We start from the raw sequence: 68,819 nt of genomic DNA, 5'->3' as shown, positions 1-68,819 counted from the left end.
TTTCTTTTCTCTTCTTTTTTCTTGTTTAAGCTTACCTGAGTCATCTTTACCTTCACTTTTTACAGACTGGCTTTTTTGTTGCCTTTCATTACACGTGGCAAAGTATATTTTCTTGCAATTCCACATTTATAGATAAGAGTTGTAGGTGCATCAGAGATTTAACTGGCCTGTCTCTGTCTCTCAAATCCTAATTTCTGAAAGAAAGTATGTAGTGGGTTCAGCTTTGGCCACTCAACCACAGCTATCAATGGCTGAGCAGCAGGGCATCTCCAATGAAGGACTTTTCTCAGGGATGAAAGAGAAAATGGTTCATGGTCTGGGAAGACACTGCACCAAACATCTACTGCAAAGGCAGGATCATTCCTTCTCCCCATTCTCTGCGGGATCTTTTACACATAGGAGATTTGGTAGGAAAAAATATTGCTGAGAAAGAAAAGTATAGATTAGTCCTATGCATATTTAAAATCCACAAATCCGCTGTACACATTATCAACCAATCTGTTCAGCATCTGAATCTCACTTCTCCAGAGTCAAAGCTGATCCCACAAATGAGCTCATTTCCAACACAGCAGAGAATTTAGAATGAGAAACTCTTTATTTTTTAGTATTTTAGGGGAACAATTACCAGAAATATGGCTAAAGAAACATTGAGGTATATGCACTACAGCCAACATTTGAGTGTTGTTACTGCCAGTCTTGATAAATAAAATTGTCAGAATACCCCTAGACTCCTGTGCAAAGTGATTCCATAGCTCTAGAACAAAACCTTTTACTTATAAATGGCAACATTTTAATACAAATCATGACACTAGATCCTCTAGCAATATAGTAGATTCTTAATTGATAATGATTATTCAGACCTTTATTTCACTGAAGTATGGTAGACACACAATATTACAATACAGGTGTATATCATAGTAGTTCAACAACTCTAAATACTATACTATGCTCACCCACAAATGTGGCTTCCATGTGTCACCACACAACACTACCACAATCCGTTGTCTATATTCCCCATGCTGTACCTCTTATCCTCATGACTTACTCATTTTATAACTAGAAGCCTGTACCTTCCACTCACTTTCACCCCTTTTCCTTCCCTCTCCCTTATGGCAACCACCAATTTGTTCTCTATTTATGGGTTGTTTCTACTTGGTTCATTTGTTTTGTTTTTTCAGATTCCAATATAAGTGAAATCATACGGTATTTGTCTTTGTCTGACTTATTTTCACTTAGCATAATACTCTCTAGGTCCATCCATCTTGTCACAAATGGCAAGATCTCATTCTTTTTTTGTGGCTGAGTAATATTCCAGTGTGTGTGTGCATGTGTGTGTGTGTGTGTGTGTGTGTGTGTGCATGTTTGTACACATATATACCATACCTTCTTTATTCATTCATCTATTGATGGTCACCTAGGTTGTTTTCACATCTTGGCTATTTAAAAAGTGCTGCAATAAATATAAGGGTACATATACCTTTTTGAATTAGTGTTATGGTTTTCTTTGGATAAATATCCAGTAGTGGAATTACTGGATGATAGAGTATTTCTATTTTTAATGTGTTGAGGAACCTCTATACTATTTTCCATAGTGGCTTCACTGATTTCCATTCCTACCAACAGTGGAAGAGGGTTCCTTTTTCTCCACGTCTTTACTAACACTTGTTATTTCTTTTTCGAAATAATAATTCTCACTGGTGTGAGGAGATATCTCATTGTGGGTTTTATTTGCATTTCCTTGATGATTACTGATGTTGAGCATCTTTTTGTGTGTCGGCCATCTGTATGTTTTTGTGAAAATGCCAATTCAGGTCCTCTGCCCAGTTTTTAGTTGGATTATTTTGGGTTTGGGGGGGATGAGCTGCGTAGCTTATATATTTTGAATATTAGCTCTTTTTATCAGATATGTCATTTGCAAATATTCTTCTATGTAGTAGGTTGCCTTTTTATTTTGTTGATGATTTCCTTCACTGTGCCTAAAATTTTAATAGTTTACTTTTGTTTTTGTTTTCCTTGCCTGAGGAGACATATCTAGAAAGATGTTATGACCAGTATCAAAGAAATTGCCTGTGTTTTCTTCTAGGAGCTTTGTGGTTTCATGTCTCACATTTGGTCTTTAGTTCATTTTGAATTTATTTTTGTGTATGGTAAAATAAAGTGTTTCAGTTTCATTCTTTTGCATGTAGGTGTCCAGTTTTCCCAGCATCATTTATTGAAGGGACTCTTCCCCCCATATATGAGAAGCTCTTTACCAATTCTAAAAAATTGTAAAAATGATGTGTTGTCATTATATTTTATCATAGATTGACCACATAAGTGTGGGTTTATTTCTGGGCTCTCTGTTTTGTTCCTTTGATCCATTTGTCTATTTTTGTGCCAGTACCATGCTGTTTTGATATTGTAGCTTTGTAGCTTTGAAATCTGGGATGGTGATACCTTCAGTTTTGTTCTTTCTCAAGATTGCTTTGGCTATTCAGGGTCTTTTGTGGTTCCATACAAATTTTAGTGTTCTTTGTTCTACTTCTGTGAAAAAATGCTATTGGTACTTTGATAGGGATTGCATTAAATCTGGAGATTACTTTGGGTAGTACAGACATTTTAACAATATTAATTCTTGGGGCGCCTGGGTGGCTCAGTTGGTTAAGCGTCCAACTTCAACCCGGGTCATGATCTCATGGTGAGTTCGAGCCCCGCCTCGGGCTCTGTGCTGACAGCTCAGAGCCTGGAGCCTGCTTCTGATTCTGTGTATCCCTCTCTTTCTGCCCCTCCCCTACTCATGCTCTGTCTCTCTCTGTCTCAGAAATAAATAAACATTAAAAATTTTTTTTAATAAAATAAAAAAAAACAATATTAATTCTTTCAATCCATGAGCATGGAGTATCTTTCCATTTGTATCATCTTCACTTTATTTCATCAGTCTTTTCTAGTGTCTAGAATATAGGTCTTTCACTTCCTTAATGATTATTCAATTATTACTTATAGAAGAACTGATACAAAGACAAGAGAAAATATGCAAGGAACTTAATAGTTCATAAACAATATGTATGTAGGCCAGTAGTTGCTAAGATTTTTTGAGGCTTTGACTCTTTTGAAAATTGAATGAAAGGTATAGGCTTCTTCCTCAGAAAATTAATATGTGTGTATATTCCACAAAATTCATCATATAAGTGGGAGGGAGGTCATGGATCACCCTATAGCCTATTAATCCATTGTCTTTCTAAATCCCTGATATGGGCCTTCTATAACCACTGGAGTGGTGACCAGAAAGAAAATAGGGCAGGGGAGTCAGGAGACAGGAGTACTTGTTACAGGTATCTAATTAAACACTTATGATCTTGGACAAGTTCTTAAACTTTCTCAGCTACTTTCCCAGCTCATTTTATTTTTTTTATAAAAGCAGAAAGTTAAACTAGAGCATGCTGAACATTACTTCCATACTCTTTCATTGAACACATATATCCATTCACTGTCTACTGTGTATCAGGTACTGTGCTAGATGCTAAGGATAGAGCAAGACAAAGTTGCTTTCCCCATGGAGCATACACTCTATTTAGAGGCAGAAAATAAATAAGTAAATGGGCAAGATAACTATGTGTTGTGTCAAAGACTGGGAAGGAACTAAGCATATTGATGTGATCGAGAATGTGATGATCCAGGACCACTGAAAGGTGGGAAGAATCCTGTGGAAACACTGTTTTAGGAGAGAGAACTTGGCATGTACAAGAAAAGAAAGCAAGCCACAGGAAGAGTTACATGAGATGATACTGGAAGAATGGGTGGGACCTGATTAAGAAAGATTCTTAGACCATGAAAAACAGATTACATCTTATTCTAACATGTTATTCTATCAATGAGAAGCTCTTTAACAATTTTAAAACACTGTAAAAATGACGTGTCATCATTTATATTTTGAAAGATCACTCTGGGCACTTATGGTTTAAACAGTATGACTAACTGAATTCAAGTGGATTTTCTTCCTGCTACAAATTCTCAGAAATGCTAGGTAAATTACAACACAAGAATTTTTAAACATATAGCAGTTTTTAAAGGAAGTAAAAGCGGGGCACCTGGGTGGCTCAGTCAGTTAAGTGGCCGGCTTCAGCTCAGGTCATGATCTCACGGCTTGTGAATTCTATCCCAGTGATGGCTTGTGAGTTTGAGCCCAGTGTTGGGCTCTGTGCTGACAGCTCAGAACCTGGAGAATGCTTCAGATTCTGTGTTTCCCTCTCTCTCTGTACCGCACCCCCCCCCCCCGCCCACGCTCCTTCTCTCAAAAATAAACCAACATTAAAAAAGTTTTTTTAAGAAGTAGAAACTTCCAGCCAGAAGCAAGAAGGAGGTCATAGTCAGAAAGAGTGTCTGTGAGAGATAGAAGACTCATCCATAGGACTATTTCGTCAATGGCTGTGACTGTAATGCCACGTGGAGCCAGGAAATACAGACGAGAACTGAGACCTAAGGTAACCATCACCAGGGAAAGCTCAGCTTATCCGTGTAAGAGGCAATCAACAGGCTCCTCATACTGACCCAAGAAAGGAACAAGAAAATTTATCTCTGCTTAGGGATGTTGGTGTGAAAAACACCTATCATGAGAAATGGAAGCCCCAAGCTCACATTATATGTAAATGTAGTATCCCCGTTTATATGCCATGTGGCAGGAATTTAAAACTGAGAAAGGAATGGGAAAAAGAATCTGATTCCAGGCAAGCAACTTCTTGAGATAACTGGTAGAAAGAAATGAATAATGCTTTGCAGGAAAGAATTTTAAAACCCCATTGGTGTTTGGTGGGGGGGAGGGGGGGAGGTGGTCATGAATTCAAAACTTTCTAAAAACTGACAATATGCCCACAATAAAAAATTAGAAATGAAATGAGAAATTATCCTCATAAATCAGAATCAGCAGACAAATCAAACAAGAGAGTTAGCATGACCCCAGACTTTGGATATTAGAACAATCTGAAAAAGACCATACACTTAAAATGATGAAAAAGGTTAAAAAGATATAATTATAAATCATGATGAAAGAAAAGGATACTGTGGGAAAAAAATGAGCAGGCAGGGTTGAAAAAGAATCAGAACTTCTAGACATGTTGATTACATTAAAATTCAGTATGTGACTTAAGCAATGTTACATATAGATAAATCTGAATCATTTGCATAAAATGTAAAATAAAGATATAACAAATGGAAAATATGAAAGAGAAGTTAGGGAACATGGAGGAGAGAATGAGAAAGGCTAATATATAAAGAACTCAATTTCCAGACAGGGAGATAATGGGGAAGATGCAAAAAAAAAAAAAAAAAAAAGTCACAAAATTTTTAGAATTGATAAAACACAAGAATCCTGAGATATCAGAAGTCCAGTAAGTCATGAGCAAGAAGTCTATATGTAAAATGAGTCTACATATAGACATAGCCATACTTAGACAGAAAAGCAGATTCCCTATAAAGGGATTTCCCTTGAGAAATTGAAGGGGAAAAAAAAAAGGTTATAGACCAGTAACATCAAAATGCTGAGAAAAAAAATAGCAAAAGTGAATTTATAACCTTATACACATGTGTATAGATAAATACACATAGTGTAATAGATAAAAATTACCTAAAAATTCATGACGTAACTTGCTCAATTTAGCAAATTAAACAAATAATAGTAAACTAATAAAAATCTAAAGAGATTTCACATCATCTTTGGCACTTCCCAGTGGACTTGTCTGGAACAGGAAAGCAGAACACCAGTTCATAGTCTGCTAATTTCATCTTGAGAAACAGCAAAAAATGCCCTCTATCAAGTGGACTGTTAGCCTTAAAGAAATACCGGAGCGACATTTGCACAGAACTGAGGAGTAGGGCAGTTAGGTTTAAGATGACGCTGGAGGAGAATATGCAAAGATCTCTCTAAGATTTGCTCTCCAAAATGTGGTCCCCAAACCAGCAACACCTACATTACCCGAAAGTAGGCTCTGTCCCAGACCTCCTGGATCAGAGTCTGCATTTTAATAAGATCCATAAGTGATCCATACATTACAGTTTGGATTAATATATATGTATATGTACTATGTAATATATGTCTGTAATATATGTTACATACCCACACATACACACATATACATATATATATATATATATATACACACACATAGATTACATGTATTTTATATGTGTACATAATAGTATATCTAATATATATTAAATATCCTCATATTCACATACATACAATTCACATACAAACATACATATGCAGACATATGTAACTATACCCACATCCACATATTTCTGGAAAATAAGAAGATTGGAGGTTTGGTTTTAATGAAAGCTGCCTCCTTCAACATTTAGCTCTTTGGCATATTAGCTTCTATTTAAGACCCACAGTACATTCCAAACACCTACAATGAACTATAAAATCCTCAAGCTGAGTACCTTCAAACTGTAAAGGAGTCAATGGAGGTTGGAGTTCAGTGAAGTTGGTGCATAGTTTCCTGGAGGGACAGTAGCCTACAGCTCAAAGCCATGAGTTGTTTCTTGCAGGCCAAGAGACAAAAGAGCCCAACCTCTGTAAGTAATCCTCAGTTTCTCCACTGGCATGCTTAGGGAGACATGGAAAGTGAGGAGGAGGAGGGGGGACAGTAAGAAGAAGGAGGCTTCCAGGGATGGGAGGGAGAGGGAGAAAAGGCCCCTAATGCTAATTAGGTTTGAAAGAATACAGGATGAGTCTAGCCACTGCGTGCTGAGAAGAAAGCTACCTGAGCAGCTGATGGTTAAGTTCAGACTAAACTAACTACAAGTCCCCTGGGGACGTCACAAGGTAAACCTGATCGTCTCTGTCATTTACAATCATTATCAGGCCGGCTGCTTCTGTAATTTTACTGGGGAGCCAATTAACAGATCCCTGCAGCTAGGGGGAAATGTCCCAGCCCTCCTCTTGTTTTTGAAAGGGAAAAAAAGCAGCTTTTGTGTGGCTGTCTCCTGACTGTTTCCTGTAAAGGCAGGAGAGAGGGCAACTTCAGACAAAGCAGTGACTCCTCAGGTCAGGTGAATGGTTGAAGCCAGCCTGTTCTCTGCCTTAATTTACTCTTTTCTGTAGCAACCTAAATCAGCCTCCAGATAGCCCAGCGAGCCTTGTTTCTTTCTTTCTGAGGTATGGAAATGCTGTCCATCTTCCACTCTTTCTTGCCTTCAAGAAAATATCTTAGCAGCATTTCATCTTTCAGGAAAGCAGGGAAAGGCTGGCTAATGGTACTGAGAAGAAGGCAGTAAAGAAAGGCCATTCTTATCTTCAATTTATTATTCAGCCCCATCTTTCCCCTGATACATCCTTTTTCTTGTCCTCTTGTCACAGGCAGTCTTTTTTAACTAGCTGTCTACATTCGCTACTTTATTTCCACACCTCTGTTTCCCTACTTAAGCCACCCCAACCTAGCTGTCATCTCCATTATTTACTAAAAATACTCTTTCAAGATCACTAATTACACGTAAGTCACTCAACATAGAGAATTAGAACAGTTAATCACACTTTTCTCCCTCCATCCTGAAACTGTCTTCCCTTGACTTTCGTGATAAGACAATCTTCTAATTTTCCTTTTGCTTTTTTGAATATGCATTCTCACGGTACCTCCAGCTTGCCTTTTATACAACACAATTAGGTATTAGCATTACTCAAAGCTTGATTATGGACCTCCTTCTTTTTTTACTCGGCGGGAATCACTCAGCAATCCAGATAATTAAAGAAAATTGGAGAGCATATACTGATCAGTATACTGATCTACTGAAAAAAAAAATTTCCAGATTATTTTTTCAGAGAAATTGAGAATTCTGCTGGGGAGGGGAAAATTGGCATTCAAGGCCTGGCAAGAGGATGGGCTAGAAAAACAACCTTTGCTTTCAGCTGACGTTCTTAAAAGGTCCTACTTTAGGATTACTTCAAACTAGAAATAGAATAGTTCTCATAAAGCCTGAAGTCAGCTTCAGTGCCTCTCCTTCCCTGATTACATCAAGGTGATCAATCCCTATTGTAACTACCTGTAAGTAAAAACTAAATAAACCCTCTCTTCTGGAAGTTAGTATTATTCAGAGTTTCTACACAGTATCTAGCACTCTATAAAAATGATTAGAGTCAGTCTTATCTCTGCCTTAATTTATGCTTTTTTCTAGCAACCCAAATTAGCCTCCAGATAGGCTCCCGAGCCTTGCTTCCTTCTAGTGGCTGAGATATGGCAACACTGATAGTCTCTTTTATTCCTTTTCTACCTTCAAGAAATAAATAATAATCTAAATTATTACCATGAATGACAATACAGAGACTCAAATGACCAAAAACCCAAAGAAAAGGAACAGGTAATGGAGACAAAATACAGATGATCTAGATAGAATGGAGAAGACATACTTTAAAGTAACTGTGATTAATATGTCCAAGAAATTGGGTGACACCTACATGGGGTCCAAGAAAATGGGTGATGCTTCTTCCTCGCTGGGGGCAGTGAGGATGGGTAACTCTAGTGTGACAGGTACAGGGATTTCACCTGGTTTATAACCACCAATGAGACAGATCAGGAAGCTATTGAAGCAGTCCAAAGGGATGCTGGGATGCTTCAGTGCCCAGAACCAGCTGGACAAAGTGGAGCACGATAGCAGAAAAGAGGCCCAGAAAAAGGCCTCCACAGAGGCCAGATGGAAGGACACTATCTATTTGTGGTTGGATGGGGTACTGTACAGGCCTGAACCAGCTCCACAAGGCATGGAACGATGTCAAACACATCCAGAAGTCCTTTGCCAATGTCAGCAAAGACTGGAAACAGAGCCTCAGTGCCACTCAAGGACATGAAGTATTCAGAGACCCTCAAGAACATCTCAGGCCCCCAGATTGTGGGAACCTGCACAACATGACCTTCACCCATGGCTACTTTGGGAGCATGCAGGGGCTCTCAGATGAGCTGGTCAGGCAGATGTTGATGGTGCTGCAGAATTTGCTGGTCATCATCTCCTGTGACCCCACTTGCTGGTCTCAGTCGTCGGGATTATCAAAAGGAAGAAAAATTGACCAATGTGTATCTGACCAAAAAAGGCAAACTAGCTTTATATCTCCCTAGAGGCCCAAGAATTGCAAGGAGAAATTGGAAACTTGGATGGAAACTTGACTGCTAGAATTGAGGACACACAGGAAGACCCCAGGGAGTCCAAAAAGACGTGGTTCATCTGCCATCTGGAAATCATAAGGAAGTATGTCCTGGATGACCCATCATTGCCACAAACCTAATGGTTGAGTGTTTCCCTCCCCAGGGTGAGATTTTCGGAAGCCATCTGAACATGTACAACCAGACCCTGAGAACATGGATGCAGGAGCTCAAGTCAGAAGACCTAGAAGCAAATGAGAGCAAGAGCCTTGTTGACGTGGGTCTCAAATACCTACATGAGCACAGAGGTGATGGAGAATATGGAGCTGGCCCCGAAGTAGATGTCAATGCCCTGGAACCTTTACTTTCTCCAAACGTGGTCTCTGAGCTGCTCCACAGGTACATGTCAACTCTCACTTCAGACATTATTACCTGGCTGCAAAAAGCACTAGAAACAGACAAGAAGACTACATAAAAGAGACTGATCCTGAAGCTAACCAAAGTGGGTACCACCAGGTGCTTCCAGATGTTTGAACAGATTCTTGAAGTTGCCGCTCAGATAAGTAAAGACTTGAAAATAAAAGTTTGTTACACAAACTAGTCTGTGCCTTTAGCAAATGGATTCATTTTTAAGTAAATCCAAAGATGAAGTTCAGTTGTATCGAGAACGGCTGAGAAGTCAGCAGTGCCTACACTATGTTCAGTTTATGAGAGCCATAAACAACTACTGTCAGAGCTTTAAAGAATTTATAGTTGGTTTTAAAAGGAAGTATTTCAAAGAATGAAGTGTGAGAGGGCAGATCTCTGAGCCAACCAAACATGGGTGGAATTCAGACACCATTGCAAAGGAGGGCTGCAGGAGCCTGCTTCGGGAGGTCTTCCTGGATTTAGAACAACATCTCAGTGAACTGGTGGTAAAGAAGTGTCTGTTAGGTTCAAACACTGCGAATATCATCTGTCTCACTGTGGAAGAATATCTCAATGATTTTTCCAAAAATTAAAAGCCATGTAAAAAGAGGAGGATGACAAGTGGGATCCCCGTGGGCCATCATGCCGAAGTGCATCACATTCTGGAGCATCAGGGAGCGTAGGGAGGGTGCCAAGAGGGTGGTCAGGGAGGCTGGGCAGTTCCACTTCCTGTTTGGGAACGTGGCTTCTGGGTTTGGTAAAGATACAGGTGAGTACGGTGACACCATCATAGCCACTGCAGAAGTTATTAAGCTCACTGACCCTTCTCTGCTTCATCTGGGTATCTCGACTGGTTAGCAACACCCAGATTTCACAGATGACCAGGTCAGCATGCTGCTGACAGAGTGAGGGGACACTGGCCTGGCAGGACATGAAGCAGGCCATCTCAAGACCCTGGAAAAGAATCCGATGCAGGTGAATCCAAACCACATGCCCATCTTCAAGGAAATCACAGTTGCTGGTAGAACATGGCAATGCTTTTCAAGTAACCTTTGGTTTTTAGCTTTATGTACATTGTTTGCACTCATCATCCCCACCCTCAGAAATATATTAAAACAAAAGTGACTCTCCAGGGGTCACATTAGATGTTTCAGTCCCTTGTACCTGTCTCTGGTAAGCATATTTGTGAAGTGCCCAGGGACATGGTTTCTTGAAGAACAAGTACTCTTCTGTTCTTCAAGCATTCTCATTTTTGTTGTAAACATCTTTATGAGGCAAGATTCTGATGTGAAATGCCTTGTGGTTGATTGTTTATCACAGTGGTGAAAATATATGTGGAGGGGAAAGAGGCCCCGCCTGCATTCACCTCTTGGCCTTTGCTCATTTTTTCATGTAAGACTTCTAAAAACTCTTCTGCTTAATAAAAGAGTCTGAAGTCATTCAGAGAAAGGAAAAAGACAAGGAAAGAAAAGCCAGCCATGTATATGTGCTAATAAGAAACAATCCCCAAATAATGTCAAAATTGGTATTAAACTGCATCTATAATCTTTTATATTAACTTCTACCATTTACTATTATTATATTATGATATTTTTTATGTCAATGAATATTATTGGAAAACAAAGAATATTTGAATTTCTATAAAAATGTTTACACACACAAACACACAAGAAAAATTGGGTGACAAGATGGAGAAAGTTACCAGAAAATGATGATCTGTCAAAAATTATTTAAGAAGTATACGAAGCAAAATTGTATGTAAAAGATGGGTTTAACAGATGTTTGGGTAAGAAAGAAGGTAAAATTAGTGACCTGGAAAATCAGTTAGTAGAGAGTTAGGAGGTACTGATGAAATTGGCTACAAAGTCCCCCATTGGGTTAAGTGGGAATATAACATATATCACCACCCCTACCTTGTTCCAGTCTTTTATTGTGGTATTAGTTTCTACAGTTCACTAAGGGATGAGGTATTATTCTTAGTTTACTATCTTGGTAATGAGGGGAATTTCCAGAAGTTTCCACTTAGTGCTTTCTGCCTTAATGACACTCACCTCCATGGGTCTAGAGTGCCAATGTGTGGATCTTGCCTATTCTCAGTTTGTCTGTTCCAACCATGTAAAAAGGAACTGTGGGGAGAGAAAAGCACAGGTTGAATCAAGTTACTAACTAGGCCTGTTGAGAGTTGGGCTCAAGTTAAGAATCCATTACCTGATCATAGTAAGCCTCCACTATGGGCCACAATGGCATTTTTGGTAGGCCTGAGTATTTCCTTTTTCCCAGAATATAGTCACCCTAGTAAATAGCCTCTTCATGTCCAGAATTAAAGTTTAACTAAAAAAATAGTGAAATAAGCTTCCATATAAATGGAGATATTTAGAGATTTTAAGAATAACTTCTTTCCCAACTTTATTGAGATATATTTGATATATAAAATATACAGTTTAAAGTATATGTGTGCATATATATACATATATATATATATTGATGTACATATGTATTGCAACATGATTACCATAATAAGGTTAATTAACACATGCATCACCTTACAGAGTTACCTTCTTTTTTGTGCGTGGGAATATTTAAGACTTACTCTCTCATGCTCTCTCAGCAACTTTCACCTGTATGTTACACCATGTTTAACTAGAGTCACCATAGTGTACATTAGATCCCCAGATCTGACTTATTCTGGAAGTTTGTACCCTGTGACCCCAATCACCCGTTTCCCCCATCCCACAGCCCCTGGAAACCACCAAGTAACTCCTTGTTTTTATGATTTTTTTTAAGTTTCTGCATAATATGAGGTCGTCCAGTATTTGTCTTTGCTGAATTTATTTCACTTAGCATAATGCCCTCATATATGTTGTTACAAATGGCAGGATTTCCTTCTTTCTTATGACCAAATAAGATTCCATTGTATATGTGTACCACATTTTACTTATCCACTCATCTGTCGATGGGCATTTAGGTTGTTTCCATGTCTTGGCTCTCATAAAATGATGCAACAAACAAGGGGAAGTGCAAATATCTCTCCACTAATCCCTAATCACTAATAAGATAGTGATTTCATTTCCTTTGGCTATATATCCAGAATTGGGATTGCTGAATCACATGGTATTCTATGGTTAAATAGAATTTATCTATTTTGGAGAACCTCCAAACTGTTTTCCATAGTGGCTGCACTAATCTACATCCTTTTTTTTTTTAAACGTTTATTTATTTTTGAGACAGAGAGAGACAGAGCATGAAGGGGGGAGGGGCAGAGAGAGAAAGAGACACAGAATCGGAAGCAGGCTCGAGGCTCCGAGCCATCAGCCCAGAGCCTGACGCGGGGCTCGAACTCACAGACCGCGAGATCGTGACCTGAGCTGAAGTCGGACGCTTAACTGACTGCGCCACCCAGGCGCCCCTGATCTACATCCTTTTATGGTTCCATACAAATGCTAGGATTGTTTCTTCTACTTCTGTAAAAAATGCCATTGGAATTCGGATAAGGACCTTTAGATGGCATGGAAATTTTAACAGTATTAATTATTTCTGTTCATGAATATGGAATATCTTCTCATTTATTCATGTCTTCTGCAATTTCTTTCAGTCCATTTTTTGAGGCTATTGTAAGTGGGATTGTTTTCTTCATTTCTCTTTCAGATGTTAAATGGTTGGTGTAAAGAAATGCAGCTGATTTTTTCCATGTTGATTTTATAACCTGCGATTTTACTGCATTTATTAGCTCCAATAGTTTTTTAGTCGAGTCTTTAGGGATTTTTATATATCAGGTCATGTTGTCTACATACAGGGTCAGTTTTATTTCTTCTTTTTCTTATTTGGATGCCTTTTATTTCTTTGGTTTGCCCATTTGATATAGCTAGGACTTCCAGTACTATGTTGAATAGGAGTGGTGAGAATAGGCTCTCTTGTCTTTTCCTGATCTCAAGAAAAGATTTCAACCTTTCCCACTGTTTTGTAGCCTTCGGCCTACAGATCTTTCATCTCTTAGGTTAGACTTATTCCGAGGTATTTTACTGTTTCTGATGCTATCATTAATTAGTTTGTTTTCTTAACTTCCTGTTCAGACTGTTCATTGTTAGTGTATAGAAATGCAACTGACCTTCACATGTTGATTTTGTATCCCACAACTTTACTGATTTTATTATTAGTTCCAACAGGCTTTTCTACATGTAAGATCATTTCATCTGCAAACAAAGATAACTTTATTTCTAATTTGGATGTCTTTTCTTTCTTTTACCTGTCTAGTTGTTCTGGCTAGCACTTCCAGTACTATGTTGAACAGAAAGTGAGAATGAGCATCTTTGCCTTTTCCTGAGCTTTCCTGAAAACTCTCAGTTTTTCACCATAGAGTATGATGTATGCTATGGACCTTGCATATATAGCTTTCATTACAGTTAGGTAATTTTCTTCTATTCCTTGTTCGTTTTGACAGTTTTTATCATGAAAGGATGTTGAATTTTGTCAAATGCTTTTTCTGCATCTAATGAAAGGATCATGTGGTTTTAATCTTTTATTCTGTTAATGTGGTATATCACATTAATCGATTCGTGTATGCTAAACCATCCTTGCATCCCAAGATAAATCCACTTAGTCATGGTGTATGATGCTTTTAATGTGCTGCTGAATTTGGTTTGCTAGTATTTCGTGGAGGATTTTTTCATCTATGTCCACTGGAGATGTTGGTCTAAAGTTTTCTTTTCTTGCAGTGTCTTTAAATCTGCCATTGGTATCAAGGTAACACTGGCCCCAAAAAACAAGTTTGGAAGTGTTCTGTCCTCTTCAGTTCTTTGGAAGAGATTGAGAAGTATTGACACTAATTCTTTTTTCTTTCTTTTGCCTTTCATTTTTGTTTTTGTTTTTGCTGTTGTTGTTGTTGTGGAGTTGTTTTGCTTGTTTTGTTTTGTTTTTGTCATTTTGGTTTTTAGGGTTTTCTGGGCGGTTTTTGGAGTCGTTGTTCGTTTTTTGTTTCTTCGTTGTTGCTGGTAGAATTTATCAGTGAAGCCATCTGGCCCTGCACTGTTCTTTGTTGGAATTTTTTTGATTACTAATTAAATCTCCCCCCCAGTTTTAGGTCTGTTCGCATTTTCTATTTCTTTGATTTAGTCTTAGTTGTATGCTTCTAGGAATTTATCTATTTTATCTAGGTTATCCGTACCACATCATCTTGCATTTCAAAATGTTCTTCCATAATCATTTTTCTTGTTCTACATGTATACCTTAAGAAATTCTTTTAGCAAGTGTATGGTGATAAGCTCTCAAAGTTTTTATGTCTCTTTAAATATCTCTATCTCATCTTCATTATGGAAAAAACTTTCTTAGGTATAAAATTCTTTGTTGAAAGTTATTTTCTCTAAATACTTTGAAGTTATTATTCCATCGTCTTCTGGCTTACACTGTTATTATTAAGGAGTGTGATGTAATTCCAAATATCTGCTCTTGATGTCTTTCTTAAGACCTTTTATTTGTCTTTGTTTATCCTATTATAGCCCCAGATATGAATTGCTTTTTATTTATTTTGCCTAGAATGCATTGTTCTAGTGAGATTTTTGTTTATAATAGGAAATTTATAGCCATTGTTTCTTTAGATATTACCCTTCTTCCCTGTTATTATCTATTTCTGGCCCTTACACTAAGACATGACTTCTATATATTATAATGTGTCTTTCATTTTGTTCATTCTATGCAGTACCCTGAGTAGTTCTTTGACTGTATTTTTCACTTTACTAATTGTCTCTTCACCTATTAATAACCTCTATTTAATTCTTCTACTCAGACTTTTAAAAATCCAACTATTAATATTTGATTTCTACACATTATAGTTGTATTCTTTTTCAATTCTGTGCATTTAATTTTGATAGTATCCTTTTTAATGTGCATATTTGTGGTTGTATCCTTTAATTTTAGGTTAGCATTTTATACATACAATGCCTGAAAATGTTTTGTCAATGTTTTAGTCCTTAGAAATCTAATTTTTGTTTTTTTGTTTCTGCTGACTTTCATCATCACCTGAATTCTCTGGTCTTGCTGACATTTCATTCAAGCTTATTATTGATCTTAGTCTGTGGAATCATTTGGATCTAATTGTGAAACTTTCTTCGAGAAAGAATTTGTTTCTAACGTTTCCAGTATTTAGAAAGCACCACTGACTGGAATCACTTCAATCCTATCAACCGCTCTTCTCTCCCAACACACACACGTACACACACACACACACACACACACACACACACACACCACAATTAGTACATAATTCCAAGCTCAGCTTTCTACCTCCTGATAGCACCTTTGTAACAGTCATCTTTTTAGGTCAATTGCATCCATGCAGGATGTCCAGTATTTGGTCTCAACAACCTGCTGCATTCCTGAATGTAACATATAGATTTTTATTTGTATGTTTGTGTCTCTGTTTTAAGGTGTGGTCTGTGGAGAACTCCTCTATCTCTTATGCAGCCAGCAATGCCTCAATGCATAGTTCCTATGCAAGGTGTATTGGTTTTTGCGGTGAAAGGGCCCTTCAGGAACACCTATCAACTGTAATGACAGAAGCAAGAGTTATAGTTTATTTTGGCTAAAAAGCAAATGAGTTGTTTTCATGAGTAGCTCTGATAGACTCCGGCCAAAAGCAGTGCTATGGAGGGGTCAGGTGAAAGTATGACACAGGGATGGTGTAGGTGGAGGCCAGTGAATTCAGTTATCAGTGAATTTCAAAACTATCTGGCATTATGAGGAGTGACAGTTTGAGAGACTAGGAAAGAAAAAAACACTCTTGGCATCTACATGGACCTTCTTATAGAAGGCTTTTGTAGCACAGATAGTGGCTTAGTGACTTCACAAGTCAGATTGAATACTGACTATGTAAAGGGAGCACATACAGCTTATGCCATAAAGTTGTTTATTTGCATCTATAGCTCTGTACATGTATAATTCTCACATTGCTGTGTGTTCCAGGCTATTGGTCTCTCCAGTATGACTTGAATGGAATTGATATTGGAGGAGCAAACTAGTGCCTTTGCAGCTAGGAAGAGGCTAAGTTCATGGTACCCTATATCTGGCTGTCTTCTACCACAGCAAGAACTGTTCCATTATTTTGAATTTTTGTTGTCCTGGCTTCTTGGCCTTGCCATAAGTTTCACTTCAGTTGTAAAGCTAGAAAACACATGCCCAATAAGCCCTGGAGTTTCCTGAAGGGACCAGAGGCTTGATCTGGGGCAGAAGAAGAAACTCTGACTCCTAACGGGGCCTGTGTAGTTAGAGATTTGATGTAAAAGTCTCCACTAAGAGACATTCAGAAAGTAACATACACTGAAACAGACTTGTCTCTACAAAACTATCAATACTCAGTATTGCTACTGGCATTTGAAATCATGGATCTAAGCAGTAATGTTATCTAAAAAATGTAGATTACAGACACCAAAAATCATACCGGATGTTGTCTACACAGAGGGAGCAGAGCCCTTGATCACAGACATTGCCAGTGGTTACATCATTATTATATTTTGAATAGGTCTAGAAGGCTGGGTCACTTGGTATGGTGGAAGGGGAATGGGGTTACTTAAGGTAATGACTGTTTACCAACCACCATGGAAGTATTGTACCAAACAGTATCGCCAGACAAGTACATACTAGCCACATATCAGCTCTGGTTCTAAGAAATCTAAGGTACTTGCCATTTATTTAGAACAAAACTTTCCAGTCTGTTAAAACCGGTTCTTTTTTTTTTTTTTTTTTTTTTTTAAGGCTTCTCTAGAAGTCTCTATCACTTTCCAGATGACATATGGGATATTTATTTCATCATGTGGCTGAGATTTTTTTGAGAGTCCTCATAATTTTTTCCGTCAAAGTAATTGCTAGTTGTTTGACTTATTTCCTTACTCCCAGTCATTTCTTCAACTCATTCCAGTTGGCCTTCCTGCCAGATGACACCCTAGAAACAATTCTTCTCAAGGTCCCAAGTGACCCGCATGTTATTCAGTAGAGGGGCTAACTTCCTGTTTCATTTCATAAGATCTCTCAGCATCATTTTACATAGATTATCATTGTCTTCTGAAAACCCCTTCTTCACTTTTATGACACCTCACTCCCTGGGCTTTCTGCCTTTTCCACTGGTCACTCCTTCCAGGCATACTGAATAGGTCCCATTATCTCCTCCTTCGTGTAGGAAAGTTCCAGCGCTCAAACCTAAGCTGCTTCATATTCCCTATGTGTATTACCTTCCTTAGTAACCTCATTCAGGTCTCTAACTTTAAAGATCTTGATAACTTTAAAATTTGTATCTTCAACCCGTCTGTATGTCTTGAGTCCCATGCATCTATTAATTTCAACACCAGGATATCTGATAGTATGTGAACTTTAATATGGCCAAGAGAAAACTACTGATTCTACCATTCCCTTGGCCCCAGTCCTTTCTTTTTGCATGGGACTGCAACTCAGTTCACTCCACCCACATGTACCCAGTTGCTCAGGCCAAATGAGGAAGGCCTTATCCTCACCTCTCCTTTCCTCCAATCTATATCCAATCCATCAGCAAGTTCTGTCACTTCTACCTCTAAAACATGTCTTGGTTTCATCTACTCATTGCCCCCCTGTTGCCACCACCTAGGTCCTCACTTCACAATGTTTCCTGGCCTCCTAAAGAGATCTTATTTGAAGTAAATTTGTTTTAAGTGAGATCTTTTTAAAAGACTCATTGCCCCCATTCACTGCTTTGTTTTCAACACCTAGACTAGCGGTTCATACACATTAGGTGCTGAATGGATATTAGATGGAGAAATTAATAATAAACATGAGATTTCATACCAAAGGAATAGCTTTCCCTAGCTTTACAAAAATCTCACTTCATTCACAAAAGAATTTATAATTTGTTGTCGGAACATATGTCCTGAAGTTTGATACCACTAAAGGCATGAGCAAAAGCAGTTCAGAAGAATAGAAACTCATTGTTTTGTTGCTGCCAAAGATGTTCTGGGTCTGGGCATCTGCACACATGGGCTTCTAACCTGAGGCTCAGAGGAAGTCTTCGTAACTCGCTGCTTGAAGTTCATACCCCAAGAAGTCTGGAAAGAATTGTTTTTTTAAAAATGTTCTTCTGGGGGCGCCTGGGTGGCTCAGTCAGTTAAACGTCCCACTTCAGCTCAGGCCATGATCACACGGCTGGTGAGTTGGAGCCCCACGTCGGGCTCTGCGCTGACAGCTCAGACCTGGAACCTGTGTCAGATTCTGTGTCCCCCTCTCTCTCTGCCCCTCCCCTGCTCATGCTCTGTCTCTCTCTGTCTCTCTCTGTCTCTCTCTCTCTCTCAAAAATAAACATTATAAATAAATAAATAAATAAATAAATGTCTTCAAGAAGTGTGTCCTTTTGTAATCCATGCATTTAGAATAGATTACTAAAAGCTCCACAGTTAAGAGAACCTACCACTTTCTTAAGTCACTCCAGCATTTCCCAGATGCCCTTCTCACTGCATTCTCATCTTATTCTTGCCTCTTAATAACCCACCAAACAAAACAACCTCATAAACCCTCATTAGGCAAACGTTGTCTTCCTCCTGGGGTGAAAGAAAGTCTGAGCACCAGTTATGTGTGAAATGGAGGATGAAGAAAAGAATCTGAAGGAAAGGTAGAGAGGCCAGTCTCCAGGTCTGGCTCTGCTGATTTGTCTGGCATGAATTTGGAGAAGTGGCCTAACTTCTCAGAACATTTTTTGACCCAAGAGAGGTTGCTAATAATGACTCCCTGACAAGGTGCTTGTGAGGTATAGGCATATTCTCTCTGGGACGGTGTCCATAGGTAAAGTGCAGGCCCCGTGCTGGAGCTGGTTGGTGTTTGGAGGCTGCTTTGTTCTGGATCTTCCCTCCAAGGGCTCTATTTTGCTATCTATCAATCAACTGTTACTCGCGCCCAGTGGCAGAACATGCCCCTTCCCAGGATTCAGACAACGTGAGGACAGTAAGAACTGGAGGAATCCTGAGAAAGTTGTAAAAAGTCTCACTCAAATGAAACGTGGCTGAGCGGAGTAAGTCACACTGGAGATAATTAACATTTCAGAATGAATTAATAGATGGACGTGGATGGTTTTTCTTCATCATTTACCTACTAGATAAATCTGGCCACATCTTTCATTAGTTTGCTGTACTTTGCCAGGGAGACACTCTTGGATTTGCAAGATAGTGCACAGACGTGTGCTGCACAGACACGTGCTGCAGTGCCAAAGGAGTAGAAAGCAAGCAGGGATGGGGGTCAAGGGGAGGAGTCATGAGTTTGGGGAAAGCAGAGATTTAATTCTGAAGAGCAAACCGTTACTGGGTCAGGGCGGCTTTTGCATAATTCTATTATCGCCAGGAAGAGGAGAAATAATCATATTAGGTGTGTGCGATACTGCTCAGCGTGGCTTGTCTTACCTTACTTTTGAAGTCAGACAGGTTTAAATGCTTTGTGTGAGTTGTTCAGAAGGCACCCAATCTAAAAGGCAGGTGCTGCCAGAGCAGAGCAGGGAAGTTTTTGATGTTGACAACGACATACATTCTTGCGCAGAAAGGAGTAATCCATTCGGTCACAGTTACAAAAAAGTTCCATGTGTGCTGCTTTGGGGAACAGAGGCAGTGCCATCTGGGAGGGTGGCTTTCAGGCAGGCCAGCTGCCGTGCGTCAGCATGTGGTGAGCCAGTTCATGAGCAAGGGCATCCCTTTATCCAGTCCCCCCGTCCTCCATGCTAAGAAGTGGGCATTCCCATGAGCAGCTGCATGGCATTGCTGTGGGCATCAGCTCCACCTCACCTTCTGTTTACGGAGTCTGGGCATCTCGTCAGTTTGCATTTGGTTTCTGCCTGCCATTGCTCCTCTCTGAGGTCCAGCACAGTCTGTAGCAAGGCCCGGGCCCATCTGGGGCTCAGCTGATTCCAGGTGAGGCTTGTCAGAGGCCTCCCCCACAATGGGCCAGACATGGGCAGGGAAGCATTTTCACTTGCTCCCCACCATAGAGTGTGGGAAGGAAACAAGAGCTGTGGTCTTGTGAAATGTAGTGGTGAACATTTCTTCCCAGCTCCAGGGATGTTCGTAGCTTGAAACCGGCCATAGTGGGAGTACTTGCACCATGGAAATCATCAAACTCTGCAAATAGGGGTTTTTGTTTTTACCGCTTGAGGGCTGGTTGTTAAACACTTGCCAGCACAATGCTGGATGAGGTGCAAGGAGCCTGGATTTCAAAGTCCTTAATTACCCCTCTATCCCCTATCATAGAGCCTTGCTCAAATGTCTCAGCCGAACCTCTCCTGTATAGTTTGACAACTGCTTCCGGCAGTGGCCAGCCACAGAAGGTTTTGTGTGTGTTTTTATTTTCAATCATATTTGTATCTTAGAAAGGTAACCCTGACCACAGTGTGTTGGGTAGACTGAAAGGGTATAAAATCAGAGATAACGTCAGAGGCAAAAGAATCCGATGGTAATCTAATTGCCTTTGTCCATATAAAAGATGATGAGACCTGAACTAAGGCAGGAGCAGTGAATAGGAGAAGCGAGGACAGATATAATGAATAAATCGTAGAGAAACGGAGTTGGCAGGACTTATCGATCGATTGGGTGTCGGGATGAGAAAAAGAAGAGTAGACGACAACATCCAGGTTGCACACGATCTCACCATTCACTAAGACGGACTTTGGTGGAAAACCGATGACTTATGTTTAGAACCAGCAGAGGTGCCTGGGAGGCAGGTAGAGGGGGCCGAAGCTCAGAGGAGCAGAGTTGACCAGAATGCGTTTTGACAGTCAGCAGATGGTGTCAGGTGACGGGGTGATCAGGGGCCATTTAGGGACAGTATGAAATGAGAAGAGGCCCAAGGAATAAACACAAATGGAAAACACAACATTTAAGGTACACACAGTGAAGTAAGAGTCAACAGAGGACAGGAGTGAGATTGGTCAGTGGAGTAGTGGAGAGAAGACAGAAACAAAGAAGGAAGAGAGAACTGGATGGTCATTAATGTGAAATTTGGGATCAAGACAAAGAAATATGACATCAAATGAAGAATGCATCAGGTTTAGCTGGGAAGATTGTTAGAGCCTTTTGCCACAACAGCGTCTGGGCATGCAGGGACAGAGGAAGCCAGCCCACAGGTGTTTGAAGAACAAGGGAGAAGAGGATGGAAATAATAGAAAACAAGTGAAGAAGCAAGCATTCTGAGCTTGGGAGGTAAGAAAGGGCAAGGAGATGCAGGATCAAGGGAGGACTTTATTTTTAAGATAGACAACAGACTTGATCATAATTTTACACTATACAGAAGGGACCAATTGAGATGAAGTCACCGATCTGGGAAGGAGGAAGGGAGTCCCAGATGCAGGAAGGTCCCAGCTGAGACAGGAGGGTCGGGCAAGAGCACAGGTGGAGGGAAGGACCTTAATGAGAGAAATAACATCTCTTCCTGCAAGACCAGAAGGATGGGTTCGAGAATAAATGCAAACATAGCTTTCTGATTGCTGGAACTTGAGGGAGCTTGTACCTAATATTCTGTTTTCTCTTGTTGGGAATAAGCACTGTGGGGAATGGGGGATTTTAAGCATACATTACACTTTAATGCTTTAATACAGAGGTATAATTACATTCCAGAGTTTTTGTTTGTTTTTGGTGCAGTTTGTGCCTCCAGAGCATCTGCACTCTGGCAGACATAATAGCACATCTCACACCACGTCACTGTTGCTCATTTGATCACCTGCCTTTCCATGTTGCAATAAACCTAGACGGAGGAGGAACAGTACTTGTAGCCTAGCAGAGTGCCTGAAGTATAATGGGTGATTAACAAATATTTGTTCACGGGTGAATGAGTAAATGAGTACTTATCGGCATTAGCCCAATATTCCCAACTGAACTGTAAACTCCGCTGGGTCATAAATTTGGGCGGGCCTCAGCATTTTCAGTATACAGGAGCTGCACAATCAGGATGAATTGAAATGAACTGGGCTGCTTCAAGACCAAAGTGTCGATGTGAAAGTGAGTGAAGAAGGTCATTCCAAGGGAGAAGCTCGCAATGAAATGACGGAGGAGGAATGGAATGCAAACCCAACTAAACCTATAGAAGAAAGTATCACTTCCTCCTCCTAACAGCTTCCAGTTATTCGTTTTTTTTCCAGTTCTAGGGGAAGTATCCTTTGAGCATCCCAGTGTGTAATGTCTTCCATTTCTTGAGGGGATCAGTGGGTCATACAGGATTACCATGATCTCTCACCCATCCTGTTCTCTGGCTTCTTGGACCTAAATCCCCATAGTCTAGAAACTGACGCCCAGAGAAGGTAACCAATTAGTGTCAGATATGTCCCTGAGTTGTGTTTTTTCTGGTTCTAAAGATGTGCTCCCCTGCACTGATGGAAAGAAACCCTTCAGACAGGCAGTAAGAGGCAACTCCTCTCCGTGCTGCTCGGAGGTGTCCCCTAGCAAATGATAGTGGCAGGGAAATGTCTTAATATAGCGTGGTGTTTAGCATAATTGATGTTCAGATGCACTGTTGGTAGAAACAAGCCCAGTTAATTGGTCTCTCAACCTACATTAGCTCTTGCATTGCAGCCAATTAGGCAGGGGCCAGAGGGCCCTTTGCTCGGCCATTAGAGCCCTCCATGCCGAGGCTGGGAAGGTGCTGGCAGTTGGGCAGCAGAGACAGTATAAATGACCGTGATGAACTGTGTGTACATCTGCACCACAGCCGGAGCCATCTGTCTGCTTAGGAATGCAAGACCTTAACGACCAATCTTAAAGGTGAAAAAAAAGGAAGATAGCATTCAGGAGAGGAAAACCGGGGCTCTCCCAAGAGGTGCATGCCAGAAGACTCTGAAGCGCATGGACTGAAGGGTATAAACCTAATACTACTCCTACAGCAATATTCCTAATGAACTAAATGCCCGTCTCTGTTCTCAGAGCCTGTGTTGTTGGAAATAGCCTGGATGCATTTCAAGGAGACACTGGAGGACTGCCGCTCAACGTGAGGTCTGCAGACCAGCGGCATCACTGCCATTCGGTCGGGTGTTAGGGATGCAGATCGCGGGCCCGCTCCCGACCGGCTGGACTGAAATCTGTATTGTAACAAGATGCCCAGGTGTTCTGTAGGCCCGTTAAAGTCTGAGAAGCTGTAGGCCAGGGGTCAGCCAACACGTTTTATTGGAACACAGGGCGTCCATTCATTTGCCTCTTGATTATTCTGCTTTCACCCGACGACAGGGTCGAGCGGTTGCAACGGAGACCTAATGTCCCGCAAGCCTAAAGCATTTACCCTCCGGCTCTTTACGGAAAGAGCCGGCAGACCCCTGCTCCAGGCAGGAATCTCTGTAACCAGCCCATGTGGCTAACATGCCTGTCAGCCCTTGGAGGGCAAGTTAGTACCAGATATGAATTTGCTGTTTATTTTTTTTTCCACTTTTTTAAATTTATTTTTGGGACAGAGAGAGACAGAGCATGAACGGGGGAGGGGCAGAGAGAGAGGGAGACACAGAATCGGAAACAGGCTCCAGGCTCCGAGCCATCAGCCCAGAGCCCGACTTGGGGCTCGAACTCACGGACCGCGAGATCGTGACCTGGCTGAAGTCGGACGCTCAACCGACTGCGCCACCCAGGCGCCCCTGAATTTGCTGTTTAAATACTGAGGTGGACATTATAGGCAGATGGAGCGATATATGTTAGATGACATTGATCTCAATTCTGGGAGCTTAGGAGTTTTCTAAGTTTACACAGACACTTCAGCAAAAGTTGGCAAAAGCTTTAAACTTTCTGCTACCTTGACGGAGTCAGATGGCTCTTTCACTCCCTCACTCACCCAGAGAATAAAGGAAAAAAATGATAATCTGGTACTTGTAATAAAACAGTCACCACATTTCTCTGTCGCATCCTTGATAGCATATTCATTGTGACTGGAAGTATTAACTTTTTTTCCAAATACACCAAGATGTAGCTTTGACTTTATGCCAGTGTTTGGGGATCATTTTATACCCAACGAATTACCCAAAGAGACAGCATTCTCCCCGTCTTGATTTTCACCAGGGCAAAATGTTAAAACAGGTGTGACTGCTCTGCTTTATATATAGCAAAAGGATTGCTGAAAATGTGCATTCCTTAGTGCATGCCATAAAAGAGCTTATGCAAAGACCCACAGAGGACTTCAGTGACTAATGGGGAGGAAGAGGCCTGCTAAGCCAACATTACTGGAATCGCCAAGGTATTTTGATAGGAGATCCTGGCCAGGAGCTTCTAGACTTGCACTTGCAAGAGTGTTAAAGAAGCACCTCATTGTGTGTTTTAAACCCTTGGAGTTTTCCCAAACTTGTGCTTTCCAAGTCTGTCCCCGTCTCTGTCCCTGTCTCTCTCTCCTACGCACGCACGCGTGCGCACACATCCCGATAAATGCTGGGCTGCAGCCCCAGACTCCAGGCGCGTGCATCCATCATAATTGCAGCACTGCCAGCAGTCATGTAACTGCTTAAAGACCTCAACAGCCTTCTGGCACTTAAAGGGAAAAAGAAAAAAAAAAAAAAGAAACCCATCTAATTAATCACAGGTGAAACAGCTTGGACTGTCTCCAAAAGCCCCAGAATTTACTGCCAAGCTTTGATGCTAATTTTCTTTCTAAGTAACCCCCTAAAGAAATTTACGATTAGGTAATTAAAGTAATGAATAAAGAGATACTTAGGTGGAGAGAAAGGAGGAGAGGGAAAAGTCTATTATTTCCATCCTGCAATAAACGCATCTGGGCATGCGTCATTTGTGAACCCCAGCGTAAAGGTCTCCGAGTGGCTTTCTCCTGAAGAATATTTTGAAAATCAATATTTGAAAGACCAAAATGAGGCGTATAAATGAAGTTGGGATCAGGTCACTCTTGCTAGGGCCCGTAAGACAGAGAAGGGAAGGAGGAAGGAGGAGGGCTGCCTTTCTGCCAAATACTCTTGACTATTTTTTAATGCCACAGCTTATACCCTACGGGGAGGTTGGTGATGCTTTTTCCCTGTGAGCCAATTGGCTGTAGCATCACTGGGTTGGATTTAGGGATCTCTGTCCTCATGTCCCCCATGCCTCCGCTGGGACAGATCTGGATTTCTGGGTTTAATTGGTTGGAAAGAAATTGCTCCAATCTTTTGTTCAGCAAGTATTCAGAGGAGGGCTTTGGATTTTATCACCCCAGCCCTGATCCTTTCGTCTGTCTCTGACACTCAATATTGGAACACCCCAGGAATGGGAGTTTTAGTTAATTGGCTAATTAGGTTTCGGAATTAAACAGAAATACTCCTTATTGAAACGATGAATTAAACAAGTTTCTGCTAAACTCCAAAGTGCCTAAAGCTTCAATCCTTGGTGTAAAACCTTGCTATCAACTATTTTTCTGTGTTAATAAATATAGTGTAATAAGCATAATGCTTTTTTAAATAATTCAGGATCTTGAATTTTTGATTGAAAAACTCTATGCTCTGATTTATGTCTACCTTCAAGACAGTTTATAAGCTTCTTGCAAGCAAAGATCTGAGGAGACCCCCATTTTGTCTCCTCCCCAAGTCTAGGAAAGAGTGAGTACTAATTGTACCATAGGTTTATATAAAGAAGGTATTGGGGCTCCCGGGGTGGCTCAATCGGTTAAGTGACCGACTCTAAGTTCATGATCTCCCACTACGTGGGTCTGAGCCCCGCATTGGAGCCTCCATGGGATTCTCTCTCATTCCCTTTCTCTCTGCCCCTCCCCCACTCACTCTTTCTCTCAAAATAAACTAAACAAAAAAAAAAAAAGAAAAGAAAAAGAAAAGGTATAGGAGATTGTACTGAGTAAATACTGACTCAAAGATACACCCTGGAAATTTAGTTCTTGTTTTTTTAACGAAGTTACCATATGAATTTATTTGTTTACTTTTTCCCCTCCTGAAAGGGGAACGCTGAAAATAATGGAATCCGAATTTTGATTTGAAAGTGAGGTTAGAGATTTTATGGTCTTAAGCTTCACTTCAGAGCTGAGAGGACTGAGGCTCAGAGAGGTGACTTGGTTTGGCAAAGATGTACAGCCACCTCGTGGGTGGGTGTTTATAATTACGGACTCGGACTCAGAAGCAGGATATATTTGCATTTGTAAACTGCTCTGCTACTTTCCAACCGTGGACCCGGAGGAACGGCTTGCTTTCTGGGCTTCCTTTTCTGACCTACAAAATGAAAACAGTAACATTCTTGAGTTACAATAAGGAGTAAATGAGCTGTTAATATAAGTAAGATGCTTAACATCATGCAAACACTAGAAACGACTTAGCTCTTCTTTGATTGATTGATTGATTGATCGATTTTAATTGTTATATATTTAATTGCAATTTTATTTTTATCGAATGGATTCCTTTTCATTATTCACAACGCCTTGCTGCCTTCCAAGGGAGGTAGAGTCATGGTCTAAGGTGGCTCTTTGTTGTCTCAAGGCTAGATGGGGGTGTATGTTTCTGTTTCGGGGGAACTGGACCACAGCTCAGTTGCTTTGTGTAAGAAAGAGCCACACATTTGAGAGCCCTCCAGTTCAGAGCGCCATCTTCTTCCCAGCCAATAAGTTCTGAGCTTCATTCCTAATGGAGGAGTGGGAGATCTCTCCCCCCCAGAGAAAGCACTTTCAGGACATGAGTGAACCAGAGAAGAGAGGTGGAGGGCAGGACTGGAGATCATCCTGGGATTTGGGTTTCTTCCTGGTCCTCCTGATTCAGCCAAGGATCGAAGGTCACCATCTACTCATACGCCCATCTCCCTGTTGTGTCCCCCAAGCCCTCAGAGGCCCAGGGCCCCGTTTTCCTCTGGGCATCTACCTACAAGGCCAGGGAAGTGGGGGAATCCCGCCAAATGGGAATTAAAAATGACAAAACAGCTGATTAGATCTGAGGTGACAAGAATGAGAAATAAAAGCCATTAGAGCCCATTTGCAACGTGCCCTCCGAGAGTCAAGTTTCAAGGTGTTCCTCGGAAGATTATTAATGGCATGACAGTGTTTTCCGTGCAGGGATCTGATACGTGAAATAACACCAATGTACGCACATCACATTCTAGATGGTAAGAGGGGCCTGCCCTCATTTATTTAGTTGCACAGATTTGAAGAGACACCGTAATTTGGCTGTCAGGACCAGGGCTAGTGTAAGCCCCCAGTGCTTGGAGACACAGATTTCCACAGCAAATGGCTTTCTTCTATAGCAGGGCTGGGCAAACTATGGCCCATGGGCTAAACCTGGTCGGCTGCCTAATTTTTTTAAGGGCAATGAGCAAGGAATGGTTTTTACAGTTGAAAATGGTTTTAAAATATCTAAAGAAGAATACATTATGACCTATGAAACTTTATGAAGTTCAACTGCGAGTGTCCATAAGTGAAGGGTATTTTGGAATATAGTCACACTCATTCATCTACGCGTAATCTATGGTTGCTTTTGGGCTGTAATGGCAGAGCTGAGTAGTTGTGACAGAGACTCTGTGGCCTGGAAGCCTAAATTAGTTACTATCTAGGCCTTTCTAGGAAAGTTTTCCAACCCCTATTCTATAGGATTTCTCGGCCAAACTCCTTTACTTTGGAAACACAAAAAGAGTCATCACTTAGCAAAATACTATAAAGGCTTTCTTTAGAAGAATATAGCTTCACTTTCTGAATGTTTATTTATTTATTTTGAGAGAGAAAGAGAGAGAGCGCGCAAGGAAGGGGCAGAGAGAAGGGGGAGAGAGATAGATTCCCAAGCAGGCTCCACACTGTCAGGGTAGAGCCTGACTTGGGGCTCCATCTCACGAACCATGAGATCATGACCTGAGCTGAAACCAAGAATCAGACACTTAACCAACTGCGCCCCTACAAAACTAGGTGTCCCTATAAAGCTTCACTTTAGAGTCACAGCATGGAAATCTGTTTATCCACCCCTCCCAGAAACAACCACCCAACCCTGAGAGCAAGAAGTTTCAGGTTCCTTTAAAAGTTGCTGGGGTTGAGGCTCACCAGGCCTGTGGCCATTCAGACACACAGGAAGGCAGCAGTCCCAAAAGGCATCCTTCAGAAGTCCTCTCCAAGCTGTTGACCAGGAATTTCCTGTAACTGGAGCCCTCCCTTGTTTTACTTTCATCTGTCGAAGGTAAGTGGGGGCCCAGAGAAGACGTAAATCCTAACAAGCTGTGCGTCCGTCTTCGGGTCGTCATGCTTTCCTATCTCATTCCTATGCCTGGACTCTTTTGCAAGGGCATTTCTCTCCTCAAAAACAACGACGGCCCTCAAATGGCACCACCAAGGCACTTGTCATCCTACGGTCTCAGAGAGCTTACAAAATCTTTTCCCAGTCAGTTTTCATTAGTGAGAGCCAACGTGGTGATCCTGAGGTGGAGAAAGACGTTGCTGTTGTTTGCAGGACAGAACGGATGAAGGTCAACAGTGAAGAGCATGAGCAACACCAGCCCCTGCGCCTCTGACACCACATCTCCACAGGGTCAGTCCCGAAGCCCTTCCGTCAAAGACATGTTCGGCAGAGCTGGCAGCTGCCAGTGACCAGTGAGCTGATCGTCCGAGAAGACAGATGTAGTGCTTCTGAGGTAGCCCTGTCTTTGGTGAACTGGAGGGAGGAAAAAGAGAGGGATTTTTGAATGCTGCTCTTTTATCAGGAGAGACAAAATTTGGACAATCTCACCCTCAGACTAAGGGAACCACGACAGCTTTGGTTGTTAAGGCTCCTCTGCAGGATAAACAGTCTCTAGATTGAATTGTGGAAGGCAGGTCAAGTGCCCCCCAAGAGGACCCTGCACCTAATGCAGGAGTTGGATCATCAAAATTACTTTTCTTCCTCTTTAGTTTTTTTTTTTTTTTTTTTTTTTTAACGATTATTTTTTTTTTTTGGAGAGAAAGAGAAAGAGGATGAACGGGCGAGGGGCAGAGAGAGAGAGAGACACAGAATCGGAAACAGGCTCCAGGCTCTGAGCCATCGGCCCAGAGCCTGACGCGGGGCTCGAACCCACGGACCGCGAGATCGTGACCTGGCTGAAGTCGGACGCTTAACCGACTGCGTCACCCAGGCGCCCCTCTTCCTCTTTAGTTTTTAGAAATGCTTGCCTATAGATCATCCCAGTAATTTTTCTTCTCCTTTCCATAGTGCAGCATCTCTTCTCGATGGATGCTGAAGTTTCTTTCCATCAAATTTAGAAGGACAAAAAAAAAAAAACCCAACTTGTTTTGAACGGTGACCTCATAAAGGTAGATGGGAGAGAAAGTGTGGGATTAATTTAAATGACTTCAAAGCATCTTTTGTGTTTTCTCTCGATTTCCATCTTTTTAAAATGCATCCCTCAGTGATAAGCAGGTGCTGTCACATCCAACTGGATAGGAATTGTGAGACACTCAAATTAATGGTCTTGCAAAAAAAGTAGGTCATATAGGAAGCTGGCAGAAATGGCATCTGAAAGCAGGAACCGTGACATAATGTGCCCAACTCACGAATAATATCACAGTTGCCTCAGAGCATCACAGGGAGACAGAGGCCCTCTGAGCAGGGACTTCACTGTAAATAGTGCTCCCCATGCCTCCCTCTGGGGGTTGCCAATAGATAACCTACTGGAGGCTGGAATGTCACCTGAGGAGGTCCCTGCCTCGGGTGCTCTGTACAGTTCTGCAGGTGCCGTCAAGTTCCTGTCCTCTGAAAAATGCTGTGGATCCTTCATGTCAGTGGGTTATGTCCAGAGCTTCAGGGCAAGTTTCCTAATAATTGAGACCCCTGCCGGTTCTTCCACCTGGTCATCCGGCCAATAGAAGGGCAGCTGCACCAGAGGCTTGGTAGTAGGCATGCCGTTCTGCCTATTGCCTTCCAAATGGCCAGAATGAATCTTCCAAGAGGCACAAGACCATCTCTAGCCCAGAAAATATCAACAGATGCATCAAGGTGAGAACAATTGCTCTACTTAGGTATTAATGTATACTTCTGTATATGGAAGGCAGCTACCCTTCCTCATGGAGCCATGAATGTGTACATGTTGTATAGGGTAGCTACCCTTCAGGAGAAAAAAAAAAAAAACAACAACAACAAACCAACCACTAATTGGCAGTGTGCAATTGTTATAATTAAAAGCCTCTTTGACTAGAACAAAGTTTATTCCTGTTGAAACTCAGAAGAGGAAAAGGTGGCTGCGGGTTTCACCCGAGAAATGTCAGCAGGTTCCAACTCGCCTTCCTTCTCTGTTCTATTCTGACAGTCTCGGGAAACCTGAAACCCCTTTGACACTCACCACAATGATGACAGATCCTCCCTGAAGACTCTACAGCCGCAAACAAACGCATTGTTCTCCTTGTCAACCCGCTATTGAAAGGTGATGCACAGCCGAGCTGCGATTGGCCTCATTTGTTAGTGTTAGCAAGCGTGAGGCTGAAGCTCATTACCCTGAGAAAAGCAAAAGCCAAGAACAAGTTCCTGAAATCAGGCTGCAGGATCAGGGACCTGTCAGCAAGCCTGGAGTATGAATGTGCCACCCTGGCTGGTGACTGAGGCCTGCTTGTCCCTCCCCGCACTCCTTCCCACTCCCACCTTCAACAGCCCGTCTCCAGAAAGTGCCATGGCAGGGGAGTTTTTGATCCAGAACATGGATATTCAGCTTTTCAGCCCAGTTTTCTTTTTCATCGTATATACTGCCTCCCCACGGAGCAAGGAGACCCAGTGACTGTAACTTTCAGGAGCACTTTGGACCTGTGGCCTTCTCAGGAGTCATCCTGGTCCCTTTGCGGCAAAGTCTTACCCATGTCAGCATCACACACACGATGGCATTCTATAGTGTGCACTGGCAGTCACTCTTTATTAGACTTTGACCCCCTTGAAGACCGGGGCTTTGAGGATGGGTGTGGGCCAGTGGGGAGCCTGGGCTTTGGCCTGGATTCTACCAAATGCTCAAGGTCAACTCCTGAGCCTTTCCAAGACTCAGTGTCCCCACCTACACAATGAGGGAAAGAACTGGGGAATTTTCTGAACTGAATTGTGTCCTCTCCTAAACTTCTATGTTGAATTTCTAACCCCAGTATTTCAGAATGTGATTGTATGTAGAGATAGGGTCTTCAAAAAGGAAGTAAGATTAAATGAGGTCATTAGTTTAGTGTCCTTATAAGAATAGGAGATTAGGACACAGACATGCACAGAGGGAAACAGGGGGAAGTTTATGTAAGATACAAGGAGGAGAAGAGGGCCATGTACAAGTCAAGGAGAGAGGCTTTAGAGTAAACCAAGCCTAAGTCCGTTTCTGCTGCTGTATATCTAAAAAAAATGTCATGAACTGGGTGGATTCTAAACAACAGAAATTTATTTCTTGTACTACTGGAGGCTGGAAATCCAAGATTAGGGTGGCAACATGGTGCCCTCTTCTGGGCAGCAGACTTCTCGTGTCCTCATGTGGTGGAAAGGATAGGGATTTCTCTGGGACCTTTTCTAAGAGCACTAATCCCGATCATGAGGGCTCCACCGTCCTGGCTTAACACCTCCCAAAGGCCCCACTTCCTAATACACCACCTTAGGGGTTAGGGTTTCAACATATGAGTTTTGGAGGACACAGGAGACACAAAGATTCAGACTATACTGCATCTTGATCTTGGAATTCTAGCCTCCAGAATTTTAAGAAAATAACTTTCTACTGTTTAAGCAACCCAAATTGTGGTACTTTATATGGCAGCTGAGATATTGTGATCTATAAGAAATCTTTTTTCAGATGACCAAAACGTATTTCTCATATATATTTGTTGTTCATCCACAGTTCCTGGCTCACAGCTCCTGAACCCTTGGAATTTCCTAAGCAATAAGGACAATGGGAGCATCTTTTAATATAATATCTGGTGTCTTTTTCTCAGATTCTGAAATCTTCAGAGCCATAAAGGTGAAATTGATGTCTTGTTATTCATAACAGACCCTTTCCACCACAACTGGGTTTATGTTAATGAGATGATTTGGGGAAAGTACCTAATGGGGACTGGTTGCCAGGGGAAGCAACCATGAATAGAGAGGGTTGGAACTTTCAGTCCTACCTCCTGACTTCAGTGAATTGGAGAAGGGCTGGAGGTTAAGTTCAATCACCAATAGTCAACGATTTTTAATCAAGTATGTCTGTGTAACGAAGCTCCCAGAAGGAAGTGGTTCAGAGAGTTTCCAGGTTGGGAAACCAGAATATTTCCATGTGCCACCATGCCAGACCCCAAGCTCCACAAGGACACAAGCTCTTTGTCCAGGACCTTGCCCTATGTGTCTCTTCATCTGGCTATTGATTTGTATCCTTTAATATCCTTTGTAATAGACCAGTAATCTAGTGAGTGAGTGGGTTTTCTGAGTTTTGTGAGCTGCTCTAGCAAATTAACTGAACCCAAGGAGGGGGTCACAGGAACCTCTGATTTATAGCCAGTCGGTCAGAAGCACAGATAACAACCTGGGCTTGCAACTGCCATCTGACGTAGGGGCAGTCTTGTGAGCATCTGATGCCGGCTCTAGGTAGATAGTGTCAGAATTGAGTTAAATGTAGGACACACAACTGGTGTCCTGAGTACAGCTTGGTTGTGTGTGTGGAGAACCCACCCTCCACAAACTGGAATTGAGTCCAGAACCCAAAATAGCAGCCCCTAGCAAACTAATACAAGGAGGTCTGAGCTAGAGTTCTTTTAGCCCCTTTGAGAAGGTGCTGAAAGCTAAAGACTCTCTGGGAAAATGTGAAATATACAGAAATTTATAAACCATTCAGGGCCTCAGTGACCTACCTATGTGTCCTGAGGCCTTCTGGAAGCTTGGTTGATTACTTGATTTTTCATGAGGCAGAAGCAGAAAGGCAATAAAATCTCAGATGATAGTGAGACATTTCTGTGGACATAGGCCTTTAGGAAAAGTTAAAATCTGAAAATAAAGGAAGCCACGTTCCCTGAAAGTAACTTCATTCCCTTAACTTAGGAGAAAAAAAATTAATCTTTGTGTTTTTTTTATCTTTGCAGACATCAGAATACTCCCCCCCCCCCCCCTTAGAGCATTCTCCTTACTTTTCCAGTTTTGCTTGAAAACACAAATAAATGAGGCAATCTTAATATGCTATGATATTCAGGAAAATTTCCCTTTTCTACCCAGATCTAAAGGATGAAAACATTCAACCATCTTACTTTAAAGGAAAATGGTGTGTGGTGGGCAAGTAAGGGAGTGATTCAGTTCCCAGCTCTAAAATGTTTAGCCCTTTACGGGTGCCTGGGTGGCTCAGTCGGTTAAGCATCTGACTTCAGCTCAGGTCATGATCTCCCGGTTTGTGAGTCTGAGCCCCGCGTCGGGCTCTGTGCTGACAGCTCAGAGCCTGGAGCCTGCTTTGGATTCTGTGTCTCCCTCTCTCTGCCCCTCCCATGCTCATGCTCTGTCTCTCTCTGTTCCTTAATAATAAATAAACGTTTAAAAAAATTAAAAAATAAAATAAAATAAAATGTTTAACGCTCTCCATCACAGAACCTTCATGAACAACTAAGCGCTCAGACTTTAGCTAGAAAATTCCTATACTTGGCATGTTTATCCTTCTTCTTCCCAACCTGGTCTCCCACCCCATGGTCCACAACTTATCGCCACTAGGACTGAATATTTCTGGTTCTAAGATTCCCTCCACACTCTCTTTTTTGTACCCACCTCCATTTCCCCATTCTGTAAAATCAGCAGGTTGATAAGATCTCTATGGTCCCTTCCAACTGAAAAAAAAAAAAAAAAAAAAAAACCCATGATTTTATGATTCTCTGAATCCCAGTGCTGTGGTAGCTCTAATTTCAGGCTTGTCTTTAATTCTTTGCTTTGCTTCACAGAGCAGGAGAATAGCTTATGTTGCAAAATGCATCCCAGAGAGGAGGGCCCCAGAGACCAGGAACAGGGTGAAGGCAGGCGGGGCTAACATGGAGCACAACAGCCTGACCCTGTGTAGGAGGAGGGAGGGGCCTTGAATGAGGGTTGTAGAAAACCTTGCTTGGCAATTTGGCTATGCTGATAATTACAGGGCAGGGAAGTTGGGAGTGCAGGGACAGTGATGGACATTTGGATTAAGAGAGCTGTTCCAGGGGTAACTTGGCTCTGTTGGAGAATTGGGAGAGCTGGCAGAGAGCCAAGGATAAACCTTGAACAGAGTTTTAGGAGATAATCCAAATGTCCTGTGCACATTGCTTTTTTTTTTTTTTTTTTTTTTTTATAGTGGAAGGGAGTTTTTCTTGACATAAAATGGAAGGTCACTGACTTACTCTTGCACTTAATGTAACAGGTCTCAGACACTCCTATCACACAGAACCCAGGATAAGTAATGCATAACTAAAGAACTTCTGTAAGAATTAAATTAGATAAAATGGGCAAATGCAATTTGGAAGTTGTCATGTGTTAATCCAGTGAGGCAGGTGTGTCACAGAAAAGCACTGGTTCTGTAAACAAAACAAAACAAAACAAAAAGATCTAAGATTTAGCTTTGCACTTGGCATTTAGTGAGACCTTGTAACCCAACCTCACACTTTAAAGGTGAATGGAGGTTGTAATTGTAATAACAATTACAGGATGAATTGGTAATAATAAAAATAAATCTCCTTTCAAAAAGGAACTACATTCTCCAGCAACTTCAGCTTTCTTCTTGACTCTGAAGAATTTTCTCCCATAAGTTCCCTTTCCATGATGGACTTGGCTGGGTCAGTGTTCCGTTCACACTAGCTACAAATGGCACTTCCAGATGTCAAAGTTCTGAACCAAACTCTACTGCATCCTTTAAAATTGTCCAGTGAAGAGTCACTCACTCTGGTTCATTTACCATTTTTTTTTAGGGTCTCCAGAGGGCGTCAGAAAAGTTTTGAAAGAAACTGGGCAGTCTTTTATGAGACTACCACAAAAATGATTTCCATTGTAACATTGGTTTAAATATTATATTTGTAAGTGTTATGGCCATACAACATACAATACATGTTGTAGAGACACAATGGGTATCTCTGGCGATGGAATTAGGGGTGATTTTTGGCACTATATATATATATATACACACACACATATATATGTAAATAAATATGTATATGTAATTTTTTTGTAAGTGTTCTTCAATGAGCATGTATTTTTCTTTTGAATTATGTTAAAAAAAACCACTACAATTGGGGACGCCTGGGTGGCTCAGTTAGTTAGGTGTCCAATATCAGCTCAGGTCTGATCTAACCATTAGTGAGTTCGAGCCCCGCGTCAGGCTCTGTGGTGACAGCTCAGAGCCTGGAGCCTGCTTCAGCTTCTGTGTCTCCCCCTGTCTCTGACCCTCCCCCACTCACACTCTGTCTCTCTCTCTCTCTCTCTCTCAAAAATAAATAAACTTAAAATATTAAAAACAAAAAAAATTGTCCCTAGCCGTGGTTGAGTTAGGCCCATATCTTGTCCAAGGATAGGCTCTTCTCTCAATTACAATTATGTCTCTTTTTTAACTCAAAGGCTTCAGTGGCCCTTTAATCCAAAGGAGAGTCTTTTCCTGAGGTGTCCATTTCCTTAAAGATATCTGGGAAATGCCAGTTGAGAGAGCCATTTACTTCTTCCAGAACCCGTAATAGTTTTGTATTTCCCCTTCCTTTACAGATCTTTAGCCAAAGAGTAAGGGCCTATTTTATATCAATGTAAAATCAGGCACAAAATCAGAAGTGCTTGGAGTACGGAGAAAGTAGAACTGACTCAGGGTTGGGTGTTGCTGGGTTAATATTATGAAGAAGGAGAAGGCAAGGGCATTAAGGGTGCATACAAGAAAGTAATTGCAGTGATGGACCCTGGAATCTAAGCTGGTAACAGTAAAATGAGTTTCCTGTGGGTGGTGGGCTATAAAGAATTAGTGAAGGGGCGCTTGGTTGGCTCAGTCTGTTGAGCGTCGGACTTTGGCTCAGATCATGATCTCACAGTCCATGAGTTCGAGTCCCCCGTCGGGCTCTGTGCTGACATCTTGGAGCCTGGAACTGCTTCGGATTCTGTGTCTGCCTCTCTCTCTGCCCCTCCCCCGCTCATGCTTCTGTCTCTCTCTCTGTCAAAAATAAATAAATATTAAAAAAAAAAAAAAAGAATTAGTGAAAAGAGCACTGGGCTCAGTAAATTGGCAATCCTCATTAACCCAAAGACTTGTTGGAATTAAGTTGCTTAGAAGAAACAAGAGGAAGTGGAAGGAAGTGGTGATCAAAGGGTGGGAGGCTGGATGCCAAGATTGGGGGATAGTACTATCCTTGACCATGATAAAGACTAAGCCATGACCAAGGGAGTGTGTGGCTAAAAGGGAGTAGAGATGCATCCATATTGAGGAGGATGATAAGGAACCGAGAGGCCAGGGTTCTAGATGGATATTCATACCTTAAAGTTGAAGTGACCAAGAATGAAAACAAAAGCAGTGGGGGAGGGGAGCCCCCCTGGTGGGGGAGGGGCAGGGAGGAAGCAGTGCTAAATCTTCGGGAATGAAAATGGAAACCCCAGAGCACAGTCTGTAACTGAAGGGGGCAGATGGTGTGTGCTTCCAAGGGCAGGTAAAACCAAATGCCTGCAAGTCGCAAAGTGGGGAAGGTGGCTCGTAGTCAAGCCCAAGGCTCTGCTGGGAGGAAAAAAGCAGCTCCCACTTAGGAGCACCGTGCCCTGTGGGCAGCCAGTCTTCAGCTAGCACAGGAAATTGAAGAAATCAGAGAAGAATATGAACACATACCAGTTTCCTAATGGCAAGCACACTAGGAAAGGATTTTTTTTTCCTTTTTTTTCCCCCTTTTAGTTTCTTTTTTATTTATAAATAAATGTATTTATTTAAATTCAAGTGAGTAGGATTTGAAGGGATTGAGAAGGGTGAAAGCCTGAGGTGTGTTGGAGGGTAAACTGAGGCATATGAAACATTTTAAGAGTTTATTTGAGCAAAAATCATTTTGAATCGGACAAGGCAAAGTGGAAATGGTGGGAAGTCCTCTAAAGACGGGAACTAGGGGAAAGATTTTATAATGAAGATGTGGAAGCAAAGCAAGGAAATGATCTGATTTGGTTACAGCTTAAGCATTTGCCTTATTTGGAAAAGTCTGGTTGGCTGTTTGTGACTGGCAGCCCTTAGGTTTTGATTTCTTAACCTTGAGGCCTTTCAGGCTTAGGCGTTGATTTACTCTTGTGGGCTCTTAAGGCACAAAAGCCATCGCAGTCTAATGGCTTCCTTGTTTAATTAAACAGGTGGGTTAGTTAATGTACAGAACCAGAGCCCTATGGGATGAGAGTTTTGGCGTCAAGGGAGGCTTAGAACTTTTCTGGAGAATGAGCTACAGAGGAACGTTGAACAGAACCCCTGGTCCCTTGTAATCAGCTGAGTAAATCTCCTGTAGTGTTGATCTCTCCAGAAGCCTGAAGGGAAGAGATGGGACCACGTCAAGGGGTGACAGATGAGTAGGAGAATAATGCATGTGGCACTCTCTCTCGATCACTTCTATGGATTGTTTCAAAGTCTGGGTGAAGGTCATGAGGAAGACTGGTGTTCTTTGGAAGGGACCTGCCATGATGTAAAGGCAAAGTGTTTTTGTCTTCCCCATTAAGAAAAAAATTAAGAAGACTCAACCACAGGAAGCCCGCTCGCATGCTCACGTGCCCATGGAAACAAATCGAAAAACCTACAGCTGATTGAGGAAGCTTGCCTACTGCCTAATCTCTTAACCTTCCCACAGCAGGCAGGCCGGGGAGGTGGGGGGAGGAGGACTAAAAGTCCCACATCCCAGGCAGCTAATGGCTTTTCCTTCTATGCCATGCTTTTCTAGTGATTTTATTTATTCTTTGGGTTAAGAAAAGAGTGAGAACTGGAAAAAAGGAAGAGGTCTGCAACAATGCCCAGGCCAGCTGCAAGGGGAAATGGGACCCCTGTTAGCAGAAGAGGTACATCCATGTCCAATCTTCCTGAAAGCCAGCCCTGTTTTCTGTTGCCTTGTGGCAGACACATGAGTGATTTATTGCTTCTAACGTCTCTTAGTTTGTAATAAAGTTTTCAGCAGCTCTTTTTAGTTGCTGCAACCCCTGCCCCTGCACACACACACACATACACACACACACATACACACACAGACTTCACTTTGTTCTTTTTCACAATGTCAACTCATAAAGCTTTCATCAAGTCAACCAGGTGGAAAACTCCCCTCGCTGAAAGAAGCATTCAGTCAGGGTGGTGGAGGCGAGCCATTGGGCAGAAGAGGGGAGTGGTTGACAAGGTGGGGGAAAGAAGAAAGTGTGCTTCTGGGAAGTTTTAGGTGAGGGGAAGTGAGTATAAGCTGCCCCGGGGTGTGCCCTCACAATGAAAGTTCTTCTCTCCTTTGCATGCCCCGCCCGTAAACATTCACAGAAGCTGACACATCGGTCACGACAACAATGGGGGACAAAATTCATAATATGCATCTTCACAGAAGTAGAACTTTGGACCCAATACCCAATGCTGATATGAAGACTTAAGCAAAGTCAATAATCTCCCCTGGGCTACAGGCCAGCATCTTGTGAGGAGGTTGGTTTCTGCTTCCTTCTGGCCCCACTCACCCCCTGGTTCCCATCTCCAGCTCTGCTACACTCTGCCATGGTCATGCCGGTCACTGGACCCTCTCCGGCCCCTCAGGGCCTTTTCAGCTCACTCAGTGTCAACCATTAAGTACCATACAGCCATATGGGAAGGAAAAGTGTTGCTAGAATTATAAAGAATTTGGAGAATGAAAGGCCTGGAGTGATGAAGAAAACAAGGAAAGGCAGAGTAAGATTTATGATGTCATTGTGGCTTAGGAGTTGGGGAAAGGTTGAGTATGGCCAGACCCCATATTTCCTGGTTCTCCTCACAAGAGGTTAATTTGACGGACACTCCCTGAATTCCTAGGATCCAGATGAAAGCCCCATGATAAATTGAGGATTTCCAGGGATCCTGTGAAACACCTGGATGTTAACCTCGTTCTTGCAGAGATCAGACAGGGAAGACGTCATGACGTCTCTGAATTCTGGTATTTTCCCCTCTTACTTATGATAATTGATGAGAACATAGACTACCTATTGGATGTAGCAAATTGACTTTGTCCCAGAGCCATGTTGTAAACCGGAGAACAAGAAGCGGTGAAGTAGGAATAGGAGAGAATGCCAAGAGAGGCACACAACTGCATCCATACTCTTAGCAGCTGGGTTCGCCCTTCACTCTCAACTCTGATACCCAAAATCTGAGTTTCCAAAAAGTAACATGCTGATACAGACGAATAATGGTACTACCTCAACGACATTTCCTCTTTTCCTTTGGTTTTCGGCATTTTGAATACAGCATATGGTTATTTTTACTTATTTTGATTTGGTATTTATCCTGCTCGGAGTTCATGGAGTTTCCTGATCTTTAAAGTTATGTCTTTCACCAAACTGGGCAAATTTTCGACCATTATTTCTTCACAAATCTTTTTTTTCTGCTCCGTTATCTTTCTTCTCCTTCTCCTCTCTCTTCTTTTCTTCTTCTAAGAAGGTGAGACCTCTTAATGCTGTGTTGGTTCACACATCACTAAGTTTCTGCTAGGGGAGGGTTGTTTTGTTTTGTTTTCACTCTCTTATTCAGAGTGGATATTGTCTACAGCTCTTTTTGTTTGTTCATTTTTTTATTTTGAGAGAGGGGGGATGGAGGGGAAAAGCGAGAGGGAGAGAGAGAATCTCTCTCACACTGTCAGCGTGGAGCCCAGGGCAGGGCTTGAACCCATGAACTGTGCGATCATGACTTGAACCGAAATCAAGTCAGATGCTTAACCAACTGAGCCACTCAGGCCCCCCTATTGCTCTACCTTTAATAGACACCATCTCCAATTTGTTAAGTCTCGCCAGTGGATTTTTTTCCTTCTAAAAAATAGGTATTATGTTGCGACTGACATATACAAATAATATATGCCATAAATAGCATTGAAGTACTAATGCACACAAACAAAATGAACATCCTGGACTGACCACCCATGTTAAGAATTAGAACATTATTAAGACTGTTGCTTCCATCTGTATCTTCCCTTCTTTCCCATACTCCCAGCGTCCCTGCCCTAGAGGCAACCATTGTCCTCCATTATGTGTTGATGGCTATCTAACATTATTTTCACTACATCTTTATCACATATATATTCTCCAAACAGCATATTGTTTGCTCCTGCTTGTTTTTGAGCTTTATAAAAATGGTTGCAAATTGTAGGTCATCTCTGATTTTAATTTTTCCGCTCAATATTTTAAGATTTATCCATTGTCTTGTATGCAGCTCTCGTTTATTCATATCTGTGGATATAATACTCTATGGTAGGACAAGAAGTCAATTGATTGTGATGGATATTTGACCATCTCTAATTATGTAGTTTTTTCGGGGGAGCTATTATAATTTTTTGAAGTGTAATTGACAAACAATGTTACATTAGCTTCAGATGTAGAGCATAGTGATTCAACAACTCTATATACTATATGCTGTGCTCACCGCAAGTGTAGCTACCATCTGTCACCGTACAACACTCTAAGAATTTATTTTCAGGGGCCCCTGGGTGGCTCAGTCGGTTGAGCGTCCGACTTCGGCTCAGGTCATGATCTCACGGTTTGTGAGTTCGAGCCCCGCGTCGGGCTCTGTGCTGACAGCTCAGAGCCTGGAGCCTGTTTTGGATACCGTGTCTCCCTCTCTCTCTGCTCCTCCCCTGCTCGTGCTCTCTCTCTCTCTCTCTCTCTCTCTCAAAAATAAAATAAAATATTTTAAAAAAAATTTTAAAGAATTTATTTTCAACATCAATAAATAAAATTTATTGAGAATGTATTGCTCGTTTGGCCCTATACTCATCATCTGCCTTCAGGGAGGATATAGTCCATTTGGACAAATAAGTCTTAACCATAACAGATAAACTGCAGTATGCAACAATATAAATAAATATTGACCAAGTGATATGATCACAAATCCTGAGCAGGATGTGGTCCTACCCGACTGACAGTTTAGAAAGTCTTCCTAGGAGTAAAAATTGAGCTGATCTTGAAGGAAGAAGAAAGAAAGAAGTAGATAAAAAACGAGAGAATTTGTGGATAGGGAAATAAATATGTGAACAAAAATAACAGTTTGATTAAGGGACAATACGTAGCCCAGTTAAGCTAACCCAGAGAGTTCAAGTAGACCAGATGGTAGACCAGGACTCCAAAGCAAAGTTATTTGGATTCTAATTTCTTATGAGCAATGGAACTAAAATCCATTATTTGGGTTACATGGTGAGCTCAGGACGACATGTAATGGAAATAACCTGTGGTTCTACTTTTGGCTGTGTTCTGACATGACAATTGTAAAATATAGGGAGTAGCCTTTGGTTGAGGGTGGGTCTCTACCTGAGTCAAGTAGACTTTCTGAATGTCAAGTTATCAGTGCAAGAGGCAGATTTAGCAAGTAAACGGTGAGGGGGGGGCACCTGGGTGGTTCACTCTGTTGGGCACCTGACCCTTGATTTTGGCTCAGGTCATGATTTCAGCTCAGGTCATGATGTCACAGTTTGTGAGATCAAGACCCCCATCGGGCTGTGTGCTGACAGCGTGGCAGCCTGCTTAGGATTCTCTCTCCCTCTCTCTGCCTCTTCCCTGATATCTCTCTCTCTTTCTCTCAAAATAAATAAATAAATAAATAAATATTTTTTTTTAAATCTAAAAAAATCAAAAATAAAAAGAAAGCAAACTGGAACCCGTCTGAAACTACTGAGAAAGGAAATTTCCTTCCCCTGGCCTTCATTCTCTTCAGTCTCTACTTGTATTGTATTTCCAGAAGGTAGGAAAATGATGATCCCTCCCACAAAGAACAGGTTGAAAATGAGATAGGGAGACAATCAGAGCATAAGCTCCATAAGATCAAAGATTTGTGTGTCCATGAGCTTTAGCAGCCAAGGACTTCACACCGTGTCTGGCAACTGGTGGACACTGAACAAGTATGGGCATGTGTATGAAGACAGACGAGCTAGACCATACAAGCTAATTGCACATTATTTTTTATGCTACATTCCCCCCTCCTCTTTTATTTGGTTGTTTAAAAATATTTTAGCCTATGAGTTTAGGCTTAAGCATTAATTAAAAGTGAGTAGTGGTGGTGGCAGTAGAAATTAGTGATAAATCCTTAAGGAGAAAACATCTCCAGAGTCACAAATGTTATCAACATGGAGTCTCTGGGTCTTGCTCACGTTAAGGAAGCTGAAAAAAAATTCCTTAATCAGTAATTCAAGATATTTTTTTAGTTTATATTTACACCAACCCTGTGAACGTGGTATAATTATTTGCACATTAAAAATGAGGAGAATGAGATCCAAGGAGGTTAAATACCTCATCTAAAGACACAAAGCTAGGAGCTAAAAGCCAGCATTTAAAACTAGATACCTCTAGCGGCACCTGGGCGGCTCAGTTGGTTGGTTGACTGTCCAACTTTGGCTCATGTCATCATCTTGCAGTTCCTGGGTTTGAACCCCACATTGGGCTCTGTGCTGACAACTCTGAGCCTGGAGCCTGCTTCAGATACTGTGTCTCCCTCTCTCTCTGCCCTGCCCCTGCTTGCACTCTGTCTCTCTGTCTCTCTCTGTCTCTGTCTCTCTCTCAAAAACAAACATAAAATAAAATAAAATAAAATAAAATAAAATAAAATAAAAACCAGATATCTCTCAACTAGCCTACCAGTTAGAACTAAAGATTTGGGCTCACAATCTTGGCACAGTGTCACATCAATGAAGGAATTTCCAAATGAAGGGAAATTCACCTTAAAGAGGGATGGAGAGAGAAGAATGGGCTAATGACAAAGTTCCACAATGGGGCTGGCTTAGGTGGGGTTAAGGATGAGACTAATAATATCAAAATGTCTTTTTCTTCTTGACACAATCCACAATAAAAAAAAGTGAAAGAGTAGTGTCTGACTAAACAAGTAAAATTTAGACCGAATCTTCTGGAAACATCTCAATTACCAGAGCTTACTACAGGCAAAACTAAGACAAAAAAGAGATCCTCAACCGTTATGATAATAAAATTACCAGATCCATTCTCTTGGAAATTCTGCATTTCCTATTATTTCTTCCTCCTCTTCCCCATTACTCCAAATTAAAATTAAGTTAAGGCTAAAACTCAGTTTAGAAAGTCACCAGAATTCATCTCTACTTGATTTATCTGACTGAAATTGATTGACTGAATTTGGCCCTAGTTCTCTCTCTCTTTTTTTTAATGTTTATTTATTTATTTTTGACAGAGAGAAAGCATGTGAGTGGGTAGAAGGGTAGAGAGAGGCAGAGAGAATCCCAAGCAGGCTCCTTGCTGTCTGCCCAGAGCCCCTGAGGGGCTCTAACCCATGAACCGTGAGATCATGACCTGAACCAAAACCAAGAGTTGGATGCTTAACTGACTGAGCCACTCAGGTGCCCTTGGTTATAATTCTCTCTTATTTAATGAACTCATTTAACAAAATTTATTGAAGACATACTATTTCCCAAGCATTTTTTATAGGCATGCAAGACATAAGACACAATCCTTACCCCCAAGGATCTTATAGTACAGTTACGTCATCTCAAAAAAAGTTACCAAAATGTCCTCAGCCTTGATTTGTTCATCTGTTAGTCAAAACAACTGTCATCCTTTTTTGAGAAACTAAATATTCCCGTATGTGTCAAGGCAACCTGTGTTGCATTGCAGAATGAAAAGTAACCTATGAGGAAATTATTTTTACTTTTATCCACTGCTTCATTTAACAGTCAATAAGCTAAACCCAAACTGTATGGATGAATTAGACAATTTTCTGCCAAATGCTCTGCATTCCTGTGAGGCAACTAGCAAAGTAATATGAAATCACCTCCTCTTTTTTAAGGATTGGGGAAGCAGAAGTACAAGAAGGGGCATGGTTTTGCACATTCATATTTGTCTATAAGTAACAGGGACCCAGAAAAGAGTAATTCCAATAAGGTAAAGGTGTATTTCTCTGTCACGTATGAGAAGCTGGAGGTAGGTTAAGTCCAAGACCCATACCATAGTTCCAAAGTTGTTTGGATGGGACCAAGTTCCTTCCTATTTACAGTTCCTCCAAAACCCCAGACATAGTCTTTGTCCACTTGGTCCAAGAGAGTTGCCATGTTTCTAGCCATCACATTCATTTCCAAGTAGCAGGATAGACAAAGAGAGTTGGAAAAGCATGCTCTGTTCCACATGATCCATCTACTTGCTGACCTTTGGTCAAAAATGAGATGACCATTCTTAGCTGCAAAGGACATCAGGAAATGTCGTCTTTAGTCAGGGAACAGTGTCCCTAGCTAAAGGTCAAATTTACTGTGAGAAATTTGGAAGTTAGAGGGAAAGATTAAAACAAATATTTGGAAGGCAACTAGCAGTCTCCACCACAGGCAATATCAGAAAGTCCATTGATAAATATTCATTGACACCTTCAGGCAGGCTTCCTTTCCTGAGAGTTACGATCTTCTACTGCCTAGGATAACCCCAGTTCCCAGCCAGTGGTTTTCCAACTTTAGCAGGCATCTGAATCACCTGGAGGACTTATTAAGACACAGGCTGCTGAGACCCAGCCCCAGAGTTTCTTATTCAGTAAGTCTGATGTGGGGCCAGATAATTTGCATTGGTGATGCTGATGCTGCTGGTCTGGAAACCAGACTTGGGAATTACCACTCTAGGCAAATGTACAAGCAGAAACAAACAGGAAAAGGGGGAAAGCAAGAGATAACGAGTATTAATAAGGAGCGAGCAATTGAAAGGAGAACTGATAAATAATAATAACAGCAAGCCATGAAGATGGGAATATGTCAGCACCTCTAACTCATCTACTGAGCCTCAGAAGGGTTCCAGTGTTCCAGGACATTTGAGCACATAACATATCCCGGATGTTGTTGCTCAAGAGATCTTCGGTATGACTGCCCTGACCTGTTCAACCTGCCTATTTTAGCAGAGGCCACACTTTATTGCTCCAAATTGTTGAAATCTGATTTCTTCCTTACTTCTGACACATCATCTTCAGCTCCATTGGAATTGCTGCCCTATGACCCTCCCGGGATATTTAAGTCCAGTCTTGCCTGGAAGGGTAGAAGGCGAACACCAGAATAGCCATAATCGGATTCCCCCTCCCACAATCTCAGGAATCAGTCATTGGGGAGCTCCTACTTTCCTTATCATCTCTCCAGAGCCCTCTGATAATGACCTTGTCCATTTGAGGGGGGTCCCAGAAATACTGAGACAGAAACTTCTAGCCACTGATCAGGAAGGACAATGACATTCTCTGGTTGGGTGGGGAACCCTACTTCATCACCCAAGACTTGTTTTTCTATTTGTTTTGCATATTTTCTTCCCCAGAACGTAATTTCACTCGTGGCTACATACACATACATCTGATGAGACTTTACCTCGTACATGCTATTTATAGGCTGTAGTTCCTTGTATATCCTCTCTCCTCTATTCAATGCGAGCACCTGAAGCCTCAGCATAGTGGCTGTTGATAGGCAATCTGTAAGTGGTGAATGGTGGACCGTGAGCCTGGGTTTTTTCCACACGCAGTTTGTCCATGGGGCTTTGAGATTCTCTGCTGGCTGCGCCATCAGAAGCTCCAGGCCTTATCTCCACGTGTGAGCATCACCAGTTTGTGGTCTCATTCACCCCCTCCCTCATCTGAGAAAAGATCGTGCTCAACACCCTGGGCACACAACTTCTGAAGAGTGCCAGATGCTAATGCAGGCCTTTGGCTGGGACAGATAAAGAAAGGCCGAATGTATATTCCCAAATATTTTCTGTGCAAGAGTAGCAGATGCCTGCGAACTACCAAAGGGATCCCAAAGCCAGTAGCAGTAATCTCAGGATTGGTCCTGACTCATCAGGTCACTGAGAAGTTGGTTTACACTGTTGCTCTCATGCGTGTGTGTGTGTGTGTGCGTGTGTGTGTGTGTGTGTTGCAAATAGAGTATAGAGTTATGTTCACCATCTCTATTCCCTCTCTGACTGATCTTGCTATGAATCATCAGCTCCTTCGGGGCCATCACACTGAAAAACCCCTAGAAATGATTTATTGAGAGATCTTTGAGTGAGGTATAGGAAATCAGAAAAGTATTAATACTTGAAAAAATGTTGCTTCTTCCTTATTCTTTGCCGTTACTCAATTTGGCATTAGAAACCTGAAGCTGAGCCAGAAAGCAAAAACATATGAGGTTTTAAAGTCACCCATACCTCAGGTGCCGGGCTGTCTATGGAAAATAAAATTGATCTGTTGTAAAGACTTGATGGGGCCTAGGAAGATAGTTCCCTGGGCTCTGTTCATCTGCCCTAATCAGCTGCATTTTTTTTTTCAGTCTCATTTAACTTTTCTTGCCACAGGGATAAAATGAGTGAGAACAATAAAAAGCAAAGGCGTGATGAAGGGGTAGAAGAAATTAAGGGGCTCCTGAGTGAATAGGTAATTTGATTCACTGTTTACATTGCTGGTGGAGATATTTAAACAGTTGACCTGCGGATGACCCTTTAAATTGAGATTTCAGAGAAAATTTTAAAACCAAATAAACGTTGGAGTAATGAAGACTATTTTCCAGACACTAAACTCATCCAAGTGGTCAGATTAAGAAGAGTTGAGCAAGGGTCATTACTGGGGAGGGATCTGAAAAGACAGTTTTTCTTTTACCTGCTCAAAAGCTGTTTCTTAGGAAGCATCAAAAATTTATCTCAACCTATTATGTGCAAAGCATTATGGTGGGCAATTAAAATATAGCTGGGAGATAGTAGAGAGCACACAGAAAGGTATTATACCTTTGTATGTTCCAGGCACACACGATTATAACGTAAGATGTTGGAGGGGGGAGAAATGAACACAAGATGTGGGGTTCAAGAAAGATTTCACCTAGTAAGCGAGACTCTGTTAGGGTCTTGTGTGACATGTGAAATGTGGAGACATAGAAGGGAGGCAGTTGTTAGTCAAGGGAAAGGAAAAGGCATTGAGTTTCAGTTAAGAGAAGAGAGAAGGCACTAGAGATTATTGTGTTAATAGCTGATTAGCAAAGCAATGAGCAGGGACTCCTGGGTGGCTCAGTCTGTTAAGTGTCAGACTCTTGATTTCAGCTCAGGTCATGACCTCAAGGTTTGTGAGTTTGAGCCCTGTGTCGGGCTCTGGGCTGACAGCATGGATCCTGCTTGGGATTCTCTCTGTCCCTCTCTCTGCCCCTCTCTCTGCCCCTCCACTGCTCTCTCTCTCTCTCTTTCTCAAAAATAAATAAATAAATAAATAAATAAACAAACATTAGAAAAAATAGGGGCACCTGGGTGGCTCAGTCAGTTAAGCATTGGGTTCTTGATTTTGGCTCAGGTCATAACCTCAAGGTTCGTGAGTCTGAGCCCTGCATTGGGCTCCATGCTGACTGTGCGGAGCCTGCCTGAGATTCTCTCTCTCTCTCTCTCTCTCTCTCTCCCTCTCTCTCTTTCCCTCCACCACACGTGCTATCTTTCTCTCTCAAAATAAATAAATAAACTTTAAAAAAAGTAACGAGAAAAATCCCATGGAGAATTTTTGGCAAAGATGGTAATGTAAATGAAGGTTCACAAAACCTCCTCCTGTACACTGCCCCCCAAAACAAAAAAAAGCAATGTAGAGAAAAATACTTTATTACTGCTACACCAAAGAAATGATCCCTACTTTATATTATGAAGCCCTGAGAAATACGTGTTAGATACAATCTGGTCCAAATTGAAATGAATCATCAGAGGCTGACAACCCACCCCCTTGGGTGTTGACAAGATCTCTCTTGCCAAGAGATCTATGAAGTGTTGTGGGAAGATGAGGAGATTCTATATAATAATTTTTTATTTTTTATTTTATTTTTTAAATGTTTATTTAATTTGGGAGAGCAAGAGAGCATGAGCAGGGGAGAGAAAGAGAGTGGGGAGAGAGAGAATCCCAAGCAAGCTCCATGTTGCTAGCACAGAGCCTGAAACGGGGCTTCAACTCACAACCCAGAAGATCGTGACCTGAGCCAAAATCAAGAGTTGGATGTTTAACCAACTGAGACACCCAGGCGCCCCTATAATAATTTTGTAAAGTCTCGAACCCCCAATTTATTAAAACGAAGATTGAACTGGCCATAGGCAAAAAACTAAACACACAGATTTTCTTTTCTGACTGAGGTCAAATGTACCCTATAAACCCAACAGTTATGTTAGAAGATTGCACAATCATACCACATGTTTTTCTCTCTAACATGACTTTGTAGACTGACTCTGCAACACAGACAAGCCTTCTAATATGGATAAATACAGTTTGAAGCAAAAACAACCCTGGGACAGTTATTCAGATACTACAGACTGAATTTACACACCAAGCTCTTTAGCTGCCCATGGTTTGATTTCCTCACCCATGGACTCCTGAACGGCTAAACCTATCATTTCAAGCCAACACACAGGACCCCAGATTAAATATAAAGGGAAGGTTAAAATGGTGTGCTAGTACACTGAAAATGGAAACAAGAGAAACTCACCTTAGTTGGGCAAATAGCAAGGCCAGAAATTTTCTCACATTAAAAAATGTTGACCAGTAAAATGAATCAAACTAGCAAACACAAGACCCATGTAAAAATCCCACAGTGGTAAATGCACACCCCAGAAATGAAAATGAAATTAATAAGAAACTGTAAGAAAAAGACAGACTGCATCACACTTTCAAGGAAAAGGAAAATAAACTATGTAACAAATTAAAAGGGAGATGATTAGTAGATTCAGTTTTTTAAAGAGAGTGTTATTAGAAATAATAAAAGGTAATATGATAATGCCATTGCATTTAAATAGCATAAGATCCAGGAAAGGTAGGAATTAATAATACAGCAATGGAATCAAGGATATGGAGGGTAGGCCTGCAAAACAAAACAAAACAAAAACACCTAAACTATAGAGGAAAATCACAAAACACTATAAGACAGAAATATATGTGAAGAATAGACAGAAAATAATCATGCAAGTGACAAGTGGACTTGAAGAGGTCAACAGAAGAAATGGGACAAAGACATAACAGAAGAAAACATCCCTGGAGTTTATGAAGATTTCAATCTACAGACTGAAAGAATTTACCGTAATTTATTGAAATTTTTCACTAAGCTTCAAGACATGTCTTAAAGAATCTTTCGCATTTCAAAAATAAAGGGAAAAAAAAGCTACAAGGAACGAGGCAAAAATAACTTACAAAGGAAAACAATCAGACTGACCTCAAAGCCAAACCTCAAAAACAAAATATTCCAGAAGGAAACGGTACAATATCTGTAGAGTTTTAAAGCGGTGGGAGAATGGAAACCAAGAATTTTTATATGCAGCCAAATTTCTATTCATGGGTGTTGACAACAGAAAGAAAAACCCAAAGACTGAAGCATAGCACTTCCTGAGAAACCTTCCTGAGGAAAGAGTCTAACCAATTAAGAGACTAATCAAAATAAAGAGGTCATGAATAAAGAATATTTGGGAAAAGCTAATGCTGGACATCTAATGTATGGAAACACCAGTTGGGCTCAAGTAATTTTGCCAGATATATTGAAGGAGAAGACTGGGTATCTAATTCTTCAAAGACATGATATGTAAGAGAATATAATAACCGAAATATAATTTAATAATTTAATGTAGCAATAATAATTTTGCTAAGAGAACCACACAGGAATATAATGACAAAACCCAGACAGCAAAGTCTAAAAGGTTGAATTTCTGCACCTTTAATAGGGAAAATATCAATGTTATTCACTGTCTCAATTCCATTAGAAGTTTGGGCACATTAGTTAAACACATCAAATATTCACAACCAGAAGAAAGAGCATACAGTCCTTAAAAAAAAAAAAAAAAAGACCCAACAAGGATCATGAATATATAGCAAAAGATACACAAGCAAATGCAAATCATGGGGAACAGTAAATATATTTTTTAATAGGCAGGCAGGAAGGAATAGCACAACATAGAAAAGAGAAGAGAAGAGAGCGGAAACATAAGATAACAGAATAATATCAAACATATATTTTATAAGCCTAAATGTAAACTGATAATTTACCTATTCAAAGAAAAATTTCCAGATTGGGGTTAAAAAAAGACATAACTTCAGTCTACAAAACACATGCCGAGAAAACAGGTACTTATTAAGGCTGAAACCAAAATGATGTGCAAATACATCACAGATAAGTGAAAAGTGAAACAAAACCATACACAACTAAAACAGGAGGAACCAGAGGTTCAAGAGTTACATCATGCAAAGCGGAATTCAAAATTCAAGGATTAGGGGCACCTGGGTGGCTTCAGCGGTTAAGCGTCTGACTCTTGACTTTGGCTCAGGCCATGATCTCATGGTTCGGTTTGCAAGACTGAGCCCCATATTGGGCTCTGTGCAGAGAGTGGAGCCTGCTTGGAATCCTCTCTCTCCCCCTCTGTCTGACCCTCCTCTGCTCACATGCATCCATGTGCTCTCTCTCTCAAAATAGACATTTTTAAAAAAACCCACAAAATCCAAGGATTAAATAGGACAGAGAGATTCCTATTTTAACGATGAAGACATGACACACTGTGTGTGTATCAATCTTCTACTATATGCATAAAATAAACTATATAAAATAAAAATCTGTTTAAAAGGCAAGGAAAATTTTACTGAACCTCAATGGGAATGAGAATTTTAAATACTGTTTCAAGTCAAATATGAAAAACTAATGTTCTCCGGAGAATATACCTATTCTGAATGATATAATCAATAGAGTTATGATGTGTATCATTTCAAGTTCTATATATCAAACTCCATATCTGATAAAAATATATACACTTGTTATGTGTAAACACTCCATTTTTTAAAAAGCTGATTATATAAAATGTGAAGAAAATTCTAATTAAATGCCAAAGAACTCCACACCCTCTGTGACCACAAGGCTCCAAGAAGAGAAATAACACAGGTACAAATAATTCACAAACTGAAATATTTTAACTCTAATAAAAACGTCAGGTCAAATAGAATGTCAATATCTTAATTAAAACATTAAATAACAATAAAGGAAACTTTCGCATTTAAACTTACCGAACAGCCACAAAATTGTACTCAGAGAAAGATTTATATATATAGCCTTAAACAACACCATTACTTAACAAAACCTGATATAAATAATTAGTATTTAATTCAAAAAGTTGTAAGAATAAGTAGGAAAATCTCAAGAAAATATATAAATTAAAAGCTCAATGAATTAGGGTTTTATAAGATCTATACAGCAAAGCAGATGAATCTACTAACTTGTCTATCAAGAAATTAAAAAAGAAAAGACAAATATACCATACTGGACAAGATAAAGGAGGTATATTCACGGATTTAATGGAAATTGGAAGACGTTTTGAAAAATGATACGACACTAGTAAAATGGAAAAATGGATGAAAATAAAGATTTTATTGAGAAATGTAAATTACACAAATTAGTTCAAGAAAGTAAGAACATTTAAATTGATTAATAACCCCTGGGGGAAAAAATCAAGAGTATTGCAAAAATGAAAATAATACACACACGCCCTCAAAAAAAAGACAGAGCTCAGACAGTTCCAAATGTGATTCATAGGAGCTCAGTAGTTTTTGAATGAAAATAACTAATTCTGAAAAAAAAAAAAAATGAGGATTCTTTCTAATGTTTTCCTGAGGCTGTAGCACTGGGAATAGCCTGGACTCATGGCCAGCTAAATCAGAAATAAATTCTAAAACCTTTATTTTTCTAGGCAGTATCAGGAGCCAAGAGAAGGTGGACAGTTAAATAAAACATCAGTTCACACCTATTAAAAGCAGTAGAGGCAGGTTCCGTGCCAAATTGGCTTGGAGAAGTAGTGTGGCAGGTATGCTTTTAATGAAGATCATTTCTCCACCTTCCTGTTTTAATTTGATTTCCCTGGCAGAGTTGTGCTTCTCTGGCTTGGAGGAAATCTGCTTAACTACCACCATCTCACTCGGGAGCCAGACAGAACTGGATTCCTTCAACACTAGTGCAGTTTGGCTTTTTTCTTCCACAGGGATAACAGCGTTGCCTCTACCAAAGCCCTGGAGAGCATCCAGCAGGAAAGGAGAGGCTGCCCCATTTGGCTAAGACAGGCCACACGATGTCAGTGGCAGAGGCTTTGCCCACTTTGAGCTAAATTATGAACTATGTCCTCTTCCCAGATTTGCAGCGGCTACATAAGACTCTCTTTGTAAAGTGCTCGGAAACTGCCAAGTGCCCCTTGAGCCAGGGGCACAGCTAAGGTCTGTAGCCTCTTTAGAGAAAGCTGGGCTGCCTGCATCCTTAGCCTCTGTGGCTCTCCTATGCAACCACCCTTTCCTTATAGATTACATGAAAATTTCACATCCATTTCATTGCTTTCCAAATAGATTTAAACTGCATATCAGCCTGCAGACTGTCCCACAAGGCTTTAATCCAGGCAGACAAGTGTTTGCTGAGCATGTCTGTATTTGTTTTCCTATTGCTGCTGTAGCAAATTGCCACACACTTAATGACTTAAAACAACACACATTTTTTATCTTATACTTCAGGAAGTCAGAAGTCCAAAATGGACCTTATGGGCTGAAATTAAGGTGTCAACAGAGCTGCATTCCTTCTGGAGGTCTAGAAAATCTGTTTCCTTGCCTTTCCCAGTTTCTTGAGGCACCTATATCCCTGGCTCCTGGCCTTTTCTTCCATCTTTAAAGCTCGTTACTTCCATTGCCCCATCTTGTCTCCTGACTTCATCCCTTTGCCTCCCTCTTAGAATGACCCTTGCAATTACTTGGAACCAGCACAGATAAACCAGGATAATCTCACCATCTCTAGATCTTTACCATAATCATAACCCACAAAGACCATCTGTCATGAAAGGCTCTAGGGAAGAGGACTGGGACACCAGTGGCGGCCACTCTTCTGTCTGCTTCAGTGTCCTGAGTGGGTAGCCCCCTTGGCCAGTATAATTCAGCCAGGCAAACGCTGCCACGAGGTTGTCTGTGATTAAGATCTAGTGAAAGACCAAGAGGTGTAGCGAATGCTAAGACGTCAGGGGAGGCAGAGAACACCTTGTGTGGAAGCGCTGAGATGAGCAATCACAAAAGAAGAGCCAGCAAACTGAACTGGATCTGGCAGGATGGGGGAGAAGTTGGCTTCCTTGGGTCCCAGATGGAGCTTGATGCGAAGTCACCAGTTAAAAACATGAAATACCAGCACTTCCATTGCACTCCTTGAAGAGGCATCCCCAGACATACAAACACGAAGTAAATGGCTCTTGAGGGAGAAGGGAGTCAGAGTTCGTCTTTGGAGCCACCCCCTTCACTCCCATCTACACCCCTCATTAACACCTCCGAGAAATAGGTCTTTATCCCTCAGAATTCACTGGAGGAAGCTGGGTCAGGGCATGCCCAAACAGAGCCTCTACTCCTCCTGGAAGAAGCCTCATCAATGCCTCTATTCCACAGGAAGGGGATGTGCTCTAGTTTCCTCAGCTGGGACTCAGAATCCCTTTCTCACTGAAACAGTGTTTATAATGAATGTAAGATACGATTGGAAAGGACTTGAGTGGAAAAGACTGCAGAAAGCATCCAGTCCCACCTCCCTCAAAAAGCCAGCCGGTGGTGCAAGACTGGATGTTCCCATCTATGCCAAAGTGTGTGAAACTTCTGTTCTGCCCTTATTAAAGGACTTTTTAAAGTATACATAATTTTTAGTTTAGTTCAAGGCCATTTGAACTCTACCATTCATTCAACAAATATTTATCAGGCCAAGCACACTCCCAGTCATAGGTTTAAGAGGACGCAGCCAGGAGGAATGTGTTTCTTCCACTAGTAAATGCAGGCAAACCAAGCTTGTCCCTTAGCAAGCTGCCCCCCACACAGTCTCACTGATGTGCAGTGACGCTGCTCCTCCTAAGCTCTAACTGAGATCGTCAACTCCCTGCAAGGTCATCATATGACACATTAATTCTTTTTTTTTTTTTTTTTTTACTTTTTTTTTTTTTTAATTTATTTTTGGGACAGAGAGAGACAGAGCATGAAGTGGGGAGGGGCAGAGAGAGAGGGAGACACAGAATCGGAAATAGGCTCCAGGCTATGAGCCATCAGCCCAGAGCGTGACGCGGGGCTCGAACTCACGGACCGCGAGATCGTGACCTGGCTGAAGTCGGACGCTTAACCGACTGCGCCACCCAGGCGCCCCATGACACATTAATTCTATATCCCATGAAATCTTCCTCTAGATTTGCCTATCAACACCTACATCGATTCACTCTTGGATCCCGGATCACCCCTTCTAAGATTTTTTATATCAAAGCTCAGAGTTCAGACTGCGAGTGGACAAAAAAGACCAATGGACACCTGGACCATGGCCGCCTTGCTGTCAAGGACCAGCACGCCTTGAGACCAGAACAATGCTGCTGCGTATACAGAAGAGAAAAAGCCAAGCATGATCTCATGCTTAGAGCATGTTTCCATGGTCTCATGGAGCTCATAGTACAGTTTAAGAGCTACAAATCAAATAATAATGCAAATGAACACATATAGTAATTCCACATTTTCATCAGTGTTATGAAGAAAGCGTGTGGTATGAGGTAGAATAGGCAGGCGGCATGGTTTTTATTGGAGTATCTGAATTGGCGGCATTGTTAGCTGAGGAATGAGTGTCGGTTAGGGGCTGGCCAAAAACCTACTGGGGTGGGGTGGGGGGAAGAGGAACTCGCCTGGCAGAAGGAGTTGGTGCATATGTGAGGATCATGTGGTAGGAAAGGGCTTGGGTGTTTAAAGACTTGAACAAGGACCAGCGTGACCCCTAGTAATGCATCTGCCAACCCTCTCATACTTCCTTCCAAAGGGGAATTCATTTATGTTTCTCAGCCCCACATGAAAGGACTGTTCTCTGCAGAGTTCCAAATAAACAGACGGCTTGTATAAACCATAAGGGTTCCTTTCTCATAATCTGCTTTCCTGGTTCACAAGCTCTACGGTCTCATGTGAACTTGCCGTCAGAGGTAAAAGGCTCTTATCCTTTACATGAAAGACGGAAAACCAGCCGGAGTCTTAGCCCAGATCAGAGCTTCCCCCCACTGTGCTAGGCAATGAAACACCAGCCCTCACTTAGATGGGGTTTTGCATCACTCTATCCCTTCGTTGTCTGAAAGGTAGGGACCGGGGAACAGAGCACATGGGGAGAGCTGGTTCAAAGGCAGAGTTAGCCACGGCCAGGATAGGAGAGCCTCTAGGAGAGGAAGCAGAGAAGAAGGGGACAAGAAAGCTATACCAGCTATGTGTAAGCCCCTTTACACCTGTTTACCTCATTAAATCCCGGACAGTTTGCATTTCCACATTGATCCTTGTTTTACAGATCCAAGGGCCTAATGGTAAGAGTGAACGGGTAACTTACTTAAGCTCTCGGTTCATAAATTGTTGTGATTTTGAACCCAGGCCTGTTTCCAAAATTCTCACTCTTTCCATTACATTAGATACAGTGGATCCCGTCCACACCAAGTCACCATGCCCAAATCGGATTCGTTTCTGCTCCTTGGTAGTTCCTGACATGGTTGCTCTCTTCAGGTGGGGATAGCATATCAGGATAGATGCTTCTAGGCTTTGGTAGGTTTGTGTATCAGGAAGGTATCAGGACTACATGTCCAGGGAAAATTGTCCAAGTTAATGTGGGGTTTGGCTGCTGTATAGCCAGGGGCTTTAACCCTTAAAAGTAAGGGATGGAAGTTGTCCGGCAGAGATCAAACTCACTGGCTGAGCAGGGAAGTTTCATTTCCCACAGGAACCAGGATCGGTCATTCTGTTGACACACAGTGATGGTTAGGGGGTTATAGCCCCATGCTCGGCAAGCTTCTGGGGTAAGGTTCAACTGCGGATACTGTTTAGCCCTTCACTCTGGTGGACAAGATGCTCCCAGGGAAACACCAGGTCTGGCTTTCACTGCTTCAGAGGAAGGGATTTGTTCTATCCAGCCACTGGGCAGGGCCGCACAGATAGTGACTCCAACTGTGACCAACATCTGTATTTAGAATCAGTCATGTCTTTCTGTTTCCTCCTGCATAGGGCTCTATTTTCTAATCCAGGTACCGCTGCTCAGATATTGTGAGAAATACCTCCCCCAGCAAAGAGCTGAAGAGATTCACACAACAGAAGTACCTGTCCGGGTATGTGGGACCAGGGCAAACTGAGAGCTGCGTTGAGCCGCATTCATGGGCAGCATTCTGAAATGTCTGAGAAGTCCTCAAGTCTCCCCAGAAGGTGAAGGCCATTTCACATGAGTTCTCTTCGTCTTCATCCTCCCAGTTTGAAGAAAATACCCATTCTATCAAGGCGCTTTGATCATACTTCAGAACTTTCCGTGATGGTGGAAATACCTGTGCTGTCAAATATGGCAGCCGCTTAGCTACATATGGTGGTTGAACACTGGAAATGTAACTAGTGTGACTGAGGAAATGCCTTTTAAATTTTACTTTACTTTAATTAATTGAAATGCAAATGCAAATAACCATATATGGTGAATGGCCACTGTACTGCACAGCACAGTTCTAGATATTCAAACGGAATGAGAACAGCAGCCATGATTATTCATTATCTATTCCCAGTGCTATCACAGTGTCTGTTGCATATTTTGCACTAAATAAATATTTCCCATTTGGCTGAATGAAGAGAGGAAGAAAGGAGTATTAATTAAATGATCCTACTGTGCTAACATGGAAAGAGGGCAACAATTCCTCGTTTGGATTGTCTTTACCTCTCACTGGTTGTGTGAATTTTGGCAAGCTATCATTCAAAATGGCGTCATCCAGGTACCTGGGTGGCCCAGTCGGTTAAGCATCCGAGTCTTGATTTTGGCTCAGGTCATGATTTCGTGGTTCGTGAGATTGAGCCCCACACTGGGCTCTGTGCTGGGATTCTCTCTTTCTCCCTCTCTCTCTGCCCCTCCCCCGCTCACTCCCTCTCTCTTTCAAAAGAAATAAACTTTAAAAAGTAAATACGTAAAAATGGCATCCTTGTAATAATTGCTGACAAGTATTAAATGCTCACTTTGTGTCATCCTTTCTGAGCATTAGTTTGGCAAAATAAGCCTATTTTTCCTTGAGGAAACTGAAACGAATGAGATCCAGTCAATTGTTTCAGATGAAGGTCATGACCAATCACTAGGCATAAAGTCAATTACGTCGACTCCACCAGGTCTATATGCATTACAGCATATATATATATTTACACACATGTATTTATGTATACTCATATATACATACACATGTATATGTATTAAGTATATATATGGTGTATATATATATATATATATATACATATATATATATGTGTGTGTGTGTGTGTGTATGCATATCCAATAGTGTTTGAAAGCCACTAGATTAAGTAACTTTATCAAGGCTATTCAGCTGGTTAATGGTGATTTGGGATTTGCACGAGGCTATCTGACTCCAAGTCTCCTACGTTAACTGATACACTCTACAACTTACTCTGATTTTATAAGAAATGTGTTTACATTTTAAACTGACTTATATACGCATAAATCCTAAGAACCTCACCCGTCCATTAGGTATGGAATATGCATGTGCGTGTGTCCACACACATACACTTGCTTTGAGTAATGCCTAATACCTTTTAGATTTAGTCTATTGTCTCTGGCTGTGCACCAGGGAAAAGTGATCCTAATTTAAATATCTTTAAATCATCCTAAAGGATTCCATTCTGGCCGAGACTGCTAGGGCTCACCAATATACGTATTTCTCTTTTTCCCACTGGGTCCATCACTGGGCTATGTTTCCCATTTGCTTTAAAGTGAAATGAGGCCATGTACTTGAGTTCTGGCCTGTGGGGTGCAGGTAGAAGTGATGTCCCTCATCCCTAGGATGGACCTCTAAATCCTCCCATATAGTCTTCTCGACTCTCTCCTTCGCTCATCAGCAGGCTGGATGCATAGAATAAACTGGAGGATTCTGAGGTCTGAGGGTGTGGCAGCGCCACGGGATGGAAGCAGTCATAGCCCCCTGCCTTCTTTCCCCACCCTGCTTCAGCCAGTGACACAAGAAAGAAATAGTCCTTTGTTCTGTATGCCTGACTGACATACCACTTTAGTTGGTGAGATGCACAAAAGAAAACAAACCTTGGGTGTGCCCTTTTGCCATGTCCACTGTCATGCTGAGTAAAGGAGGGGTATGGCACCAACCATGAGCTCCTGGGGCCAGCATGGGTAAGAGGTCTACATCCCTTGGCTTGTCTCAATTCTTTGGGCATCAGAAGAGAAGGAGGATGGGCATTCAGTCATCTTAATAACATGAACTTCAACCTGCATAGTGCTTTGTAATTTCAAAAAGGGCCTTTTCCACTCATGATTTTATGTGGTTAAATTGGAGAAGGATGAGAATCCCTATTCTACTGAAGAAAAAGCTGAAGTTCAAATGTAGTCATATTCACCTGCAGTTTCATGCACACATTAAGAGCAAGGATTCATATCCTTGTCTGCAGACTCCAAATCTAATGACCGACTGAGGAAAAAGTGGATAGGAGGCATCAGGCATCCCAAGGCCAAAGTGGAGGTTGGTCTACATGAAGAAAGCCCAAGCTCCTGTCTGCTTGCTAGAAGGAAGACACACATCATATGTGGTGTTTTCAAAGCGTTCTTACATCTGTCATTTGAGTCTCACAATAACCCTGTGGGGCAAGCAAGGCTGACACCAGTAACCCCATTTTCCAGATGGGTCACCTAAGGTCCAGAAAGAGACAGCAACTTTACCAGGTATATAACTCACTGGTGAGAGAATTAAGATTAGAACCCAGGTCTCTTGATGCTGGGTGTAAATTGTTGTTGCTGGATTGTGCTTCTCCTCAATCCCTGATCTTAGAGAACTTCTTGCCTACCATGAGAATTCTTCACCAGCCAGGGTTTTATTTTCTAAGACCTGATAGCTCTGCATGAACTAGACATTTGTTACACGTTGTGTCTAATGCATTTTAGTTCAGGGGAAATCATTGGCTTTAAGGAAGATAAAAATGGTCTTTAATATATTTGTTGCTTCTTTTCCTAATCTTTCTTGATGTTCCTCCTCTGGGACCAAGGATATTTTGGGTTAGTACTGCAGTATTTCGTATTGTCTGGATGGTGTTGCCATGGAAAATGGCCATTTCTCTTGCAGGGCAAAGGATGGGATGGATCAGTGAAGGTGAGGTACAGTATATCACAGCCCTATGGACGTGGGACCATAGGCTCTGATTTTGCATTTTGGAATGCAACATCTGATTGACAAGAAAGAAAAACAAACAGACGAAGAGACTGAGGGTGGCCACCACTGTCAGGCACACATGTGCTCCATTGCCCCCTGGAGCAGTAGATCGTAAATCACTCAACAATGGGGCTCAAGAAGGAGCAGACGTGCCACACTGCAAGGATTGATGGCGGGAGGTGGGGATAATGCAAGAAGCAGAGATGGTCTAGTAGGCTGAATGGTGGCCCCCAGAGCCCAAGAATATTACCTAATATGGCAAAAGATGTGATTACACTTAGGATCTTTAGAGGAGAAGCATTTCCTGGGTTGTTTTTGGCCGGGGGGGGGGGGGCGGGGAGGGGAGTGGACCCTAAATGTGATCACGGGTATCCTCCTAGGTAAGAGGCAGAGGAGGTTTTGAGACAGATGCACAGAGGAGAGGTGAACGAAGATGGAACAAAGAGAGATTCAGCACAAGCCAAGAGCTGCCACCAGCCACCGGAAGCTGGAAGAGGCAAGGAAGGGCTCCCCCCTAGAGACTCTGGAGGAAGTATGACCGTGCTGACACCTTGGTTTCAGACTCTTGGCCTCCAGAACTGGGAGAGGATAGATTTCTCTGGCTTTAAGATGCCAAGCTTGTAGTGTATTTTATAGCAGCTCTAGGAAAGTCATACAGATGGGTGAGATTAGCATATGAGTCAAGTACCAAAAGTCCGCAGAGAGGGAGACTCTGGAGGATCTAACCCTTGCCCAAATCCAGAATGTGTAGATCATGAGAACATCCGATATGCAACACCAAATACCTTCAGATTTACACTAGTTGACTCAGAAAGTAATTCCAAATTGAGTTCTCCTGGGACACTAGAATGAAAGCAGAGCATGGGAACTAAAATTCTGGGCTACTTTGGAAGCAGAGGATTATAACCATGATGGGACTATGATCTCTACACCTCCCTCGAAGGCACACCCCCTTTGATATCTTCTCCTGCAGCCAGGGGAGAAATCTAGGGATTTGGGAGAACTCAGACTAATGAGAAATGATTGTGAAATGTCACTCAGAGTTGTGTGTGCCTGTGCATGTGCGCATGTGTGCATTCCCTTTGCAGAAGTGGGTGGCCGAGGCAGTATCTGGAACAGGGACAGGGTGAACCCCTCCAGAGTCTATGGAGGGAGGGGTGTCTACCCACAAATGTCAATCCAGTGGGACAATCCATAGCGTTGGTCCTTCCACTTTCTCTCCCCAGAAAACAACATAAAAAGGGCGGTTACACAGATTACCTAAAAAGCAAAGTATTTATTAAAACCCGTCACATCACCCCTTGCCCTCTGGGAAGTGTAGTGAAAAAGGACTAAGTTTTGTAATCAGACAAAGTAAGTCCCAGCTCCAGTACTTTTCTGTGTTACCTAATCTCTCTGAGCCCAACCTTTCTCTTCTATAAGAATGGCCTGTGTCAGGGGCGCCTGGGTGGCGCAGTCGGTTAAGCGTCCGACTTCAGCCAGGTCACGATCTCGCGGTCTGTGAGTTCGAGCCCCGCGTCAGGCTCTGGGCTGATGGCTCAGAGCCTGGAGCCTGTTTCCGATTCTGTGTCTCCCTCTCTCTCTGCCCCTCCCCTGTTCATGCTCTGTCTCTCTCTGTCCCAAAAATAAATAAACGTTGAAAAAAAAAAAAAAAAAAAAAGAATGGCCTGTGTCTACTTACACAGTTTCAGAACTAAGTAAATGATGTATATATTTCATTTCATATACACACTCAATCAACGTTAGAGCTCCTGGAAAGCAACATTAGCTTCAGCATCACGTGGAACCCAACTAATAACTGAGATGGCCTTCTGTAAATGGGGAACTCAGAATTGACCTTGCTCTCCTTCATCAACAGCAATTACCTCCTTCAAACCTCTTGCTCCTTGTTCCGAATCTAAACTGATCCTTTCACCTCCTAAACCAGACCTCATAGAACAGATTTTCTTACTGCCAAGAAAACTCAGATTTAAAACTGGACTTTCTGTTTTTCTCATTTGATGTCTTCATTAAATTTTACATTTGCAGGGACCCCACTAATCATTTATAGCCATTTTCCTTTATTACCTGGGGCTGCCACAGGGCAGTGGAAACCTCCTATTCAGGGACTAGCAGCCAATGAGGGGAAGAAAAAGCAAGAGAACTCAGAGCCCAGAATTTCACCCCGTGACTGCTCCCAGCGGCCCCCTCCCAGTCCTCTCACTGCCAAGGGAACAGGCAAAGGCCTCAGACCTCAGCTCTCTGCCACAGAGACAAAAACACAAACAAAATCGGCAGCCTTTGCCTACTGTCCCTTTCCATTTTGTCGGGTCAGTGAAAAGCAAAGCCAGCGAAAACAATTTTTTCTTTTAATTTTAATATTGTCAATTGCAATAAACTCAACGAAGTTTTACTAGCAAACTGTTTTCTGTTTGTTCAGGGGAATTAAGCTGCAGTCTTCGAATCCTGCTGTAACTAGATATTTGGTTCTGGAAAAAGACTGCAGCCTCTCCCTGAGCTAATGAATTCTTCTAGCTGCTATAGATCTGGAGCCCAGGCTGAGCTTGTGGGGCTATTTGATTCATTTACAGCTAGTGACTCAATGCGATATGTACACAAGAGGGGAAATACTTTCTGTGGCATTGGAAGCACTTAATGGCAGCAGATAAAATGGTCACAGCCAGTTTGTTGACTGTCTCCCTTCCTTAAACAGTGGCCCAGTTATATCTTTGCATAAACATGCAGCAGAGACTTGAAAACAAAAAAGAAAGAAAGAAAGAAAGAAAAAAGAAAGTGGGGCGCCTGGGCGACTCAGTCGGTTAAGTGTCTGACTCTGGATTTCAGCTCAAGTCATGATCTCAAGGTTCATGGGATAGAGCCCCACGTCAGGCCCTGTGCTGAAACTGTGGATCCTGCTTGGAATTCTCTCTTTCTACCTCTCTCTGACCCTTCCCACCTCTCCCTCTTTCTCTCAAAATAAGTAAAGTTAAAAAAAAAAAAAAAGCCATGCAGCAGAGACTTAAGTGTTATGCAGACAGTTGAGATGAATAAAACTTGATTAAGTTGGGGCTGAGCGCTGGGTGACTCTGGACAGCTGAGTATCAGGTGGAAAGTAGCCAAACCCCAAGGAAGGGACTTCTTTTCTCCAAGGGGAGCCCCTGACCTGAGAGTGCTTTCTGGGCTGGCAGCCATCTTGGTCTGGCAGCCATTGGTGAGTGTCCTGTTCACGCCTGGGTCAGAATGACAGCAAAACCACAACCACTACTCTCAACATTTGTCATTTTTCAGGTTGGGACAAAGAAGGAAGTATAGCAGAATCTGAACTCAAACCACAAAGCCACAAGCTTAGTAAATATCTGAAACATGAGAAAGAATAGTAGGAACGTGTGGGCTGGTTACGACTCCATAGATCGTCTCTGAAATGAATTTCTGACCTTGCTTCCAGGTTAGAGAGTCTCAAAGCTGTCATCTGAGATGAATATGTTGATAAACTGTCCTACACAACTGGCAGGTTATGATTAGATTTTTTCTGGTTTCTTCCACTCTGCTCTCACTATTGCCAGTTCTGGTTCAGAACCCACTGGAGGGCTCTCTGTCCCCAACAGCCCCCAGGCACCCTTTTCTGAAGGGTCTTCAATAGCCGTTCTCTCTGCCAGGACATCGTTCTGTTGAATAATTCATATTCATTCCAGCCTCAGGGGTTTCCCTCTCTCAGTCCTTGTCCTGCCCAAGTCTGAGCGAGATTCTCTTCCGTCAGCAGGACCTCGATATGCTCAGTTTTCTGCTTACTTGTCAGTACACCCCTGACTCTAGTCTGAGTTCCATCAAGGGCACCACGTCTACCTCATCTGTCTCTATAGCTCTGGTACCTCCCAAGACTTATGGCACATGCCTGGTAAATACTTGCAGTCTGAGTGGAAATGGGCAAACTGGGTCTATAAGTAGATATGTGTTTGAGCCCAGTGGTAGGGAGAGGGCATAGGGAGGAAGAGAAAGACTCCAAATCCAAACTGCTGACGGTTTTCTTTCCTGAGCACAGGCCATTTCTCCCCTTATCAGTAGGCATTTGAACCCTTGATATATAAAAACCAAAGCAACTCTCTGGTTGTTGTAACTATCCTCAAAAAAATGAGACTTGGTCAGTATGCCTTCAATCCCTCTAACTTCTAAAACACTTAGGTGTCCCGAACACATCTGTCTGGGCTCAGGGTATCCCTTGCAATATACCACTGTTCCTCCCTCTATGCTGGGTCATTTCGTCTGTCCAGTTAGCTTGATTCGCTCATTAGGCTCAGCTCCTGAGTTTTGGACCTGGGCTCTATTCTTTGGCTCGGGCTGAATTTGCAAGATTTTCCCTTCATCAGGCTAATGAAGTAAGAGTCTTATGTCATCATTAGTGCTGGTGTTAATCCAAGCAGAACTAATATTGGTGTTGTTCCAAGTAGAATTAACCAAGCCCAGCCCCCAACAAGCCAGATGTTAGTCAAGCATTTCTTACTGACATTAATGAATAACTCCCTTGGGCTTCACAAACAGCTGAGTCCACCAAATGAACTTCAGGGACCCAGAAGCAAGCTGCCTGCCTAATGGAGACTTGTCCCAGGAGGATACTAAGGACTTAGAAGTTCTGGGCTGAAAGCAAGAGAGAGTTCTCTTTTCTTGGTAGCAAATGACCATACCACTCCTAGCTGTCCAAAGATCAAAGGGAGAGCCATATGAGACAGCCCCAGAGGCTTTGTAGGCAGTGTTTCTTTGCAGATTGCTCTCTTCTTCTGTGCCTGTCCCCAGAAGGGATGCACGTTTGTGTTGATTTCTCCCCTGGACTGTGAAAGCAAGGTCTGTATCTTTTCACCTCCACCTCCCTGGCACCAGGTAGAGAGATCAGCTAACTGCTGTGTGGAAATAAATTATGGTAGCATGTCTCCCTGAGATGGTTTGCCTCAATGCCCAAGTCCGCTTGGCTTTTCTCTTACTCACCCTCAAGTAAAACATATCAGCTCTAGACTTGCCATTTGTACTTGATGACTGCTGTCACAGGAATGTGATAATAAGAATAGAAACCATTTCTAGGAAGAGCCTGACACTGCTAAGAAATTTGTATGCATTTTTCAACAACCCGTGAAAGCAGTGTATCAGGATTTTAAAATACATGACCGAAGCGTGGTATCTGGGGAGGGTGCAGGGAGAGGGGTGATTGGTTAAATGATTGGCTTAAGGTCATAGGCCTAGTCCAGAGAAGGTTAAAGATGGCTGGTGACATATCTACCTTTCCACTAGCTGTTGGGTGACCTGTTCAGCAGCATGTTACCCGTCTATGCCACCAAGAAAATAACAGGGCAGATGTCTGTAGTTTTTCCTCCCCAAGCCATAAAATCTCTATAGTAAGAGAATTTGTAAATGAGAGGCTTAAAATATTATGAGAAAAATAGAAGGGACAAGGAAGATAATGCAAGCCTTTTTTATGACTATTTTTAGATTTGCCAAAATAACAAAGACAATAGACTAAAGAAACTATCAAAAAAATTTGCAGATGTTTAATTATTATGATTGGCTATTTACAGTTGATTTCCATTTACTCTACCACTCCCCCCACCTCCAACTACCCCAAGCTGGAATATTTTCAGGTTCTCTGTTTCAGTGGGATGCATATAAATGTCTTCTAATTAGTCGCAGATAATACACATATCAACAGGATTTTTCTCTGTGGCTCCTTCTCTATCCAGATGGTCAAGGTCTCATCTATAATGACTCAAGTATTGACTCCCTCACCATTGACCTAGAGATGCAGAGGAACTTGGACTCTTGCACTGGAAAAAGTCAGGCTTTATCAGTCCACCCCCTTGCTCCCCAATGGGGCCTTGTTCCATCCTTGCTAACTTCACACGAGAGCACGAGAGGGACACCCTGACCTACTCCCGCCCATCCTATCCTCTCTCCCGAGTCTCAGACCCCACCTTCCTAGGAGGACAAGAATGTGCTCCAAAGGCCAGGTTTAGTTCAGCTACACTTTCTTTCCCTCTCTTAAAGCAGCAGTTTAGAAATCCCTATGCCTATTCTTTTGCTGATTCTTCTGCTTTATGCCCTTTGTGCCGAGTTCAGTTCCCTCTCTTTCTAATTATCCTTGTCAAGAGTGCCTAAAACTGTCTGTATACTTAAATATTCAGCTGGAGGAAGAATATAGAGAACAAATCTATTGAAGTAGGCTTTCCCTAAGGGACATTTGAGGCTGGGGACACAATCTATGCTACATACAGATTCTTTCCTTGGGTCAATGCCCAGTCCAACTGTGCAAACCCGTTTCTGAGAGCCAGACTATGGCCATAGTAATAGATCCTTTTTTCAAACACCCTGTGCTCCAAGCACTGTACTAGACCGGGCATTTTCCATGGAATATATCTGATTTAATGACTCTCCAAAGAAAATATGATCACCTCTATGTTACCAGTGAAGAAACTCAGGCCCTTCAGTGTTCACTGATTGGCTTTAAAGTCAAGTCGTTGGAGATGAGTTCACTGTTCTTCCCTTTAAGGAATGTTAGGGATGTTCCTTGAGCATCTACTATGCACCAGCACTTTAATGATGTAATTTACATATGTTTTCACATTTAATCTTTGCAACTCAAAGAACTAATTATCATTATCCTTACTTTACTGATAAGCACATTGAACATTGGACGGCTAAAAAGTAGCAGGGCTGACATTAGAACCCAGGACTGTCAGACAACAAAGCCAACAAATGGGGTGGTGTAGATGTTCTAAATCCTCATGACAAAAACATAAACTCTTCATCCCAAAAGAATTCTTTGTCACCATTATTGCACTCAGCTTGGTAGTTGACATCAACTTCTTGACTGGCCAACTGTTGGTCTAATGCCTGTTAATGCAGGCACCAGATGTCTCCGACCAGCTTGCTCATTGGAGTCAGGAGTACATGACCCCTCCTTAGAGTGGAAGGCTGATGTTATGATACCATTATTCATGTTAGACCTTTATCCTCACCTAAGCCCTCTCTTTAAGACTAAATCGAACCGCAACATGTCTACCTTGTAGCATCTTTGCCCTCTGTTTCCATGCCATCTGTATATTCTTAGGGGGTGTAAATGACCCTCTCACCTCTCCATGATCCTCCAGGGTCAAGGCCTAGAGCTGACAACTCCTTGGAGATTCTGGCAAATGCACAGCAAATGAGCAGAAACCCATACACCTCCTTCCAGGAAAGGAGGAAGGCTCAGGAAGAGGAAGAGCAGCTGATGGTTGGGCTGGAGGTTGACGCTGGGCCCATTTGAGCTTCAGGCTGTGTCCCGTCCATGGTTCCTGAACCGGGGAGCAGGGCTTTGCTGCCCTGCCAAGGAGTGTGGCCGGGGCTGCGGCCACCCCATGTTTGGGACCATCCGGGAAAAGGTATGACGTGCCAGCATGGCAGGCATAGATAAAGAGAACAACACAAGGACTGGAAGGTTTTTGAGTTATTAATCTAAAGCAAATGATGCATTTTAGCTGTTGGATTCAAAAGCAGATGTCTCTGGAAGTAGCCAAGTATGAGGCATTCAAGAGCGTAGCATTGGGAATGAGGGTTATAAATATGCATTGCCGTGATTGCACTTAACAATACTATATCATATACATGCGACTTGCTAAGACAGGAAATCTTAAATGTTCTCACTACAAAAACGAAATGGTAATTTTGTCACGTGATGGAGGTATAGATCTAGCACGATGGAGGTAATCACTTGGCAATACATAAGCACCTCAAGTCAACACATTGTACACTTTATTTTTTACCTTACGTATTTTTTTAGGGAGGCTTCATGCCCAGCACAGAGGCGGGGCTTGAACTCACGACCCTGAGATCAAGACCTGAACTCAGATGGAGAGTCAAATACTCAACCGACTGAGCCACCCAGGCGCCCCCCATACACTTTAAACTTACACAGTGTTCTATGTCAGTTACAGCCCGATAAAGCTGGGAAAATTAATTAGTTTTTAATGAATTACTTAATTACTATGCATTGCTGTATCCTCTTAGTTACATCTTTTATTCCCCTCCCTCCTGTGTCCTACTCGAGGTCACAGGAATGACACCTGGAGTGTGAGAAACGTGTGCGGTGGAATTGGTGATCCCCCGCCCATCTTCACACTCATGCACATCCTCACGCGTGTGAAAGTGTAATCCACAGGTCCACCCAGTGGTTTAATCAAGGCAATTAGGGAAATTACTCGCACTCGTTATCCAGCACTACCTGTGTTCTGGACGGCAGCGCCACCAATATTTTGCTGAAGTCCCAATTCGGGGCACTTCCCTAGTTTTGGAAATAAATGAAACTTTCTCCACACATACGGGTAAAATCCCATTCCAAGCACGCCAGTATATTTTCCATTTCCATCTTTTCTCGGCAGGAACGCAAACATTCATCTCGATAAAATGATGAACACCTGCCGAATGCAACTGCAAAGCCCCAGAGATCCAGGGTCCGCCCGGACCACAGGGACGCCCACCGCAAGCGCACCCACGTGCACCGCCCACACGGCAGCGGCCACCGTCCCCTCGTCCGGCGATCCCCGGACTCACATGCCCTGGGCTCCCGCCCTTGTCTTTACAGACTGTCAAACCGCCAGCCTCCTCTGATCCCTGCCCTCCTTTTCCTGCAAATTAAATTTCAACTTTTTGTAAACCTCTGTGAAAATGACAAGCCGGTGCCAGGGCTGTCTTTTAATACACAAAAGCATAAATAATGCCATCCATCAGGTCTGTCACTCAGAAAGATAGATTGCTAGTTGTCCAGACCCCCGAATGACACCAAAGCCAAAGTTAGAAAGTGTCTCTTTTCTTTTCTGTAGTCAGTCTCTCTCACTCACATGCTCTCTTGCTCACTCTCTTTTTTATTTGCTGGACTGCTTGATTCTGATTAATGGTCCTGTCAGGGTGGGATTCCACTTGCTCGGATAATGAGTCAAGAATGTATTCCCTGTCACAGGCGCAGCAGATGTCAGGGGCAGAAGGGCTCAGGGATGCCAGAAACAATATACGGTTTCTTCCTAGTCCCCTGACAGGCCAATATGCTGCACAAGGTCTAATTTATGTAGACAAAATGCAGGCGGGGCTGCAGCCACCGGAAAACTGCCCCCGAAAGCCCGGGCTTCAGTGCAGTTCACAAGCCGGCCCTGCTCGAC

At 42.1% G+C, this 68,819-nt stretch overlaps 1 pseudogene; it reads left to right on the top strand.

Moving 5' to 3' along the window:
* The first annotated feature begins 8,693 nt into the window (after positions 1–8,693).
* LOC121039977 (exocyst complex component 3-like) lies at positions 8,694–56,825 on the top strand (annotated as a pseudogene).
* Positions 56,826–68,819: the final 11,994 nt, after the last annotated feature.

This window comes from Herpailurus yagouaroundi, unplaced genomic scaffold (assembly GCF_014898765.1).
Source record: "Herpailurus yagouaroundi ecotype Mexico unplaced genomic scaffold, PumYag 28, whole genome shotgun sequence".
In the NCBI taxonomy this organism is placed as follows: domain Eukaryota; kingdom Metazoa; phylum Chordata; class Mammalia; order Carnivora; family Felidae; genus Herpailurus; species Herpailurus yagouaroundi.
This window is presented reverse-complemented; position numbering and strand designations above follow the sequence as displayed.